General features: G+C 45.7%; 2 protein-coding genes across 3 annotated transcripts; one reads left to right on the top strand and one right to left on the bottom strand.

Moving 5' to 3' along the window:
• Positions 1–18,866: 18,866 nt before the first annotated feature.
• On the top strand, positions 18,867–20,833 carry LOC136498351 (uncharacterized). The gene is made up of 2 exons (XM_066494294.1): positions 18,867–18,981; positions 19,064–20,833. The coding sequence occupies exons 1-2, from the start codon at positions 18,881–18,883 to the stop codon at positions 20,541–20,543; spliced, it is 1,581 nt and encodes a 526-aa protein (XP_066350391.1). The 5' UTR covers positions 18,867–18,880; the 3' UTR covers positions 20,544–20,833.
• Positions 20,834–36,105: 15,272 nt separating this feature from the next.
• On the bottom strand, positions 36,106–54,686 carry LOC136498601 (uncharacterized). 2 transcript variants are annotated; one of them, XM_066494486.1, is made up of 6 exons: positions 54,522–54,684; positions 54,322–54,402; positions 54,109–54,237; positions 44,858–44,920; positions 38,299–38,423; positions 36,108–36,505 (listed from the first exon to the last, which is right to left on the bottom strand). In XM_066494486.1, exons 1-6 carry the CDS (start codon positions 54,636–54,638, stop codon positions 36,313–36,315), a joined length of 708 nt encoding a protein of 235 aa, XP_066350583.1. In that variant the 5' UTR covers positions 54,639–54,684; the 3' UTR covers positions 36,108–36,312. The 2 variants fall into 2 exon arrangements, with proteins under 2 accessions (XP_066350584.1, XP_066350583.1); XM_066494487.1 differs by lacking the exon at positions 44,858–44,920 and having other exon boundaries at positions 36,106–36,505; positions 54,522–54,686.
• Between the last annotated feature and the right edge of the window lie 17,403 nt (positions 54,687–72,089).

The raw sequence follows: 72,089 nt of genomic DNA, 5'->3' as shown, positions 1-72,089 counted from the left end.
AATGATCCACATATGGATGGAAAGCTAATTGGATAAGGAATCCAACCCAATTGGTTTCACATCAAAATACCTTTGGAATCAATAGGAATCATCGAAACAAGTCAGCATCTAGAATCTGCCGGGGTGCTGCGACACCGTCTTTTGGTCCGTTGGACCGTGTATCGTGTTTGGGCCCATTAGGGGGCGCGTCTAGGGGGTGATGCCCAAGACTCTATAAATAGCAGCCATCACTCTCCTTAGGGTTTGGGTTTTGTTTAGTTCTTGATTTTCTCGTGAAACAGATATCGTTTTGCTGCAACTGTGTCGCCAAGGCTACTTGCTGTGAACCAGGGCCCTAGTTCTTGATCTTGTTCGCCTATGGTGATTAGTCCTTTCGAATAAAGACTTGAACTCCTTCTTATTTTCATAAGCCACATATTTATTTGCAATTTCAGATTGTGTTCATCCTGTTCTTGCCTGTGTTCTCGATTCGCTTGCAGGAAAGCCTTCTCAGCGAGGTCAATCACGTTCGCGTGGTTGATAACCAACGGAGCAGTGGTGTAACGGTTGCGGGGGTCTGAATTAGTCTTGGTTTGAAGCCTAGATTATGAACGTCGAGTCTCCACCAATTGACGCTATCATACCTTTTGGAAGATTGGGCCTAGTCTACATCAAGTGGTATCAGAGACCTTGTTGCCCGTTAGGTATAACTTTGTTTTCCCCTTTAGATTGTTACTATTTTTGCATTACCTATAGTCCACAAAAAGCCAAAAAAATACATCATCACATATTCCCTGTCCTATAGCCTCATTGTGCCGTGCAATTTCGTCTCTATTTCGCGTTGTTGAGTTTGTGCCCTATGTCAAGTTCTGGTTGCTGGTTTTAGATTGTTTTTTAGTCCAGTTTGTGTTTTCCCCTTTGTTTTTTTATCATAATACGTGAACATCTCCAAGTCTTGTTGAGTTTCCTTTGTATCCATCAAACCCTAGTCCATGCCATCTAATTTCCTACACTTGTCGTCACTGTTTCCATCAAATCATTGCTGCCGTGACCAATTTTGCGCGCATTGTTCCCGTTTTATCCTCTAATTCAGAGTGCGTTCGTAAAACTCAAATTTTGACGTTCCATATATCAAAATCGATTAGAAAAAATTTTTGGATCCGTCCATCCCGGCTATGTCAGGGTCAGAGATTTTTATTTTGGTCAAAAAGTGGTTACAAGATCCTTTTTTCGTGGTCACAAGGTCTTTGTCGATTTCGAGCACATCTTCTGAAAATTCCACAGGCCACGTCTTTCACTTGTTTAAACTCATATTTTCTGTGGTTACTTCTTTTGTGCTCCTAAGTGAAGAAAAAATATAAAAAAAATAAAAAGAAAAAGTCAAAGAATCCCAAAAAAATAACGACAGCCCAAAAATAGAAAAAAAAGAGAGGGGCAAAAGTGGAACAATATCTAGAGGAGCACATAGAGAGCGCCATTTGAGCTGTGTTTGCGTGTGCTGATTTTGGCCTTGTTCCTAATCATATTCTTGCTGTTCACATCACTTGATACATCTGGTACTTGGAACATGAGTAGTCCAGCAACTAAGACAAGTACTTGGGATACTTATTCAACTTTGCTTTTCAGTTGCGAATTTTGCTATTCCTTGCTACTATATTGTGCCTGTCCAAGCTCCACTTTCTTCTAACCAAGTATAGGTTCACCTTGCAACTGTTACACTCAAGCAACAATGGTATCACAGTCACTGACCGATTGCACCGCCTGTTGCTTTGGTAAGAACACTTGTAAGACTATGGTAAGACGCTTGAGAGTTGAGTGCCTTATTTTTCCTTATCCACAACCTAAGTAGTTGCTAGGGATAATACTATTTGTGTTGTCTTTTCCTTTCTACTAACCATGTCAGGAAAAGCCGGAGGCAGCGGCCAAGGAAATGAGGATGCACCCACAGATTTCAATGACTGTGTTTCTAAGAATGAGCTTTGTGTCGTTCTTGATGACAAGTTCAATGAGATCCTTCAACAAATCACCAATTTGGCCAAGAGGATTGAAGATGTTGAACAACGACATCCTGAACCACGTACTAAAGATGATGATGATGATTTCTTCGAGGAGGACGATGGCGACATGGAGGCTGAAGCCAAAGCTCAACGACGTGCTGAGGATGCACGTAACCGTAATTGGTTGAACTTTAACCGACGTGGTATGGGAGGTAACAACCAAGGTAATAATGATCTTTTCTCTAAAACCAAGTTTAAGATACCTCCTTTTTCTGGTTCTACTGATCCTGAAGCATATTTAGATTGGGAGATGGCTGTAGATAAAAAATTTAGCTCCCATCAAGTACCTGAAGAATATAGAGTTTGACTTGCTACTAGTGAGTTTACTAGTTTTGCTCTTTTCTGGTGGAATGATATTTGTAATAATGCTAATGCTAATGCTCAAATACCTCAAACCTGGACTATACTTAAACAATGAATGAAATCGAGATTTGTTCCTCCATACTATCAGCGTGATCTACGATTAAACCTGCAACGTTTAAATCAAGGTAGTAAAACTATTGAGGAATATTATTAGGAGCTTTTAATTGGTCTAGCACATAGTAACATACAAGAGGATGATATGGATAAGTGTTCTAGATTTTTTGGAGGTTTGCGTTGTGAAATATAGGATGTTCTTGACTATAAAGAATGGACTAGATTTTCCCAATTATATCATTATGCTATTAAAGCTGAAAGGGAAGTATAGGGACGACAACCTAGGCGATCCACGACTCCATCCACGACTCCATCCATTCCTTCATGTCCAACAGAGGTGAGTAAATTTTCTAATGTCCAGACACCACCAGCACCTATAAAGAAGAGTTCTCCTATCACACCTCCTTCTAGTGGATCTGCTACACCTACCTCTACCGCTACAAGGGCATGGGATATATTGCTAAAGAATGCCCTAGCACACATGCATATATTGCTACTGATGATGGTGGGTATGCTAGTGCTAGTGATGAAGAGAATGAATTTGCACTTGCAACTGATCTTTATGCAGATAAATTTGTAGATAGTGCTAAAGATCCTGATGAGGTAATTGATAGTGTGGCATGCACTGTAGACTACAAATCAATCCTTGTTCAGCGTGTTTTGAGTATACAAGTTGAGCCAGTAGACAAGCTATAACGCCATAATTTGTTTCAAATGTTCCTCATTGTCAATAATTTCCATGTTCGTGCTATAATTGATGGAGGGAGCAACAATAACTTGGTAAGTTCTAAGGTTGTCAAGACTCTTGGTTTATCTACATGTGCTCTTCCACATTCATACCATGTTCAGTGGTTCAACAACAGTGGTAAGGCAAAGGTAACACAATCTGCTCGTGTGCATTTTTCTATCGGGTCATACCATGATTATGCTGATTTTGATGTCATGCCTATGCAAGCTTGTTCACTTTTATTAGGCCGCCTTTGGCAATATGATAATAATGCTCTACATCATGGTAGGCAAAATAGATATACTTTTATATTTAAGGGAAAGACCATTGCTTTACTTCCTTTAACTCCTGCTGAAATTGTGCAATATGAAACAGAACTTGCTGAAAAGAAAAAGAAAGGCCATGATAAAGACTTTAGAAAACCAACAAATGAACCATCAAGTAACATGAAAGAAGTTTTATTTGCTCTTAAATCTGTTCTTGCTGATCATGATGAACCTTGTTATGCTTTAACTTGTACATCGCCTATATGTCCACTTGGTCCTGCTTCTAGTGCTATGCCTCTTGTTGGTACTAACCTTTTGTAGGAGGAGGATGAATTCCCAGCAGGGAAGCCACCATGGCAGCCGCCTTTGCGAAGGATTGGGCGCGAAGATGAACGTCTTCTTCTAGAGCCATCGTTGTTGTCATCCAATGGAGGAGACGATCTACTTCAGTCGAGGACGACTTCAATTCAAGAAAGGGAGAATGATGAGGACATCACTTCTTCACCACATACAAGCCAAGGAGAGGAGGAGGACCAGCATGGGCGTCCAATTCATCTTTCTCATGGTGGAGGCCCAGTCCAACTAAAGTTGGAGCCCATCTTGGGTTTCAGGACCAGTCTGCCTTAAACTGATCACCCAGGATGCATCCAAACTCCATTTTCGATAATCCACATATGGATGTAAAGGTAATTGGATAAGGAAGCCAACCCAATTTGTTTCACATCAAAAGACCTTCAGAATCAATAGGAATTGTCGAAACAAGTCAGTATCCAGAATCTGTCAGGGTGCTGCGATACTGTCTTTTGGTCTGTTGGACCGTGTATCGTGTTTGGGCCCATTAGGGGGCGCATCTAGGGGGTGACGCCCAAGACTCTATAAATAGCAGCCGTCTCTCTCCTTAGGGTTTGGGTTTTGTTTAGTTCTTGATTTCCTCGTGAAACAGACATCATTTGGCTACAACTGTGCCGCCAAGGCTGCTTGCTGTGAACTAGGGCCCAAGTTCTTGATCTTGTTCGCCTATGGTGATTAATCCTTTCGAATAAAGACTTGAACTCCTTATTTTCATAATTCTCATATTTATTTGCAATTTCAGATTGCGTTCATCCCATTCTTGCTTGTGTTCTCGATTCGCTTGCAGAAAAGCCTTCTCGGCGAGGTCAATCGTGTTCGCGTGGTTGATAACCAATGGAGCAGTGGTGTAATGGTTGCGGGGGTCCAAATCAGTCTTGGTTTGAAGCCTAGATCATGAACGTCGAGTCTCCACCAATCGACGCTATCATACCTTTCGGAAGATCGGGCCTAGTCTACATCACCTCTCTATGTCATTCATAGCTCAATTGTTTGGAGCGACGAGAATGATGAGTTAATCTAGTTTGTTAGACTCTACTAGAATGGATTTGAGAGCTACTGCTAGAGCATATACAAAAAAAAATTAATCCCTAAAGAAAAGAACGAGCCTTTAAATCAAAACTAGATGCCATGATTTAAGGGCTCTTGCTAGAGTTATTCCAACAACCGAAGGGCTCTCAACTTAATCTACACTACAAGATCCATAAACTATCTAGCATGCTGAACAACATTGTTTTTTCTATAGTGAGCTTCGTCTACCTAACCTACAAAGAGTTCTCAGATATAGAGTGGACCTGTTTACACCAAAATTTGGGAAGAAGAACGCGGGAACTCGAAGCTTCCAAGATTGTGTCAATCAAGGAATCGATTGCATCAGCTGATTCAGATGCGACACTGGAATTGGCTCTCTTTGAATAATGTCAACAGACAATGACAATGAGCTACAGTGGTGTCGGGGAAAACATGTCGGACTCTACAAGAAGGGAAATGTTAGGGTCCAAGTTATCTTAAATTAGGAATGTTTTATTCTATACAAAAGATTGTAATGAGTCGTACTTGAGTAGGATTCATGCTTAGGCTCTGGGTATAAATATTGGACCCCGGCTATTGTAAAATCATCAAACAATCAATCAAATACAATTTACTTTTTTTACTCCATGCCAACCCTTAGGAGTAGGAGTAGAATAGATCCCGACGAGTTCTTCAACAAGCGGGGCTGCATCGGTCCGGCCGACCTTTGGCCTGTCTATAAGTATCGTCATGGCTTATACTTCCATTTGTATGGCTGCATCGATCCGGTTGACCTCCACTCCAAACTCTAGTATAAGCTAGTTATCGACTCTTGTCTAGTTCAAGTACGGTTGCATTGATCTGGTCGACCTCCACTGCTCAAACTTGATTAAGGGCAAGTTATTGGCTCTACCTAAGGGTGGCGTCCTTTGGGTAGATTCATTAAGTTACCTATCTTACTGATGTTCTTATTGCTATTAGTTTGCAGCAACATCAATCTACCCGGTCAAGATCGATCTAGATCAGCCTCATACTACGCGGTTAAGGCATGTATGATCTTGAAGAGGTTTGCTGGCTAGTTGAATCTGGTCTATAGTTTGCTATTATGGCTACAACGATCTGGTCGATCCCCACTGATGGCACTGTAGATTGGAGGACGTTAGTTGGTAGGTTTGTTCTCGATCAGGCGTGACCTTAACTATTTGTTATGCCTACATCAGCTAAATAGCCGATTGCCTATGCTTTAACGCCTATAGTGTGCGTCCATGATTCTGTTAAGCGTGAATAGATCTGTGCACTTTAAAGGTTTGATTTATTGTCTTTATCATGGTTGCATCGATCTAGTTGAACCCCACTATTAGAGATAGTAGGTTAAGTCTAATGAGTTTGTGGGTTTGTCCATGTGAAATAGTCGATTGTTCACGCGTTGTAGTCCCTTTTCACCTAAATCGGCTATTTCAGCCGATTTGCTTGAGCCTTCACGTATAGCATGTCTTTCGAAAAGCCTGTCGAAGTATAGATGGTTTTACGAATTCTTCGGTTTTAGTTTGTTATTATCATCATAGCTGCCATCGATCCGATCGAACCTCACTGTTGATGGTAACAAATTAGATTCAGAACGTTTGTAGATCCATTTGTATTAGACAGTTGATTCGTTTGCATGTTATATTCTTTCTTGATTAGATTCATCGGCTCAATGATTCACACTAGTATTATCCACCTAGCTAATGATCTCATTTACATTTGCAGACATTGTATTTATCAACATAAAATCAATCGCGATCCATAAGGTTTACTGTCCGTAACAGTCGATTTCTCTGTGTATCGGCTATTTAGTCGATTTTCTTGTCTGGCTGCTACCGAAGCAGCACACTTGGAACTGTCTGGGCAAAGACTGGCATGTTCCACCTTAAATTACTAATAAACTTTATCTCCTTATCAATTGTAGGTCAAATTGATTGGTACGCCTTAGGAGGAATTCATAGGATCGGTTAACCATGCATTGAAGCCAAGCGGATCTCCAAGCTCATCCTAAGCAGATCCTTCTGGCTTACCATGTGTTGACACATTTTCATGCTGACACACGTTTTGGCATGCCCGGTGGGATCCACAATCGTCATGGCGGCTTACAACAACAACGACATCCTTATGGTGCCTTATGAAGACCTACTTGATGGAGATAAAGATGTCATCAGCAAAGTTATAGACAAATTTTAGAACAAGTGTTTGTTGTCCTACATCAAGACACATGACAATACAATTGTTCAAAAATATCCACTACCGAGAGTTCTGTTGCATGGGCAGACAGATGCAGATGAAGCTGAAGGCAGGTGTTTCTTCGTAGAAGCTGTAAACAAGTCTATTCATGATGCCATGTTGAATCATAATGAAGTTTTCTTGAACACATTTCACAACACCATGAAAGAGGTGTTTCATGGGTTTCTAGTTGATCAGGTTGGGCCGGCTTATTACAACATTCCACATCCATCAACTCAGGGGACTAATCAATGCGGTACTAGCCATCAAGAAACAGCACCAGCTGGTAATGGTGATGTCCAGGTGGTTCAGAGCTCATCTGAGCAAGTTTAGGGTGCTAATACTAATCAGATATAGTATAATCCTGGATCATCAGAACAACATGTGCAACAGCTGATGGGGCAAGTTTGAAATCAAATGGTCAATTTTGGCACATCAGGCCAGATACCATCGTCGGCTCAAAAAATAGCGCCATCAGTTTAAAGGATTCGTAGATATATAGATCCTAATATCTATAACAAGAGACTTCAAGCAGCAAACTAGCAAAGGACCCAGCAGATAGAGATTCCATAAGGGTATCATTATGGAATAGATTACAACACCCTTCACATGATTCCAAATCCAGGGTATCAAGATACTCGAAATTTTAATCCACAGATGGGTCAATGATTACAGAGAGATTCAAATTCAAATGCTGATGAGTTGTTGCTTAGAGTGATCGAGATGATGAAGAATCAATTCGGTTTGAAGCCAAAAGGGCAGACCTTCTCGTACAAATGCCCATATCTAGAATAGTATGATTTGGTCGCTCTTCCTACAAATTACAAGCTCCCAGAATTTGCTAAGTTCACTGACCAAGATAGCACAAGCACAATAGAACATGTCAGTCGGTATCTTACATAGTTGGGTGAAGCATCCATTGAAGAGGCCCATCGAGTTCGTTTCTTCTCCTTGTCTCTGTCAGGACCAGCCTTCACTTGGTTTTCATCACTGCTAGTTAACTCCATTGCCAATTGGGATGACCTAGAGAAAAAGTTTCATACATATTTTTACACTAGGACAGGAGAAAAGAAGATTACTGATTTGACAACTATAAGGCAGAGAGCTAATGAATCAGGCATCGAGTTTCTTTAGAGGTTCTGAGAGACTAAAAATTTGTGCTTCTTAATGAACTCGACCAATGATCAACTTGCTGCTTTGGCTATTCAAGGAATGTTGCCAACGTGGAGAGAGAAGCTGTTAGGACAAGAGTTTGACAATTTAGGTCAGTTGGCTTAACGAGTGGCAACACTCAATAGCCAATTTTAGAACATGCGTAGAGATACCTGATTCCAGAAGAATGTCGTAATTGCCGAAATCTATAATCCATATTTGGTTGATGATGGCTATGAAAACGATGAAGAAGAAGAGGTTGATGTAGCTGAATGAAATTAGAGTAAGAAGACAGTAATGGTGCCAAATCTTTGGGGAAGAGGAATCAAAGAGAGCTACGATTTTGACGTCACAAAATCAGACAAGCTCTTTGATTTCTTGCTCGAAAAGGGTCAGATTAAGTTGCCCAATAATCATGTTATGTTGCCTCCTGATTAGTTAAAGAATAAGAAGTTCTACAAATTTCACAACGCCACTTCTCATTCTACTAATGAGTGTAGAGTTTTCTGGCAGCATATACAGAGGGCTATTCAGTAAGGAAGGCTCAAATTTGATGCGCCTCTAAAAATAAAAGTTGATGATAATCCTTTCCCAAGAGATCATAACATGGTTGATGCTAGGCTGCTCAAAGGGAAGACTAAACTCCTAACACCAGTTAGATCAAAGAAACTGGAACAGTCGTTCCCGAGATACAAATATCGGCTAATGAATATAGAGAGATTAGAAGGCATCGTGACCAACAAAAGAGCCAACAAAAGAGCCGATATGAGTAGGGAAAAACATCGAAGGATGGGGTGACAAGGCCACATGTTACATCTTGAATTTTGTTGAACAAATGATAGTAACAGAAGGAAAAGGATTATCAGTGTTGGTTAGAAAAGCAAGAAAAGAAGCTGAATCGCATTGGAATTGTCCTTTCTTCAGACATTGCTAGAACGAAGGTTTGAAATTGCCTACCAAGAATAATTGTTCGGAATGCAGCGAGCAATATTGGGAGTTCAAGCAATCTCAAGCCAACTACTGGTCTATCCATGCTCAAGATGAGTGTCATCATAATAACATGGATCGGTGCTTAAAAGATAGAAGTGTTCATGATAGGCTAGGAAAGCGAGTTGTTGATCAGAACTGGGCTAATTATGAAAAAGAGAGTAATAAAGAAGAATATGTTTGACAGGAAGGCCAATGATGTCCAGGAGGTCTAATAAGAAGCCTGAAAAGAAGAGTGCAATGCCTAAGGAATAGAGAACTGGAGCAGGCTCAGGCATCTGGTAAGCCTCAGGTGTGGCATGCTAAACAAACAATCGATATGGGGCGACCATCGACCAATATTCAAATGGCTTTTCTGTTGCCATCAGAATTTAGGGCTCCAACAGATCAAGAGGTCTATTCAGATTTTGATGAATCAGAGTATGAGGAGATAGTTGTCAAGTTGACAGTTATACAATAGGCTATATTCAATAAGCTAGTCAAGCATCGGCACTTAAAGGTTTTATATGTAAAAGGTTTTGTTGATGGGATGCTAATGAGCAAGATGTTGGTGGATGGAGGTGCTTTTGTCAATCTTATGCCTTACACCACTTTTCGTAAGCATGGCAAAGGGCCAGGAGATTTGATTGAAACTAATATGATGCTTAAGGATTTTGGAGGTAATGCATCTAAGACCAAGGGGCAATGAACGTTGAATTAACAATTGAAAGTAAAACTTTGCTCACCACATTCTTCATGATTGATGGAAAAGGGTCTTACAGTTTACTCATTGGTCATGATTGGATTCATGCAAACTACTGTGTGCCATCAACCATGCATCAATGTTTGATACAATGGCATGGAGATGATGTCGAGCTAGTTTGTGCTTGTAAGGAAAATGGACCCTTGGCCCATTCACTTTGGATCTTGGTGCTTGATGATCAACACAACCAAATTAGACTAATGAATTTACAAGTGATTGTTTTGTAGTTCAATAGGAAGCAAGACATGACTTGGACGAAGGCAATGTGGTGATTCGATGATCAACACCATAAGTAAGACCTTAGAAGCACAAAAGAAGACCCAAGATATCAAGCAAAGTCCAAGCATGAAGATAGGAACCAAGATGTATGCAAGATCGCGAAGAAACGATCTCATAGAAGTGACCAAACACTAGACCGGACGCTGGTAGCATAGTGACCAGACGCCCGATCAAGAGGTGCGGTAGAAGCAGTAACCGAACGCTGGACTGGACGCTGGCGGCAGATCGACCGGATGTAGGACAACAGAGTCCGGTCGAGTACAGAGAGGTTCCAGAGCGGCAAAACTATGACCGGACACGTCTGATGGCATGTGATCGGATGCTGGCAGTGTTCGATTAGTTGATCACGGCTCCAACGGTCGGGACGACCGGACATGTCCGGTCAGGACATGATCAGCGTCCGGTCAGTAGCAGAAAAGCATGATTTCATCCCCAATGACTACTTTCTCAGTGGAGCTTATAAATAGACACCCCAACCGGCCATTTGAAGTGAGTGGAGCTGAGGAAACATATTAAGGGTGTTGATACACCATTTTAGTGATCTCCACTTGCATAGTGCATAGTGTTTTATTACGTGATTAGCGTAGGTACTTTGCAAAGTGCTTAGGTTGATTAGACCATCGCTTATGCGCTTGCTCTAGGTTTAGGCTTAGTGTTTAGTGAGGTTTGCATACCTCTTACCACTCGGTGCTTGCGTGCACCATTATTGTACATCAAAGGGGCTTGTAGTCTTGCGAGATCACACCAACCGTGTTTGTGGTGTGGCCACTACCATGTACCAGAGGGAACAAGAACTGGGCTAATTATGAAAAAGAGAGTAATGAGGAAGAATATGTTTGACAAGAAGGCCAATGGTGTCCAGGAGGTCTAATAAGAAGCTAGAAAAGAAGAGTGCAATGCCTAAGGAATAGAGAACTAGAGTAGGCTCAGGCATCTGGTAAGCCTCAGGTGTGGCATGCTAAACAAACAACCGATAGGGGGCGACCATCGACCAATATTCAAATGGCTTTTCTATTGCCATCAGAATTTAGGGCTCCAGCAGATCAAGAGGTCCATTTAGATTTCGATGAATCAGAGTATGAGGAGATAGTTGTCAAGTTGATAGTTATACAACAAGCTATATTCGATAAGCTAGTCAAGCATCGGCACTTAAAGGCTTTATATATGTAAAAGGTTTTGTTGATGGGATGCCGATGAGCAAGATGTTGGTGGATGGAGGTGCTTCTGTCAATCTTATGTCTTACACCACTTTTCATAAGCATGGCAAAGGGCTAGGAGATTTGATTGAAACTAATATGATGCTTAAGGATTTTGGAGGTAATGCATCTAAGACCAAGGGGCAATGAACATTGAATTAACAATTGGAAGTAAAACTTTGCTCATCACATTCTTCATGATTTATGGAAAAGGGTCTTATAGTTTACTCATTGGTCGTGATTGGATTCATGCAAACTACTGTGTGCCGTCAACCATGCATCAGTGTTTGATACAATGGCATGGAGATGATGTCGAGCTGGTTTGTGCTTGTAAGGAAAATGGACCCTTGGCCCATTTACTTTGGATCTTGGTGTTTGATGATCAACACAACCAAATTGGACTAATGAATTTGCAAGTGATTGTTTTGTAGTTCAATAGGATGCAAGATGTGACTTGGATGAAGGCAACGTGGTGATTCGATGATCAACACCATAAGCAAGACCTTAGAAGCACAAAAGAAGACCCAAGATATCAAGCAAAGTCCAAGCATGAAGATAGGAACCAAGATGTATGCAAGATCATGAAGAAACGAGCTCATAGAAGTGACTAGACACTGGACCAGACGCTGGTAGCATAGTGACCGAACACCCGATCAAGAGGCGCGGTAGAAGCAATAACCAAACGCTGGACTGGACGCTGGCGGCAGATCGACCGGATGTAGGACAACAGAGTCCGGTCGAGTATAGAGAGGTTCTAGAGCGGCGAAACTACAACCGGACGCGTCCGATGGCATATGACCGGACGCTGGCAGCGTCCGATCAGTTGATCATGGCTCCAATAGTCGGGATGACCGGACATGTCTGGTCAGGACGTGATCAGCGTCCGGTCAGTAGCAGAAAAGCAGGATTTCATCCCCAATGGCTACTTTCTCAGTGGGGCTTATAAATAGACACCCCAATCGGCCATTTGAAGTGAGTGCAGCTGAGCTAACATATTAAGGGTGTTGATACACCATTTTAGTGATCTCCACTTGCATAGTGCATAGTGTTTTATTAGGTGATTAGCGTAGGTGCTTTACGAAGTGCTTAGGTTGATTAGACCACCACTTATGCGCTTGCTCTAGGTTTAGGCCTAGTGTTTAGTGAGGTTTGCATACCTCTTACCACTCGGTGCTTGCGTGCACCATTATTGTACATCAAAGGGGCTTGTAGTCTTGCAAGATCACACCAACCGCATTTGTGGTGTGGCCACCACCATGACCGAAGGGAACAAGGCCCACGGCATTTTGGCCAGAAGCTTGATAGTGAAGACGACGGGGAGCATCTGGGAGAGGCTTGTCGGAAGGCACATCAGAGATCCACTTGCATGTGGGGAAGGCCCGAGGCTATCCACGGAGTTACCTGACCGGGAGCTTAGCCCTTACAAGGGATTCCTTGCAAGGGGCTCCAATGAGGACTAGGGGGAAGCTTGTGCACTTCTCGATACCTCGGTAAAAATACCGGAGTCATCGATAGGAGTTTGCATATCTCTACCTTGCTCTTTAGCTTCTGCATTTACATAGATTACATTACTCCTTTTGCGGTAGAGATAGCAACACACTAGCAAAACCGTAGTTGCACATTTACATAGTTTATCTTTTGCATAGGTTTTGCTAAGGTTAGAAAAAGAGGCCATAGTTTAGAGTTAGAATTTTAAGTTGCCTAATTCACCCCCCCCCCCTCTTAGGCATCACAGTCCCTTCAATTGGTATCAGAGTCGGTTGGCTCAATTTAGCCCTTTGGCTTAACCACCGTTGAGCAACGCTATTTAGAGTGGTTGGGATGGATACCTCTAGGCCTCCACACTTTGACGACACTAACTTCCCCTATTATAAAGCTAGAATGGCTTGCTATCTTGAGGCGGTTGATTTGGGAGCTTGGAGAGTCACTCGTGACCGAATGAAACCCATTAAGAATCCCGATAAACCCACAAAGAGTGAAGAAAAGGAAATTCATTTCAATGCTAGAGCTACGAATTGCTTGTTTGAATCATTTAGTATGGATGTGTTTAACCAAGTGTTCACTTTAAATATGGCACATGAAATTTGGTTAAAACTTCAAGAGCTCCATGACAGCGCAAGTAATGTCCATGAGCAAAAACATTGTCTAGCTAAATAAAATTATAATTCCTTTACAATGAATGACGATGAGCTCGTTCGTGATATGTATTCTTGTTTGAATCTAATTATAAATGAGCTCCATTCAATAGGATTAAAAAACCTAGATGATGCAGACATCGTGAGGAAGATCATCTCTGTGCTACCACAAAAGAAATATGTAAGCATCATCACCATCCTTCACAACATGGAGAACTTGAGCACCATGACCCCAGGCATAGTCATTGGCAAGATAGTGGTATTTGAAATGTCACGTAAGATGGGTCAAGGCAAAGCCTCTTCATCGAGCAAAGGCAAAGCTCTCGCATGTAGCGAGAAAAAGAAGATGAAGGGCAAGCAAGTTGAGACAAGCTCAAGCTCAAGCTCCTCAAGTGAAGATGAAGAAGAAAATGAGGATGATGATGATGATGAAGATTCAAGTGAAGATGATGAATCTTCCTCCTCCACCTCCGACCTTGATGAAGAATCAATCAAACTAATCAACAAGGTGGAGAAGATGATCCAAAGGCTCAATATCAAGGTTGTGCCCATCCAAATCCAAGATCTCATTTTCACCAATCAAAGAAATGAGCAAAGAAAGAGAGGATGCTATGTATGCGGCGAGTTGGGGCACTTTGTGGAAGTTTGTCCAAACAAGCCCACACCCAAGACAAAGAAGAAGACATGCAAGAACCAAGCCCTCACATCAATAAGGTAATGGGATGATTCTTCAAGTGAAGAAGAACACCATCACAAGCGGCGAGGGCGCAAGCACTCATCATCAAGTTCTTCTCGTATGTGCCTTATGGCATGAGGTAACGAAAGCCTATCCTCTAGTGAGAGTGATAGTGATGATGAAATGCCTTCTTATGATGAAATTGTGCAACAAAATCTTAATTATGCTAAAGTTTGCACTAGTCAACAAAAGAAGCTTGAGAAATTAAAAGAAAAGCTAGCTAGTTCACAAGAAGCATACAAAACTTTGCTTGAACAATATAAGAACTTTGCTAATCTCAATGTTGAACTATCTACTAAAATTGAGCAACTTAAGGCTAGTGCAAGAACAAATGCATGCACAATTAATGATGAGCAACTTGTAAAGAAAAATGAAAAATTAAAAGAAAAGTTAGCTAGCTCACAAGATGCTTATAAAAGTTTGCTTGCTAAAGTGGAAACCATGTGCAAACATTGTGATGAGCTAACTAATAAAGTTGCTAATCTTGAAGACGTTAATACAACCTCCACCAAGGCATCTAAAAAGAAAAGCTCTATCTTTAATATGTCTAAAAAGGATGCCTCTACTTCTTGTAATGATTTATGTTTAGACTCATCTTCATGCAACCAAGTTTTTGTTGAGAAAGTTGTTGTAGATACATGCACACAAGAGGTTGCAAAGGATAATGAGCAACTCAAGCAAGAAGTAGCTTGCCTCACCAAGGACCTGACTCAAGTGAAAGGCAAGGCAAAGCAAGCCCAACTTCATCAAGATAACACCATCAAGGGAGTGAAGAAGCTTGATGAAGGACAAACCGTGGTTTGCTATGTGTGCCACAAGGAAGGTCACAAGTCCTATGAGTGCAAGGTGAAGAATGGGGAGGAGCAAAGAAGAAAGAGAAGAAGCAAACAAGCAAGCTCCCCAACACCTACACCAACAAGGTGGACAAGAAGGCCTCTACACCATACTTGTTAAAGAAGAAGAAAAATGACAAGGTGGTGGCCATCAAGGTGAACAAGCAAGCCAACAATGGGGTCAAACGCTTTTGGGTGCCAAAAGAAATCATTTCCAACCTGAAGAACACCAAGAAGGTTTGGATCCCGAAAGGAAAGTGAGAAGTCCAATGGACTTCGGGGAATTTGGAGACTTGACAAAGTGTGGGTGCATTTCATGGGGTCCATCATGATGAACAAAATCGTTGCCAAGTGGGTTAGTGAACACTATGGACCCAAATTCCCCTTCCCATGTTAGGTAATTAGATTCAATTTCCTTCAAGTAGTATCAATTTGCATTCCTATAAGTGGTATTTCTTACAAATTGGTATCTTTAAGCATCTAGTTACTTTTCATGTCTATGTTTGCATTTACATGCTTATATCTTTTGTCATGCATACACTAGGTATATCTTATGGTAGGCTTGCTCGGTTTCATTCTTAACCCTTGGAGCAAACCTACATGGTTTAAAATTGTTTAGGAGCACGACACATAGCTTATCTTTTGATTTTTCATCTAATATGTGCCAAAGTCCAAACTATAGATAATTTCTCCTTAATATCATCTTCGAAAATGATTCTCACATTCATGAGATGTCATCTTTCAAGTGGTATTATTGATTCTAAAATCAATGTGCATGACTTCTACAAGTATCCCACACTTGTGAGCACAAATTTAGGAGGAGGTTACTCTACAAGTTGGATGCTTTGAAACTAACATATTTTCAAGCTTATCATGTGTGTAGTAGTCTCATTGCAAGGAAAATAGAGTCCCTGGAGTTAAGCATCATACTTCCAATATCCACCACCTATTGCAAGTGGTAGAAATCAAATTGGTTTCTACATGTGGTATTTCTAAACTGATATCATCATGTTGATTTCATTTTGATATTAATATGCTTTCTCCATGCATTATATAGATTAAATTCCCTTGAGCAATAATTTGCCAAATATGCATATGCCTTGCTTTCTACCATATGTATGCATATATTTAGGGGGAGCTTAATCTATATAATGTGAGAGTCAAATTTTGTGACCTATTCCACTCTACACACAAAGGATCCAAAGTTTGACCCTCCCTTGTGCTACTAATGTCTTTTTTTGGTGTTTGATTCCAAAGGGGGAGAATTTAGAGGACCAAAAGCAAGCATTAATTTGTAGGGCCATAAACTAGATATTTTACAAGTGGTAATGGTCTGAGAAAGGGAGGATAGTGACGAAGACACACCAACGTTGTCCAAAATATTTTCCCAATCTTTCACGGTACAAACAACTTTTTTTTTCCAACAGAAACTGAACTCTTCAAGTAATTGGAAATAAATTACTGCGTACACTTGATCTAGCAAATTAGAACTCTGGATATTTTCCTCAATCACAAGCAAGCAATAGCAGGATAGCAATAATAGTAGTCCACGGGTAAAATTCTCACGGCAGATTAAATATGGTTGGGAATAATTTAATCGGCCAACACAAAGTAGTATAGCAGCAGCAGTACTACTCGAATTCTCACGTCAGTCTCACGTATCCAATAGAAACGCCAGCTAGCAGGTACTCAGATCAAACCCGCAGAATTCATCAAAGAAGATAACCTCGGCGACAATTTCTTGATTAATCAAACGCGAACAATAGAGCAATACGATGAAAGATGAACGACAACACCAAATAACTTTCGCTGAATAATTAACTCAAACAGTAGCAGCGCTAGATAGAGGAATCAACTTACAATAGATGATGCAAACCAAACCCTAAGATAATCCTTCCACCCGCGGCCACGACGAACCATGATCAGAAGATGGGGAATTAAATCAATTCCAGCACAAGTCCAAGGATCAATCCTCGGCCACACACCAACACAAATCCTCGCAGGCAGTGGCGGATCTGCCGGGGGGGCTGCCGGGGCTCAAGCCCCCCCCCCCCCCCCCTACCTTGGCCGCGCCATTGGAGCCCCCCCTGAGCCCCTCCATAAATTTTTCAGCCATTAGCCACTTGGAAGGAGGGGCTGGAGAGGTTCCCGTCGCGGACGGAGGTTGAAGACGAGTTGGTCTGCTTCCTGGGCCGGAATGTGTGGCCCACTAACGAAGCCTGTACACGGCCCATCAAGAAACATACATTTTTTCTTCTTTTCTCTTCTCATTCTGTCGGTCACGGGAGCAGAGGCACTCGACTCGAGCTGACTGGGCCGGCGAGTGGGCGACTGGGCGAGCGGCGGCGGCTCCAGCTAGGGTTGGCTGGCTCCTGCCCAACGGCCAATGGAGGCGCCGCAGCGCCGGGATCCCAGCGGGCGGAGGCAGCAGGCAGCAGCGGCCGCGCATCGCAGGCGCAGGCCAGCAGCCAGCAGGGACGCAGCGCGCAGGGCGCAGCGCGCAGCCAGCAGGGGCGCAGCGTGCAGGGCTGGCCAGCAGCCAGCAGGGGCGCGGCGCGCGGCGGTGACTCCGTGTGCAATTGCCTGCTGGATTCTCTGAAATTTGGGGTTCCTGGCTTCCTGCAAAGGCTGCAACGAATTGAGCTTACCCTGTCAGGTGTCAGGTAGCCCTTTTGCTTTCGGTGATGCGTCATGCGTGCAATTTAATTTCGCTTTTTAGCATTCCTTTTTATTCTAGCTAGGACTGCTTTTATTCCTCCATTTTGCCTTCGCTGAAATTTGGGGCACTGGGCGGCAGCAGGCACTGGGCGACGCGGCAGCAGGCACTGGGCGGCAGCACCGCAGCACCAACAGGGCAGCAGCCAGCAGGTATACTCTTTTTCTTTAGATTTGCCTTTTGAACTTTGTAATCGTTCAAATTTTGATTAGGATTTAATAAATTGCAGATTATTCAAAATGTCCAAAAGAACATTGCACACATATTTTTCTGGTACAAGTAGTACATCAACTCCAGGCAGTAATAACAGCATAAATCAACCAATTCGGCGTAGAGTGGAGTTTAGTCAATCCGATGTAGTTGGTGATCCAGGAAATCGCATACCAATTGAAGAATATCCACCAGAAATTAGAGACCAAGTTAGAAGGGCATATGCTTTGAGATGTCCGACCCAACCTCGTAATCTTACCTTTGCTCGTAAATGGCAAAATGGTCAATGGAGATCATTTCAGCAAACTTGGTTTGATGAGTTTGATTGGCTAGAGTATAGTGAGTCGAAGGATGCAGCTTATTGCTTATATTGTTATCTTTTCTTTGATCCGGGGAAGCCTGAAAAATTTGGTAGTTCTGTCTTTGCAAAGGATGGTTATACTAACTGGAAAAAAGCTAAGGACAATTTTAATCAGCACGGTACTTGCAAGACTCACAATAATGCTAGGCTAAAGTGTGATGACTTTATGAACCAAAGAACAAATGTGGCTAGAAGAATTGATGTAATTAGCAAGGAGGAAGAGAAAAGATATGAGATTCGCTTGAACTCTTCTTTAGATGTAGCAAGATTTCTCATAATGCAAGGTGATGCTTTTCGTGGACACGATGAGTCCTCTACTTCCAACAATAAGGGTACATATAGAGAGATGGTTGATTGGTACAAAGATAAAGTTGAGATTGTTAAGGATGCATACGATAAAGGTGCAAAAAATTGCACAATGATATCTCATCATATACAGAAGGACCTTACAAAAGCTTGTGCACAAGAAGTCATGTCAGTGATTATGGATGAGATTGGAGATAAAAAATTTTCTGTATTGATTGATGAGTCCCGAGATGTATCAATAAAAGAACAGATGGCTGTAATTTTGAGGTTAGTAGATGACAACTCTATTTTTTTACCTCGACTTTTACTTGTACACTTGTACTAACATGAAATAAAATATGGTTTGCAGGTTTGTGAATGATGAAGGGAAGGTGATGGAGAGGCTCCTTGGACTTCAGCATGTTGAGAGTTGTACAGCTGCTTCATTGAAAGAAGCTCTGGTCAAAATGCTTAACAGTCATAAGCTACCAATCTCTAGCCTTCGTGGGCAAGGTTATGATGGAGCTTCCAATATGAGAGGTGAATTTAATGGTGTGCAAAAATTGATTCGAGATGAAAATCCTTATGCATTCTATGTGCATTGTTTTGCCCATCAATTTCAATTAGTGGTTGTTACTGTTGCAACTTCTACTCCAGCTATTGCAGATTTCTTTAACTATGTTCCTCTAATAGTCAACACTGTCGGCGCATCATGTATGAGAAAGGATGCCTTGCTTGCAAAGCATCATGATGTGTTGTTAGAAAAGTTGGAGAGTGGGGAGATTATCACTGGAAAAGGTTTGAACCAGGAATGTAGCCTAGCAAGGCCTGGAGATACTAGATGGGGTTCACATCTTAAAACTTTACTTCGTATTTTGGTGATGTGGGAAGCTGTCATAGACATTCTTGAGATAGTAAAGAAAGACTCTGTTAAACCAGAAAATAATGGTGGAGCATTTGGTTTAATTGGTAAAATGGAGAGGTTTGATTTTGTGTTCATAATGCATTTAATGATAGAATTGTTGAGCATCACAGACAGTCTGTCACATGCTTTGCAAAGGAAGGATCAAGACATTGTTGAGGCAATGCAATTGATCATAGATGTCAAAGAGCAGTTGCAGGATATGAGGGACAATGGATGGGATCCCTTATTCAAAAGAGTGAAAACATTATGTGATAAGAATGAGATTGAAGTGCCAGATATGGACAAGGAAATAAATGCTAGAGGGACATCTACACGTAGAAAGCAAAAAGTAACAAACATGCACTTCTACCATGTTGAGATTTTCCTTGCTGCCATAGATGCCATTTTGTCTGAGATGAATCATCGATTTGGTGAAGTTAGTTCAGAGTTATTAGTATGCATGGCTTGTCTTAACCCAAGGAACTCCTTCTCTAATTTTGATGTGGATAAGCTTGTGAGACTTGCTGAAATTTATGCTGTGGATTTTGACGTCGGTGACCTTCTTCTTTTGCCTGGTCAACTGCGAGGATTTGTCAGTCGTGCTAGAAGAACTCAAGACTTTCTTGGATGTACAGAGCTTGGAAAGGTTGCTGAAATTATGGTCAAGACTAAAATGAACACATCTTATGGATTGGTGTATCGGCTCATTGAATTAACATTAATTCTTCCGGTGGCAACAGCTTCAGTTGAGAGGATATTTTCTGCTATGTCTATTGTAAAGACAGATTTACGTAACAAAATGGGTGATGAATGGCTCAATGACTTAATGATATGTTACACTGAGAAGAAGATATTTAGAAGCATCAAGAATGACAAAATCATAAAACGATTTGAAGACATGAAAACCCGGCGTATGTTAGTGCCTCAGAACAATTTAGTGGTATGATATATGTTCTCTTCTACCTTCAAAACTTTGAAGTTAAATACTTGAAATTTGTGTCACTAATTTATTTTTTTCTTGTATAGATTGCTTCTAATGATTCATGAAGAATACAACAGCGTGAATGCGTCATCATCTATCGATCTTTTGTTGGTTAGTTCTAAAAATTGTATCTTTTACTTCTTCTTATGCGTTTTATAATGCACTTTCGATTGTTTATCATAGTTATCATGTAAAAGGTTTAAAACTGCTATATCTTAGCTTTGTATGGAATATAATTGAGTGAAGTTGGTCTAGCTCTTTTTGGCCCAGCCCCTCCTAAATATTTTTTCTAGATCCGCCACTGCTCGCAGGGATCCGGAACGGTAAACCTCTAGGGTTTCACGAGCGGCGGCTCGACGGGGAATAACTCCACAAATAAAATCCCATCTAATATGCTAAGTGGCACGTAGGCCTGGCTTATAAGGAACGCAGGCTGCCTCAAACACCAGGTCGGACTCGACCATGGTGCACACGCACACGTGACAAACCTGGCTAGAAAACTAAAACTAGGAAGCTATATATCAAAATATTGCGGACAGATTGCTAATCATGATCTTCACGTCGCCCACTTGACGTTACTAGCAGCAGCTCTCCAAGTATTCTTTGTAGCATTAATAATTCGAGTTACATCAACTTGCATGGGCCCTATAAAAATATTTTTTTCTTGGCCTTTTATTATCTTCTTTCTTGGATGGTGCACTCTTAAAGTTAATCATCTACAAAAGTCCACCTAGAGGAAATATTTCCTTCGCCTTCTTTATATATTTTTCATCAGAAGAAAAAGCACCAAATTGAAGACCAGTTACCATATTTGAAACTGAACAAGTATTTTCTTCAGATATATTTTGTGAAACCATGAGCTCATCATCCTCTCCTTCTTTAAACAAAGCCGACCTCGGCTTTGATATATTCTCATGTGTATCTTGTGCATCAAATACATTTTGAGAAACCAAGGGTTAATCATTCTCCCCTTCTTGAAACAAAGCCGCCCTCGGCTTTGGTGTATCCTCAAGTGATACCTCCATCTTGCACTTAATTTCACAAACATCAGGAGTCATAACTGAAACATCCTGACTGCCATTACTAGTAGCTACTAAAGCAACAGTAGTCGCATCATTAGGACCATCAAATAAAATAGTTCCTGACCTTGAGATTTCTTGTAATGATTCATTATTAGTTGAAGCAACAACCACATCATGCTCCATAAACTGCATAGAAGATTTATTTAGAGCTGCCTTTGCAATTTTAGATCTGTTGCAAGTTGCTTCAGAAACTATATCATTTTCTCCCTCTAGAGCTAAAACCACCATCAGCTTTATTATAATTTCAGAAGAATTATTTGACTCATTGTGGTAACTTTCACAACCTTTATTACTCGAATTATTAACCATCACCATAGTATCGTCTCCAGCAACAGGGATGTGAGGATTACTACCTGCAACTTTAGAATCCACACATGAATTTTTAGATGCAAGAATACCAGCAGCTATAGTCACATCATTCTTTCTTGCATTAGCTATATTTGAATTATCAGCAGCATACAATGGAGCTAAAGCAGATGTACCATTTTTCTCAATATTGTCAGAGATAGAATCAAATAGAATTGCTGGTTTAATTGGCTCTAGGCAGTTAATTGCAGACTCACTAGCAGCATCACTAATAGCAGCAAGAGTAGGAATATTCACATCATTCTCTCCCTCTTGAAGCAAAGCCGTCCTCGGCTTTGGGGTAATTTCAGCAGCCCTTTTCTTCACTTGTACCTTGGGGAAAACCTCAGCCATAATAGCACTCTCAAGCATTGGTTTGAGAACATGACAAACTCCCTTATGCGCAAATGAATAATTATTAGAACGACCGGTATGAGTAGCATCAAGATCAAACTGTCATGGCCAACCTAATAATAAATGACAAGCACTCATCTTTACAACATCACAGTCAACTGTATCCACATAATTTCCAATAGAAAATTTAACTCACACCTTGTGAGTAATTTTGAGTGTACCACTTTGGTTCATCCATTGGATATAACACGGCATTGGAAGCCTCCGCATTGACAAAGACAAAGCATGCACAAGATCTGAACTAACAACATTTGTGAAACTACCACCATCAATAATTAGCTTGCATACCTTATCATGGATTGTGCATTCTGATTGAAATATAGTAGAGCGTTGCCCCTTCACATTACTAGCAGTACCATCCTGCTTGACTTCTTGAGCCAGCATAGATAAGCCACTTGCTGCATCATCAACAATATCAATTGATGGCTCTATAGGAGAATAAAAGGAAGAGTCCATAACTTATTCTGGTGCGGAAAAAAAATCAGCACTCACGCTTACATCTCTCTCTTGCACAATTAACTCCTCTTTAGGTTGAGTTGTCGTAGTGCCTTGGGGATTTTGTGCACGTGCAGTAGCTACCTTCTTTGACTCAAGAGAACGAAATCGGCGCCGAAGCACAGCTTTCATATCGCTCCACATCCAACAAGGGAATTTTTTGTCCCAGCAATCCCACCAATGTGAAATATCTGTAGTCATTGTCTCTTCTACATAATACATCCTTAGGGCCGATGCAAGGCCACGACCCTAGAATAAATCTTCCATATGTTCTTCCCAATCATAGTACTCCTTGAGACGTGTTGCTAGAGATAACTTTGGCAAAAGATGAACTTTCTTGAGCAATTTCAAATCAGCCATTGAAAAAAAAATATCCAAATGCACCGTGAGCAACCTAGAAGCTGATACCAACCGAAGAGGACACACCTACGTTGTCCAAAATATTTTCCCAATCTTTCACGGTACAAACAACTTTTTTTTTCCAACAGAAACTGAACTCTTCAAGTAATTGGAAATAAATTACTGCGTACACTTGATCTAGCAAATTAGAACTCTGGATATTTTCCTCAATCACAAGCAAGCAATAGCAGGATAGCAATAATAGTAGTCCACGGGTAAAATTCTCACGGCAGATTAAATATGGTTGGGAATAATTTAATCGGCCAACACAAAGTAGTATAGCAGCAGCAGTACTACTCGAATTCTCACGTCAGTCTCACGTATCCAATAGAAACGCCAGCTAGCAGGTACTCAGATCAAACCCGCAGAATTCATCAAAGAAGATAACCTCGGCGACAATTTCTTGATTAATCAAACGCGAACAATAGAGCAATACGATGAAAGATGAACGACAACACCAAATAACTTTCTCTGAATAATTAACTCAAACAGTAGCAGCGCTAGATAGAGGAATCAACTTACAATAGATGATGCAAACCAAACCCTAAGATAATCCTTCCACCCGCGGCCACGACGAACCACGATCAGAAGATGGGGAATTAAATCAATTCCAGCACAAGTCCAAGGATCAATCCTCGGCCACACACCAACACAAATCCTCGCAGGGATCCGGAACGGTAAACCTCTAGGGTTTCACGAGCGGCGGCTCGACGGAGAATAACTCCACAAATAAAATCCCATCTAATATGCTAAGTGGGACGTAGGCCTGGCTTATAAGGAACGCAGGCCGCCTCAAACACCAGGTCGGACTCGACCATGGTGCACACGCACACGTGACAAACCTGGCTAGAAAACTAAAACTAGGAAGCTATATATCAAAATATTGCGGACAGATTGCTAATCATGATCTTCACGTCGCCCACTTGACGTTACTAGCAGCACCTCTCCAAGTATTCTCTGTAGCATTAATAATTCGAGTTACATCAACTTGCATGGACCCTATAAAAATATTTTTTCTTGGCCTTTTATTATCTTCTTTCTTGGATGGTGCACCCTTAAAGATAATCATCGACAAAAGTCCACCTGGAGGAAACATTTCCTTCGCCTTCTTTATATATTTTTCATCAGAAGAAAAAGCACCAAATTGAAGACCAGTTACCATATTTGAAACTGAACAAGTATTTTCTTCAGATATATTTTGTGAAACCATGAGCTCATCATCCTCTCCTTCTTTAAACAAAGCCATCCTCGGCTTTGATATATTCTCATGTGTATCTTGTGCATCAAATACATGTTGAGAAACCAAGGGTTCATCAGATAGTGGATTATGGATTAGTCTATGTAATGAGGAGAATTTGTAGGAAGCAAGGCTTAAATCCATAATGCCACATGGGGACATTTGCAAGGGCAAGATAAGTTTTTATATAGTATCCTTTAGTCTTACAAGTAGTATCTTTATAACATCATATAATCTTGTCCCTTGCATTGCATCCTAGCAAGTAGATAGTTTTTAAAATTCTAAATTTTTATTATTTGCTTGCTTTGGTCGTGTTGTCATCAATCACCAAAAAGGGGGAGATTGTAAGGAAAATGGACACTTGGCCCATTTACTTTAGATTTTGGTGTTTGACGATCAACACAACTAAATTGGACTAATGAATTTGCAAGTGATTGTTTTGTAGTTCAATAGGATGCAAGACGTGACTTCGACGAAGGCAACGTGATGATCCGATGATCAACACCATAAGCAAGACCTTAGAAGCACAAAACACAAGATATCAAGCAAAGTCGAAGCATGAAGGTAGGAACCAAGCCGTATGCAAGATCACGAAGAAACGAGCTCACAGAAGTGACCGAACGCTGGACCGGACGCTGGTAGCACAGTGACCGGTTGCCCGATCAAGAGGCTCGGCAAAAGCAGTAACCGGACGCTGGCGGTAGATCGACCGTACATAGGACAGCAGAGTCCGGTGAAGTACAGAGATGTTCTAGAGCAGCGAAACTGCGACTGGACGTGTCTGGTGGCATGTGACCGGACGCTGGTAGCGTCCGATCAGTTGATCACGGCTCCAACGGTCGGGACGACCGGACGCGTCCAATCAGGACGTGATCAGCGTCCGGTCAGTAGCAGAAAAGTAGGATTTTGTCCCCAACGGCTACTTTCTCAGTGGGGCTTATAAATAGACCCCCAACCGGCCATTTGAAGTGAGTGGAGCTAAGGAAACATATTAAGGGTGTTGATACACCATTTTAGTGATCTCCACTTGCATAGTGCGTAGTGTTTTATTAGGTGATTAGCGTAGGTGCTTTGTAAAGTGCTTAGGTTGATTAGACCACCGCTTATGCGCTTGCTCTAGGTTTAGGCCTAGTGTTTAGTGAGGTTTGCATACCTCTTACCACTCGGTGCTTGCGTGCACCATTGTTGTACATCGGAGGGGCATGTAGTCTTGCGAGATCACACCAATCGCGTTTGTGGTGTGGCCGCCACCATGTACCGGAGGGAACAAGGCCCGTGGCATTTCGGCCGGAAGCTTGATAGTGAAGACGGCAGGGAGCATCCGAAAGAGGCTTGCCAAAAGGCACATCGGAGACCCACTTACGCGTGGGGATGGCTCGATGCTATCCATGGAGTTACCTGATCGAGAGCTTGGCCCTTGCGAGGGGCTCCAACAAGGACTAGGGAAAAGCTTGTGTGCTTCTCGATACCTCGGTAAAAATACCAGAGTCATTGACGGGAGTTTGCATATCTCTACCTTGCTCTTTAGCTTCTGCATTTACATAGATTATATTACTCCTTTTGCGGCAGAGATAGCAACACACTAGCAAAACCGTAGTTGCACATTTAGATTGTTTATCTTTTGCATAGGTTTTGCTAAGGTTAGAAAAAGAGGCCATAGTTTAGATTGAGAATTTTAAGTTGCCTAATTCAACCCCCCCTCTTATGCGTCATGGTCCATTCAGTGCTGATGAATCTATGAGTATCGCAACAACTGATCTAGTATATTGGGAGATAGAAGACTTCGAATGTGTTTTCTGGCAAGCTGTGGGAAGGAGGCTTCATTAAGATCAGTAATGAAGGCCAACAGCCGATCCAAGAAATCAGCTCTGAGAGTTTGTTTTAATGGATAATCATGACTTCGCATCGGCCAATGGATTAAGGGAAATAAACATTGGTCGTGGAGATAGGATTAGGTCGACGTATGAAAGCGCTAAGTCGAATCCTAGGTATGAGTCAGAGTTAGTAGATTTATTGAAGAAATTTAAGGATTGTTCTGCTTAATGAGATGCTTGGCCTAGATCGATCGATTGTTTAATCTTTGGTCTGAAGAGTTCTGGTGCAACTTGTCAAGGAGCGATTAATGGAGAATGTTTGAAGGAATATTATCCTAACGTTTGGATCAACACTCAATAGCTGATTCATTCAGTCATCGGCTCTAATAGCCGGTACTAGAATGATATCGCCTCTAGTTTAAAATCAACCCCAAAAGGGAGAAGAGCCGATACAAAATGTGTCACCTATAGAGCAAAAACAAAAGCAAGAAAAAATCATGACACTATAGAAAGTACATAGATACAATCATGGAAAGGTGGTAGATTTCGTTCATTGATCATTTTGCCCTAAGTAAAAACTAATCGAAGACATTATTTATCACATCCTGGGCAAATGTGATGTCCATGATGGCCTCTGATGCATCAATGAACTCCACGATCAAGTATTCTTGCTCCTTGGGGCCATCACCCATCGAGAAGCCAGTCTCCATGGTATGGAGCTCGTGCCCGGTCTAGACCTACACTGTCGCCATGACGGATGCCATGGAGGGTGATCTCTTGAATGTGGGGCAGAACATCGTGGAGGCAAGCATTGATGACGGGGCCCCGAGCATTGGCAATGTCCATGGCCGCATTCGCTGCCAGTTGGAGGGACTCCAACTGCACCGTTAGGGCTGGCGATCACAGAAATAGGAAAACTATCAAGATAAAGATAGTGGAAATCAGAGTGAAGGTGCTCCAGAATCCATCTTACCCGCCACCATGGCATCGGATTCGACCAACCGCACCCAAACAACACTAGCCTCTTCTTCGGCGATGTGAAGGGCGGCTTGAGAGAGCCCGAGGCGGATCTCAAGCTAGCCGTTTTCCTGAGTTGCCTCGAAATAATGGTCCTAGGCTGCCCTCCACTCTCGGAGGAAACACCGGGCATCGTCGCCATTGTAAGAGTCGAAGGAGTCTGACGATGAGGCCGGCGCAGAGGATGCAGCATTAGAGGGCTCACTGGCCCTTGGGAGAGGATGAAGACTGTCATTCAAGATGAACCTATAAACAAGTTAGAAAAGTTCATCACCATGAACAGAAGATGTCAATCTCACCTCATGCATCGAAGCCGCTGGTTCACCGACATATCCTCCTCTAGAATCTCCTCCACCGCATGTTTGCTATGGTTGTCCTCGTCGGCCATGAAGTTGATTGGATCTACAAAGAAGGGAAGAAAGCCGCTACAGGGGTTGCGAGGGCGAAGAAGTGCAAAGGAATAGGAACGGTTGCAAGTGTAGATGTGTTCGAGGCGGGAGTCCTCGGCTGGTATTTGAAGCCACAGAGCGAGGAGGTGGATGCCTCGGGACTTGCAAAAGGCAACCGCAATTAATAGAAGGTGAAGCGCCACATCACTAATGCCGAAGAGAATACAGCGCTGGGTGACTAAGGATAGAAGATCGAGGGGTTCTCTTAATAAAGGCCATGTTTTTAGACTTAATCAGATTAAGGTTAGATGTCTGGAATCGGCTATTTTCAAATCGGCTCTTTAGCCGAAAACAAGAGATACAATGAGACGACAGAAAGTATGGTTATCATTGATTCTACACAAGATACATGTTGATATACATATTACAAGTCTAGAACATCCTAGATTGCTTTCAATACTTCTAGCCGGATAGCATCAATTTCTGCAATTTGTTGCGTGTCTTTTTCAGCTAATCTAGAATGTCCTCGAGGCTCCTATGGATGGCCCTGCCTTCTCTGACTTTGGCCAGGAGTTCTTGTTTATTTTGCTTGATGGCATCGGGTATTTGAGCCAGGTTGGACTTATGGCGATCAATGGCAGCCTTCACGTTCTTCAGCTCCTTCTCAAGTTCTGCACGCTTGATTTCCAATTGGAACAACTCTGGATCGATCCTGAGGGAGGAGTTCTTCAAGTCATCAATCAACTGTGTCAGCTCTTTAGCCTCTTGTCTGTTGGAGTTCCTCTTGGCCAATAAAGCTTCATGATCAGATAGGTTTCTCTAAGCCTTTTTTACCTTTAGGGCCTGATCTTCAATAATAGATAAAGGTGACAAGACTCTAGAGAGAACTAGGGATGGGTTACCCTTAATAGCCAAGAAGACTCTTTGCATTGAATTAGTGTCTTGGACCAAATCGTCTATATTCTTCTCAAACATTGGCAATATCCCTTAGCCGATTTCTGGTCTCTTTTGACAAAGTTTCCTTAGAGGAGGTGGCTGATGAGCTAATTTCATCTTCATCTAGATACTCCTTAAGATTGAAAGAATAGCTCAGAGCTAGAAGATTGAGTGCCTATATATAAGAAAATCTTGATTAGGAGGATTGGATCAGTTTATAATAAATGAACGGTGAAGTGGATATAATACCTTTTCTGTGGCAGCCTCTATCTGGAGTGAAGGGACGGCTGATGATGCACCAATAATGTCTAGTAGAATCGGCTCTGAACTTTCAACATTGGTATCTACAAATATCAAGGGAAATTTTTAGTTCATAATTATTGTAGAGGGATAAAGGGGATATATATGATTTTCTTACCATCAGTTGTATGTTGAACTGGGGAATCGGCAGTATGAGTGTTAACAATAGGATCATTGTCAGTAGATGGACTGCCAGACTCCTTCTCTTGCATGGGTGTTTCCTCAGAGAGTATCTGGCATGATGAATAAATAGATGAAGGGTGAAATTGAATGAAAATCAAGAGCTTTAAGGAGATACCTTGGCAACATCAGGGATTGAAATGGAAGGATTATCATCTTCTATAGTCCTAGAAGCGTCGGTTGGTTCAACTGAAATCGGCTCCTTTTGAGGATCAGCCGATGAAGGTTTAGTTGGTGCGGAATCAAACGCCTGGGACAACAGTTCCGCACCCAGAGCAAATTGGGACGCAATGGTTGATAACTGTGAAGAAACGGGATTAGAAGGTGAATATCAGTTTGAGAAGAAAATGGATTGTTTACCAGAACAGGCGATGGTCTCATTCTACGGGGTCTTTTCCCCGTAATGGTTTTCTGGGTTGTCCCTTGGGTTGCCTTGCGCTTTGTAGATTGATACGTTACGATTACGGGGGCAGCATGAGAGCTTTTTAAGTGGAGGCGCAGTTGATCCTATTCTTGAAATTGGGCAAGGTGGCTGATAATCTATGGGGTGCCCTTTCCTATCCAAGCTTGGGGGATCGAATTTGGTGTCCTAAAAAAGTCTGTTAGAATAGTTGGCAGGGGAGTTCATCGAATAATTTTTCTAAAAAAGAATAGTAAATTACCTCACTGTCAGAAGCAAACTCTCCATCCAGGGCTATGCATCTAGGATGGGCCGGCCCACAGAAGAGATGGGAGTGCCATTCTTGTCACTAAGAGTCAAAAAGGTTGGAAGAGAAATTGACTCTTGTCCAGTCATGCAAGTAAAGAGAAGGGAGATCTGACCCTAGTTAGAAAACTTTGAAAGTTTCCATTACTTCACTGATACCTTCTCTTGGGCTCAGTATATCCTTGAAGAACAGTTGAGGAGGCAATTGACCAAGGCCAAACTAACGAGCTACAAAAGAAGGGTTGTAAAACTCATAAGTTGGAAGGTTGTCTAGATGGAAGGAGCCTGTAGCCATTTTGCCACGACCATGATGAAATTCGGCTAGAAGAACGTAGAGCTTGATGAAGGAATTAAAGATTGCAGCCGCCATCTCATCCGAACAGCCTGATTCAAATTGAAATTTGAATGGGAAGATCAATTCATTATTCTCATCCTCATCATACGGTAGCCAAGTTAGGATATCTGCATCAAACCCTCTGTAAAACTTTTTGAAGAGATGGCCAACATCGACATCAATTGTTATGGCTGATGCAGCCTCACCATAGCTCATGCACTGACGGGTTCTTCCTTCTTCGCCTCTATATTCCTCATCAAAATTGGAGGAAGGAAAACTCAGGTTTCTGAGATTAGGCCTTACAATCTTATGCATATACAGGTTCAGCCATAGTTGTATCAACCACCAAGGACCACTGATAGTATGCACTGGTTCATTCTTTAGTAATTGGGCAGCTACTTGGTGCATCAGATGATAAGCGGCTCCTAACAGATACTTTCCAAGAGGAATATTCTTGCCTACTATCAGATGCTCTGCCATGAATTTGTGATTGTAAGTCGGACCACAAGATGACCCACAAAAGATGAATCTCTCTAACCACATGTTCAGAAAGGCCATATATTCTTTTTCGCTAACAGTTGATTCGTCTCTGATATGGTTCCGAATGTAACTTGCTCATCCTGTGCAGTCTGATATTTTGGCTAATTTTTTGGATCCAACACTTAGGAAGTCATAAGACTGCATCGATCCTGTTATTCTAAGGTTGGTCAGCATATAAACATCGGCCAAGGTGATGGTCATTGGGACATGACTAAAAAAGAAGGCATTTTGGATGTTGGACCAGAAATAAGATGCAGAGATTAGGAGTGGATCATTCCTCTCCATTACAGACAACAAGAGTGTCAAGCATTGATTCATATCATAGAGCTCCCAATCTCTAGCCTTTTTCTCGGACACCCTACAAAACCAGTTTCTCCATCCCCTAGGCATTTTTGGTTAGTTTCTGACGGGGGTTTTGGTATTCCAGAAAGACGAACATACTACAGATTGTTTGAAGGGAATTTAGTTGGTTTCTTGATAGATAAAATCAGATGGATCAGGGTCTCCCATAGGCCCAAGAAAATAGACATTAGGGGCAACGGCCGATGGAATCAAGATTTCGTTCCTCATTTCCTAGAAACCAAGTAAAATAAATTCAAGAAGAAAGGAAACGCAGAGTAGCAACTGATACTTTGAGAATGGGAACTTGAAAGCATACCTCAGGGACATGGTCGTTGGTCGCCATTGCAGCCGCACTAGATTCGAATCTGAAGAAAAAATCGCTTGAATGAGAGCTTGGCAGAGGATTTGCTAGGGTTGAGGCTTTGGCGATGGCGGTGTTGGCTGTTAAGATTTACTCGAGAAAGAAGGGGAAAGCAAACAAGCCGAGTGAGTTGGAAAAGATACTATCGGGATATTATATAAGACTCGGGCCAGAAAGTCAGGAGTCACGCGTATATCTCGGAATAAAACGGTTGCGGCGTGGTGAACAAATAAGTAGGAATTTTGGAATAAAATTATTTTTATCCCAAAATTGGGGGTCATGTGTTTACACCAAAATTTGGGAAGAAGAATGTGGGAACTCAAAGCTTCCAAGATTGTGTCAATCAAGGAATCGATTGCATCAATTGATTCAGATGCGACACTAGAATCGGCGCCCTTCGAATAACGTCAGCAGACAACGACAATGAGCTACGGTGGCATTGGGGAAAACATGTCGGACTCTACAAAAGGGAAAAGATTAGGGTCCAAGTTATCTTAAATTAGGAATGTTTCATTCTATACCAAAGATTGTAATGAGTCATACTTGAGTAGGATTCATGCTTGGGCTTTAGGTATAAATATTGGACCCCGGCTATTGTAAAATCATCATCCAATCGATCAAATACAATTTACTTTTTTCGGCTCCGTGCCAACCCTTAGGAGTAGGAGTAGAGTAGATCCCGATGAGTTCTTCAACAACCAGGGCTGCATCGGTTCGGCTGACCTTCGGCTTATCTGTAAGTACCGTCATGGCTTATACATCCGTTTGTATGGCTGCATCGATCTGGTCGACCTCCACTGTGAACTCTAGTATAAGCTAGTTATCGATTCTTGTCTAGTTCAAGTATAGCTACATCGATCCGGTCGACCTACACTGCTCGAACTAGATTAAGGTCAAGTTATCAGCTCTACCTAAGGGTGGCGTCCTTTGGGTAGATTCATTAAGTTACCTATCTTGCTGATGTTCTTATTGCTATTAGTTTGCAGCAACATCGATCTGTCCGGTCGAGATCGGTCTAGATCGGTCTCATATCCTTTTAGTCCATCGTTTGCTTTATTACAACACGATGTTTCTTACTTTGAGCGATGTGTTATGTTTCATCGGCTGTTCTATTTCGATCTTGATCGTGCATAGTATGCGATTAAGGCACGTATGATCTTGAAGAGGTTTGCTGGCTAGTTGAATTTGGTCTATAGTTCGCTATTATGGCTGCAACGATCTAGTCGATCCCCACTGATGGCATTGTAGATTAGAGGACGTTAGTTGGTAGGTTTGTTCTCGATCAGGCGTGACCTTAATCGTTTGTTATGCCTGCATTGGCTAAATAGCCGATCGCCTATGCTTTAATGCCTATACTGTGCGTCCATGATTCTGTTAAGCGTGAATAGATCTGTGCACTTTAAAGGTTTGATTTATTGTCTTTATCACGGCTGCATCGATCCGATCAAACCCCACTGTTAGAGATAGGAGGCTAAGTCTTATGAGTCTATGGGTTTGTCCATGTCAAATAGTCGATTGTTCACGTGTTGTAGTCCCTTTTCATCTGAATTGGCTATTTCAGCCGATTCGCTTGAGTCTTCACGTATAGCATGTCTTTCGGAAAGCTTGTCGAAGTATAGATGGTTTTACGGATTCTTTGGTTTTAGTTTGTTATTATCATCATAGTTGCCATCGATCCGGTCGAACCTCACTATTGATAGTAACATATTAGATTCAGAGCGTTTGTAAGTCCATTTGTATTAGACAGTCGATTCGTTGGCATGTTATATCCTTTCTTGATTAGATTCATCGGCTCAATGATTCACACTGGTAATATCCACTTAGATGATGATCTCATTTACAACTGCGAACATTGTATTTATCAACATAAAATCAATCGCGGTCCATAAGCTTTATTGTCTGTAACAGCCGATTTCTGTGTGTATCGACTATTTAGTCGATTTTCTCGTCTGGCTGCTCCTGAAACGGCTCACTTGGAACTGTCTAGGCAAAGACCGGTATGTTCCACCTTAAATTACTGATAAGCTTTCTCTCCTTATCAATTGTATGTCAAATTGATTGGCACGCCTTGGGAGGAATTCGTAGGATCGGTTAACCCTGCGTTGAAACCAAGCGGATCTTCGGGCTCTTCCTAAGCAGATCCTTCCGACTTGCCGTGTGTTCACACATTTTCGTGCCGACAGAGCCGTATCAACTACATATCTATACTAATCTAGGAAAGGTCAATACCAAACAAAAATCAAGTACAACATGACGGTAAGTAAAAATCAAATCAACTGAAGGCTAACTTCTGGAGACGAGACAGTTTTTTCCCGTATATGTGTTACTGTTACACTTCTGCTCACAAAGCCTTCTCCCAATTATAACACTATTAAACTCGCCACAAAGGCTTGCAACAACCTAAGTGCTACAAGCCACTAAGGCCTCCTCTTAGAATAGAGGATTTTCAAAGGAAAAACTCATGTATCAGCAATCCCTAGGAATAGATACCGTACAACCCTTTGGCTTGTAGGATTCATGCATTGGAAAAGTAGGGGAATTTTTCCTTTGCTACTCATTTTGAACGCATTTCATAGGAATTGAAACATCCATTCTAGCCGCATTTTTCCTCTTGCTTGAGTAGGATCGACGGCCTGTTCGCTGGTTAGTTTCTGGGCTGGTTTGGGCTGGCTGGTGCTGGTTTATTGTGAGAGAAAAACACTGTTGACTGGCTGGTTTGGGCTGGCTGAAACCAACAAGCGAACAGGGCGCGAGGCACAACATCATGATTAGTACACATCGGTAGACTTGGGAACGAGTGCAAAAACAATCGGCATGAAAAGGGATAAAGTCTGAGCTCTGCCACACCATTAATTAAAAAATCAATGAATGAAGATTATGCACTTTTCCTAATATTCCTGTTCCTATGACTTTCAACATCTATCTTCTGTTCTATGTTTTTTTTCTATTCATGTGCTTTTTGCAATCTTGTGTTCCAAAGGGGGATAACTCTTCTGATAAAACCTTGGAAAGTGAACTCTCATCGTACTGCGGAAGAGAGTCCAGCCCGGTACTGTACTAGGCACGAGAGTCTCCCAGCGAGCGAGCGCCCCTAGTGGCCGTCCACCGGCCCTCTACCCCTCTTCTCCGGCGAGCTCGCTGGTGACGAGGGTAGGCGGGCAGGCCCCCCTCTCTCCTCTAGAGTTCCCTAGGTGGAATAAGCACCCGTGACGGGTGTCCTAAGGGCCCTAGTCCTCCTCACCTTCAGTCCTGGGGGGTGGGCAAGCTACTGGCGGCCATGGCGGCCGGCGTGAGCTCCCTCCATAGCTTCAAGGTGAGTACTCCAATAAAGCCCTTGTCTTCTCCTGTGCTTCTTCCTCCCATGCTCCATGGATGTGTGAGCCGCATGGTGCACCTCCCATCCAAATCGAGCCAAGGCGGAAGCATGCTTATCAACAGCGCCACCAACACCAGTGTCCTCGACCCCGTGAGCCTGGACGCGGTGAAGATACCATCTTCGTTGTTCCCGGCCTTGGCCATTGTGCCCCTGTGCCGTTGCCACCCGCGGCACGGTCGTGTGGCACGGCGGTGGCGAGTCCCGGGGGTCACTGAGGAAGGATAACGAGGACTATACGACGAGCTTGGCGTCGGCGCGCCATCCGAGTGGGCGCTACAGCTCGTCTCGTCGCTGGCGTTCGCAGGGCCTCCCTTCCACATCGGCAAACGACGTCAAACTGCGGCAGCCTCTGCCGGCCGCCGTGCCGTCCGGCATGGGCTTGCCACATCCAGCCATCTGGGGCCTGGATCCGGCCGCTCGTGTTGTCCTCAGGTTCGGCGGTTGCAGCCGGTGCCGTCACCGCCGGCAGGTCTCGGACAAAGGAAGGGGCGACCGTCTCTCCAGGTGCCGTTGCTTCTGCCCTCGGTGGTGGGCTCCACTTGCTGTGACATGGTGCTCCTCGTCTGCTCTATGGGTCCGCCCCGCATGCGGGCACTCTACGTGGCCAAAGCAGCTCCTTTCGTTTGCTGCCTTCCATGCGTGCCATCTTCAACATCATCTTTACGACGACAGTTCAATCTGTTTTTTTTTTCTCAGATGTGGAAGTGGTAAAGTAGCTATTGGCATTTGGGTTGACCGTCAACGTGGGTTAAAGCAGGTCCTCAGATTTGGCGATAGTGGCTGTAGATCTAGTTTTTTGAGCTTGACGAAGCCTCCATCCTATCTACGGTTCAAGACTACTTATCATCGAAGACACAGGCTGATTAGATAGTCGAGGGGAGCGCCAATTGTGCTATCAGAGTGCGACAACCAGGACCCTCAATGTTTCTATCGTGGCCACTTCTCATAGACCATATGGCTCTGACGGCCCTACGCCCCTAACGAAAGCATCACCTATGTTTACAAAAGCAGATCAACAGTAGCTTTTACTTGTCCGTGCTCCATAATCACAGAATTCTTTTCCCTGGTGTACTGCATTTTAATGTTATATATTAAAAGAGAAATTAGCAAAACTCTGCAAAAAGAACAAAATAAAAGACAGCTGGGATTCAATCATACAATGCTCGATCTGAATAACATTCAACGAGCAACCAAATATTTAGGCTGCTTCACCAAAATCAGACTTCTGGAGTTATAGCCTTCCAAGGAGACGAATTTCAAGATGACATTCTTTAAGTATAGAAAGCTTGGTGAATATGAATGAATGTGCGTCTATTAGATATTTAAACAGATGAAGCCATAGAAAACATGCATTCCAAATTATTTCAGATCCCTGTCAAGTTACAGAGGAATGTGCTAGGCAAATATTGCAGGTTTACATACATATCGTCAATTGACTAGCAACGTGAAATGCAAGCAGCAGCAAATTACACAACTTGGCGCAGCTCTCCTGTGATGAGTGCAAACTTACGATGCTGTGACAGAACGGATGCCACCCTTGTGTCTTTCACTTTCAGATTGGTCAGATCGTCGAGGAAAGACATGTTCTCCTTGGCTCCACTGAGGACAGCTTGAAAGATTTGTAGTGGGTCCCCATGGCTGACAAAAAGAATTGTAGAGCTGCAAGGAATAAAACACACAAGTCAGCTTCAGCAAGACAGATCCAAGCATGACTTAACAAGTCAGAGTGAACTATGTGACCAGTGGCTAGCCTTTGCTACAATGCAATTTAGCCAACAGTAAAATCTATGAATATTAAATATCTTATAAATGAACAAACATTGTTAGAATGTTCACACTCCAGAATCAGAAACTCTACAAACTTACTGTTTGTTAGTGGTTCATCGCCTTATATATATATTTCTACTGCCTAGGAGTAGTTACTCCCTCCTCTAAACCACTCGTAGTTTTTTTTTTTTTTTTTGCCTGATACTTCTTTCAATACTGCTGTATTACTAGATACTTTTTTAGATTACAGTAGTATCAATTCATACGTATGTAGTATGTACACATTCTACATATGTTTGCATGAAGTATTTGTTCATACTCTTATACTGGAAGTATTAGTCCATACTACTACTAGGTATATACAACCGTCAGGTATATACACATACTGTATCAATTTTTGTCCTCGAAAAAAATGCCAGTACAATAGCCTACCCCAACTTGTTTGGGACTTAAAAGCCTTTATTGTTGTTTTTGTTGAAAAAAATGCCAGTACAAGTATATGGATATACTACAATAATCCCATGAGTATATGGATATACTCCCAAGTATATGGATATACTAAAATAATCCCCTGAGTATATGGGTATACTCCCAAGTACAAGTACAAATATACTCATTTTTTTATTAAAGTATGCGTCTATACTTCCTTACGTTCTGGTATATACACGTACTTTTTCTAAAGATTGTATGTACATATACTTCCTGATTAAGGAAACGGCCATGCAAGCAGCCGCACAAAAAAAACCCGTGATTAACGCTCCTAAATGGGGTTCGGCATGCAGCATGTCTGTTCATTCTCCTCAGACCCGTTAAGCTTTCCATTGGCTGCTCAACAATAGAGGGAGTAACTACTCCCGGGAGTATAGAAAATGCACCCTATATATATATATATATATATATATATAGCGTACACAAGCTACATGATAATATGAATATGTCATTACTACACAATCCAATTCTGAATATTAGTAATTTAGCATTATGCTAAGTTTGTAAATTATCTCCATCACAGTTATTCATCTTCATATACCATTTTGACCTGTTGGAGAGCTGTTAGTGTTATGAGAAACAACTAGTGAGTTAAACTAAAACATTTGTGTGGCCATTCAGACCTTATGCATAAATGCATTGACTAATCTAATAAATATTTTATGGTCAGAAATCTGTTTAACTAGTAATTTAAGGTCATCAAATAAGGCTCCTATTATAATCAAAGTGACCCTAAGCAATCTCGTATGCAGCAGTGCAGCAGACAGCTCACTCAACTATAATTTAAGCACTAGATGTAGCCAATCTCAGAGTTTGTGATGGCATTCTGATTCATAGTCACATATTTATTGTTGGCCAAGAACATGAGTGAACTGGGTTTAGAATTTATTACTAGCAGTATACCAAAGCCCTGTTAACAGATGTGAAGTCTACTTATGCATGACATTATGTTGACAGCTTACATATGTGTTCGATAATCCATCTTATTTTTGGTCATGCAAAGATTCTTCTCCAATAGGCACCTAGGTACTAAATGAAAATATATGGGTTTCTATCAACTGTGATCCTTTATTCCTCACATCGCTGAACGTTTAGTAAATTATATCATTTTGGTAGTAGTTTCATAAAAAAGACATGTCATAGAACATGAAAACAAAATATAAGAATTGAATCTGCCAATACATAAGAATACATACCCATGAAACTGTGTCTCTGTAGATGACAGCACAGCTGAAAGTCTACTAGCAACATCTGCGACACTCTCGCCACCTTCAGGAGCCGTATAGGGATGCGCTTCATCTACTGACCATATGTCTGCATACTACTTAACAATGTCAGATTTAGTAATCGAAAGAAACATAAAAAATGAAATTTATAGTGCCGCAAAAAAATCACAACTACACTATCAATTGCTACGATGAATTATAGATATCTGAGTGAGAACTGTGGTTAAACTTGGACTCTATCACTACACCTGTTAAATCATAATAAAACCATCAGTGGTATCTGTGTTGTTGGTGCGGGTCAAAAAAGTTTCCAGACCAGAGTCAAAAAACTTATCTGACAAAAAGACCTATCTGACTTCCTACACAACACGTGTGTCATGCGAATGGGCCAGGGTGGCGCAGCCCAGGTTGGTCCACCCGACCAAGAGGCAGTAGATATGACTGACAGGGCACCAGCTGCCATGGCCGAGCACAACACGGGCGGTGCACACCCTATGAGCAGTGGCTCCACCTTGCCTTGGTCTCCACCAGACCCACAGTTTGTCCAGCTATTTCTGCATCAGAACTATCTCTGCAGGGGCAAAGATAGTTCCTATGCAGAAACAGCTGGACAAACTGTGGGTTCAAATATAACACTGTTCTGTATCAGCAACTGACAAAGCTAAAAGGATGAGTACAAGGATGATGGATATCCATAAAGACGTTTTTATTTGTCTGACAAAGTGGAGGTTGATATGCTGCTGCTCCCTGCCCCTCACCGATCGGAGGTTGTACGTGTGGACGATCGGTGGGCGTGGTTTGAAGGGGGATCGGCGGCGAGGAGCCAGCGATCGCGAAAGAAGGAAGAAGAGGTGGCGGCTAGGGTTTGACTCCCGGCTCCCTTCGGGAAGCCGGAAACAATATGTTTCTGCTTGCCATCTCAATAATGTTTACAAGTATTTATATGTCTCTCAACTAAAATAGGAAATATTCTAATAAATATTCTAATAATATGGCAATCAAGCTAAGTATGGGCTTTTAGGGTCCTAGCCACTAGCGGGCTTGCGGCGTGAATAGCCCACGCCGGTCATAACATCTCTCCCCGCCTCGGCAAACAGCTCGTCCTCGAGCTGCACATCCGGGTAGAGAGTCTTGAAGTCGTCCAGGTGCTCCCAGGTGGCGTCGTCCTCCGGAAGGCCTTGCCACTTGACGAGGATGCGCCACACGCCGCGACGGAGCTGGGCGCGCAGAACCTGCGCAGGGGCTGGCAGCAGCCGCCCGTCCTGAACCGGTGGCAGCACGGCCGGTGTTGATGGTGGCGAGCCGGCGTAGTTGTAAGGCTTTAACAGCCCCACATGGAAAACGTCATGCAGGCGCACGTCCACGGGGAGTCGGAGACGATAAGCCACCTGCCCGATGCGCTCGACGATCTGGAACGGCCCAGCGTAGCGTGGGCGCAACTTGCCCTTGGACGGCGAGGCGAGCACATGGGTGGTTCGGTGGAGAAGTCGGAGCAGCACCCATGCGCCCACGTCGAACTCCACCTCACGATGGTGCGCATCGTAGTGGCGCTTGGCGTACTGCTGGGCCTGAAGAAGACGCTCGCGAACCTCCGCCAGGAACGTGTCGCGGTCCCGCAGCATGGCGTCCACCGCCTCTGTCTGGGCCGCCCCGGCGTGGTGTGGCAGGAGGGGTGGCGGGGGTCGGCCGTACACAACCTCGAACGGCGACGCTCGGAGCGCCGTGTGGTACGAGGTGTTGTAGCAGTACTCCGCCCAGGAGAGCCAGTCGACCCACGAGCGAGGCCGATCACCCGTCGCACAGCGCAAATACATCGCGATGATCTTGTTGACGACCTCGGACTGGCCGTCCGTCTGGGGGTGAAAGGCCGTACTGAGCCGCTGCTTGACACCTGCACATTTAAAGAGATCGCGCCAGAGATTGCTGGTGAAGACCGGGTCGCGATCGCTGACGATGGAGCTGGCGAAACCGTGCAGGCGCACGATCCCGTCGAAGAAGGCACGGGCGATGGAGGCGGCGGTGTAGGGGTGGCTGAGCGCGATGAAGTGGGCGTACTTCGAGAAGCGGTCCACCACCGTCAGGACCACAGACTTGCCGTGCACCTTTGGCAGCCCCTCGATGAAGTCCATGGAGATATCCGCCCAGACCTGCGACGGAACGTCCAAGGGCTGAAGGAGGCCGGCCGGCTGTGTGGTCGGCGTCTTGTTCCGCTGGCACACGTCGCAGGAGCGAACAAAGTCGTGCACCAGCTGGCGGTCGCCGGGGATGTAGAAATCCGTGCGGAGGCGCACAAGGGTTTTCTGGACCCCCTCGTGTCCAGCCGAGTGGGCCAGGTGCACCACCTGGTGGCGCAAGTCGTCGGTTGCAGGCACGTAGACGCGTTTGCCGTGGAGGAGGAAACCGTCAGCGGCTGCCCACGGCTCGCCCAGAGACGCAGCCTCCAGCTGTTGCAGCAGGTCGCGCGCGACCGGGTCTGCCACGGTGGCGCGGCGGATGTCGGCGTAGAGGTCGAAGGAGGGCCCCGAGAGGGCACAAAGCACCACAGTCTCCTCGTCGCGGCGGGACAGCGCGTCGGCCGCCGAGTTGAGCCGCCCGGGGCGGTACTCGACGGTGAAATCGAACCCGAACAGCTTGCTGAGCCACTGGTGCTGAGGCACGGTGGACAGCCGCTGGTCCAAGAGGAACTTCAGGCTGTAGTGGTCGGAGCGGACGAGGAACCGACGCCCCCACAAGTACGGGCGCCAGTGCCGGACGGCTTGCACCAGCCCGATGAGCTCGCGCTCGTAGGCCGCCAGCTTGACATGGCGGGCGGCGAAGGGTCGACTGAAGAAGGCCAGGGGTCCCCCCCTGGTGTAGAACGGCGCCAAAGCCGGTGCCGGACGCGTCGGAGTCGACCACGAACTGGCGCTCGAAGTCGGGCATCTGTAGAACCGGCGCCGACGAGAGCGCCCGCTTCAGGGCAGCGAAGGCCTCATCCGCCTCCGCCGTCCAGACAAACGCATCCTTCCGCAGGAGACGTGTGAGTGGTGCCGCGATGGAGCCGAAGTCGCGGATGAACTTCCTGTAGTAGCCGGCGAGGCCCAGGAAGCCACGCACCCCGCGTGGAGAGTGCGGTAGCGGCCACGAGGCGACCGCGGCCACCTTGTCGCTATCCATGGCGACGCCGTCGGCGCTGATGACGTGGCCGAGGTAGGCGACGGAGAGGGACCCGAAGGAGCACTTGGACCTCTTCAGGAAGAGGCCGTGGGCTCGTAGGGCGGTGAAGACGAGGCCGACATGCTGCAGGTGCTCAGACCACGACGTGCTGTAGATCAAAATGTCGTCGAAGAAAACCAGCACGAACCTGCGGAGGAAGGGGCGGAGCACATCGTTCATCAACGCCTAAAATGTCGCAGGGGCGTTGGAGAGCCCAAACGGCATCACCAAGAACTCGAAGTGGCCGTGGTGGGTGCGGAACGCCGTCTTCTCGATGTCCGCCGGGTGCATGCGCACCTGGTGGTACCCCGAGTGGAGGTCGAGCTTGGTGAAGTACTTGGCCGCGTGGAGCTCGTCGAGGAGCTCGTCAACCACCGGGATCGGGAACTTGTCCTTGGACGTACGGTCGTTGAGCGCGCGGTAGTCGATGCAGAAGCGCCACGACCCATCCGCCTTCTTGACGAGGAGCACGGGTGCCGAGAACGGCGAAGTACTGGGGCGGATGATGCCCTGCTCCAGCATGGCGGCGCACTGCCGCTCGAGCCCGTCCTTCTGCAACTGAGGGTACCGGTACGGCCGCACTGCCACCGGCGCGGTCCCGGGCAGCAGATGTATGCGGTGGTCGTAGGGGCGGGCTGGTGGAAGGCCGCGCGGTGTGTCGAAGACGGCGTCGTGCTGAATTAGGAGCTCGTCCAGCAGCGGGTGGTGCGGGTCCGAAGCGACCGCTGCCAGCGACCGCTGCTGGGAGGGCGTGCCCGGGGCGCCCACACATCGCCACGTGACGCGGCGGCCCTCATGCAGGAAGGACACGGTGAGCCCCTCGAAGTCCCAGGTGAGGGGGCCCAGCGTGCCAAGGAAGTCAACGCCGAGGATGAAGTCGAAACAGCCGAGCGCGAGGCCGACGCAGGTGATGGAGAAAGGCGCCCCGCAGATGTCGACGGGCACGTCGCGTGCGATGCCTTCACAGGGCACGCGCTCGCCGTTGGCCACCGTAACGCGAAGCTGGTCGCCCCCCTGAGGAGCGAGACCAAGGCGCCGCATGGCTGCGCCCTGGAGGTAAGTGTGGGTGGATCCGGTGTCCAGGAGGGCAAGGAGGCGCTCGCCCTTGATCGTCACGGGCAGGAGCATAGTGTGGAACGTCCTGATGCCTGCAAGAGCATGTACAGAAACCACAAGAGCGTGAGCGTGAGCATCCGCTGTGGCGGCGGCGTGTTCGGGCAAGGCCGCGGCCGCGTCGGCAGCGGCGCCCTCCACGTCGTCGTTGAGGAAGTCGTCCGCCTCTAGGAAGAACAGGCGGGGGCACACGTGCCCACGCACGTATTGCTCGTCGCAGTTGTAGCAAAGGCCCTGACGACGGCGTTCCTGCATCTCGGCCGGCGAGAGGCGACGGTACTGCCGCACGGGTGCCGCCGGGGCTGCTGCGCCCGGTGCTGCAGCGGCTGCGGCGGGCGGCGCAGGCAGCGCTGGTGCGCCAGCCGGGGCCCCGGCCGCAGCCGCCCCCTGTTGGCGTGGGGGAAAGGCTGGCCGCGGGGGAGGGCGGGCGCCGCGCTGCGGAGGGGGTGCTGCCGCGGCCAGAGCCCGTGTTTCGAAGGCGCGGGCGAGGAACATGGCCGTCTGGAGGTCGGCCGGGGCGCGCATCGCGACGTCGACCCGAATGTGTTCCGGGAGGCCGCCGACGAAGAGTTCCGCCTTTTGGCGCGTGGAGATGTCCCTGGAGTGCGCCAGCAGCGTCTGGAAGCGGTCCGCAAACTCCTGGACCGTGGAGTGGAAGGGAAGGCGTCCCAACTCGGCCAACCGCGAGCCGTATATAGGCGGTCCGAAGCGAAAACGACAAAGTTCCTTGAAGCGCTCCCAGGACGGCATGCCCTCGTCCAACAGGAGGGCGTAGTACCATGTCTGAGCGGCGCCGGTGAGGTGGTAGGAGGCCATCCACGTCCGCTGCTCCACCGGAGTGCGCTGGCCCAGAAGAATTGTTCACAGTGTGTGAGCCAATTCAGCGGGTCGACCGAACCGTCGTACGTCGCAAAGTCGATCTTGTAGGTCCGAGGCTGGAAAGGCGTCTCACCGAACGTCACGGGAGCGGCAGCCGAGGGCGCCCCGCCGAGCGGTGGAGCTGCAGCCGGCGCGGACCAGAAGGTGGAGCCGTGGAAGATTGGGCCGTCAACGCCACCATAGAGCGTTCCCGACGCCGGAACGCCCCCATGGCCGAAACCCGCTGTGGTGGGAGCGGTTGAATGGACCGACGGTCGCCCTGGCGCGGAGTAGACCGGCGGCGCAATGTCGGTGAGCCACGGCGGAAGCGGGACGGCGAGTGGGGAAACTGGATCTCCTGGATGGGAACGCTGTCGTGGGGAGCCGCCGATGCTGGCGCGGTGTTGTGCGCTGTGCTGTCCTGCGGCATCCCGTAGGTGTAGACGGCGCCCGAGGCGGGCGAAAACAGCTGCTGGGGCCCCGGCGGCTGCTGCGGTTTGGGCGCCGACGGTAGCTGCGGCTGCGGGTGAGTCGGCGCCACGCCTGGCTGCGGTCCCAAGAGGAATGCGTGGACGCCGGCCATCATCCTGCCGAGGTCGACGACGGCCACGGTGAGCTGCTCGTTGGTCATCACCCCCACGGCGGAGGAGGAAGCCCTGGCGGCCAGCGGCAGCGATCCCGCGGGCAGAGACGTTGCGGTCAGCGACAGCGATCCCGCGGGCAGAGATGATGGCGGCATCGGTGCGGACGGGATCGGCACGGACACGTTGGAGTCCGGCGGCGGCGCTGTTGAAGCGGGCAGCGGCAGCGACATCGGATCGAAGGTGGCTGATACCAGGTTGATATGCTGCTGCTCCCTGCCCCTCACCGATCGGAGGTTGTACGTGTGGACGATCGGTGGGCGTGGTTTGAAGGGGGATCGGCGGCGAGGAGCCAGCGATCGTGAGAGAAGGAAGAAGAGGTGGCGGCTAGGGTTTGACTCCCGGCTCCCTTCGGGAAGCCGGAAACAATGTTTCTGCTTGCCATCTCAATAATGTTTACAAGTATTTATATGTCTCTCAACTAAAATAGGAAATATTCTAATAAATATTCTAATAATATGGCAATCAAGCTAAGTATGGGCTTTTAGGGTCCTAGCCACTAGCGGGCTTGCGGCGTGAATAGCCCACGCCGGTCATAACAGAGGTTGCTAGGACTAAGATTTCTTAGATTATAGATGATGATGCATCACTTAGATTTCACCAACCAATTCACTTTATAGAATTGAACTTGTATCACATACCGCAGTACATGACCATATGATAAGAATGTTTCTGCATTTCTACTGAAACAATATAACTTGAATTCAAAAACGGAAACCCACCTTATCATGCGAAAGTAACTCGTATGATGGCCCAAAGTAGCGCTCACGAAGTCCCAGCACCGCCTGCAAAGGACCTTTTATGAGCCTACCAGACCATAAAAATTATGAGAAATCTGATCTGAGAACCTTTGGCTGCAATATATTGACTTTTAATGGCAGCACTAGAAATGTAAAACAGGATCAAGCATTCATCCCTATGACCTTATAACACTGAAGGTCTGAAGCAAATTAGATGCATTCTGATATACCCCGGTAATGTTTTAGGATGCCTTAGAAATCATTACAACTCAGAACAGAAAAAAGTTAAACCATGGGGACAACATTTGAAAGACGGATAACTGAAAAAGGTACTTGTCAACTGAGAATGCTTTGATGTTTTCGTATGTACCACAGTACCAGTTTTCATGTCTTGTTTGTTTTACAGGCACAGTAACATTGCAAACTGAGCTCTGCAAATGATAATCTATACTATAGAGGGAACGAATCAAAAATATCCTCTCACCCTGAAATTTCCTACCGAACTTACTTCTTGTCCGTTAGATCTATCTTAAGATCAGATCCAACGCATCTAAATCTCTGTCAAGGGCGTCGAGGGATAGGGTAGGCGCACCCCGGCTACGTAGTTCGTAGCCGCGATCCGTGTTGGGGCGAGGTTTTACCCCTCAGCGCCCATTTTGTTGAGAGAGGGAGGAGAGATAATTGTTCTTGCTTAATCCCAAATGACGGATTACAAGGACTCTTATAGGCCATAGCCTCAACAGACTCTAACAAATCACTCCTAAATCAGAGGCCCCTTGATTGGCTCTCCTTTAATCTAGCCACTTTCTAAACCGAGCCCTGCACTGGTGCCTGCCGCGGTGACCGCGGCGCCCGCGTCACCCTGGCGCGCTGCTGCACGCCGCGCATCTCGGGCCCTTCTATTCCTAGCGTATGTGCGGCCCCACATGACATCTCTCCCCCCGTCGAGGAGCAGCTCGTCCTCGAGCTGGAAGGTCGGGTACTTGGCGGCGAAGGCCTCGACGTCTTCCCATGTAGCCGATGCAGCCGACTCGCCCTTCCACTGAACAAGGACCTGGCGCACACCGCGCGCCAATCGTGCCCGCACGGCCCGCTCCGGCTCTGGAACCGACGCACCATGGTGGATGGGGGGCAGTGGTGGTGGAGCATCCGGTGGCGGCCCGCGGAACTCCTTGAGGAGACCGATGTGGAACACATCGTGCAGCCGAGCGCGAGGCGGAAGGGCCAGGTGGGCAACGACGTCGTTGATGAGTTCGACGACGCGGTAGGGGCCGAAGTAGCGCGGCTTGAGCTTGCCGGTGACGGCCTGGGGAATGGACGAAGCTGCCCGCTGACAAAGACGAAGGAGGGCCCAATCGCCCACCTGATACGCGACATGACGGTGGAGCTTGTCGTAGTGCTTCTTCTGGACCGCCTGCGCCTGCTCCAGGCAATAGCGGATGTCCGCCAGGAACTCGTCACGCTCCTCCATGTTCCTGGCGACGGCGGCCACCCGTGTGTCCCCCGTCTCATAAGACCGGATGGTCGAAGGATCGCGCCCGTAGACGACGCGGAACGGCATGTCCCGCAGCGAGGACTAGTAGGCGGTGTTGTAGACGTACTCCGCCCATGGCAACCAGCGCAGCCACTGTCGAGGTCGATCACCGGTGAGGCAGCGCAGGTACGTGACGATGACGCAGTTGGCAGCTTCTGACTGGCCGTCGGACTGAGGGTGGAACACCGAGGTCATGTGGAGCTTGGCGCCCATCAGGCGCATGAGCTCTCGCCAGAAGCCGCACTATGTCGGATCACGGTCGGACACCATGGACTGGGGGGCGCCGTGAAGCCGCACTATGTCGGTGAAGAAGGCTTGCGCGACGGACTCGGCGGAGTATGGGTGCGCCAGGGGAATGAAGTGGCAGTACTTACTGAACCTATCCACCACCGTCAAGATGACGGACTTGCCACGGACGCGCAGCAATGCCTCCACGAAGTCGAGCGCGATGTCCGTCCAAACACCCTAGGGTACGGGCAGGGGAATTAGATGTCCTGCCGGGTGGAGGTGCTCCGATTTGTACCTCTGACATGTCACGCAAGAGCGCACGAGGTCCTGCACCAGCTGTCGCATGTTAGGAAAATGAAAGTCGCGTCGGAGGTGATGTAGTGTGCGCTGGACCCCTTCATGCCTGTCCTCGTGCACGGCCACCATGATCTCCTGGACGAGCGGGGATACCAGGGGGATGTAGAGGAGGCTGCCGAACTGGACCATGCCGTCGACGAGCGTCCATGGTGCGCCGCGGGAGCACGCACGGAGCTCGTCCCGTATGGCGACGAGGGCAGGATCGGTGTCATGCGCTTGACGGAGGCGCGTGACGAAGTTGAAACGCGGGGCGGAGATGGCGAAAATGACCCCCTCGTCCGTGTTGCGGCGAGACAAGGCGTCCGCCACCACGTTCGCCGCGCCCGGCTTGTACTCGACGAAGAAGTCGAAGCCCAACAGTTTCCCCACCCAGTGGTGCTGGGGAATCCTGGCGAGACGCTGATCCAACAGGTACTTGAGGCTGTAATGATCCGTCTTGACGAGGAATCGGTGGCCCCAGAGGTACGGTCTCCAGTGCCATATGGCGTGGACGAGGCCGATGAGCTCCCGCTCATAGGCGGCGAGGGAGCGATGGCGTGGCACGACGGGGCGGCTGAAGAACGCAAACGGGTGCGCGTCCTGGATGAGCACTGCGCCGAACCCGTGCGAAAAAGCGTCGCACTCCACGACGAAGTCCTTGGCGAAGTCCGGCATCGCCAGGATCGGGGCTGAGGTGACCACCGCCTTGAGCGCATCGAAGGCCACGGCTGCTGCGTCGGTCCAGGAGAACCCTTCCTTCTTGAGGGCTGTCAGCGGCGCGGCTACAGAGCTAAAGTTGTGGATGAATTTGCGGTAGTACCCGGCCAAGACGAGGAAACCGCGCACCGCCCGCGCTGAACGTGGCACCGGCCAGTCATGGATGGCCTGCACCTTGGCCGGATCCATGGCGACGCCCGCCTCGAAGATGACGTGGCCGAGGTACGAAACGGAGGCGACGCCGAAGGCGCACTTTGCCCGCTTGACGAAGAGATGGTGCTAGCGCAGCATGGAGAGGACGGCGCGGAGGTAGCGAAGGTGGTCGGCCCATGTCTTGCTGTATATCAAAATGTCGTCAAACAAGACAAGGACAAACCAGCGAAGGAAGGGTCGCAAGACGTCGGTCATGAGCGCCTGGAATGTCGCTGGGGCGTTGCACAGCCCGAACGGCATCACCAAGAACTCGTAGAGGCCCTCGTGTGTGCGGAACGCCGTCTTGTGGACATCACCCGGCCGCATGCGAACTTGGTGGTACCCGGAGCGAAGGTCCAGCTTGGAGAAGAATCGGGCGCCGTGGAGTTCGTCGAGCAGTTCATCCACTACGGGAATGGGGAACGCGTCCTTGACGGTGAGGGCGTTCAGGGCACGGTAGTCGACGCAGAAGCGCCAGGATCCCTCCGCCTTCCTGACGAGGACCGGCGAAGAAAACGCCGACGCACTGCTGCGGATGATGCCCTGCTCCAACATGACGGCGCATTGCCGCTCCAACTCGTCCTTGTGGGACGCAGGGTACCGGTACGGCCGGACCGCCACCGGCTGCGCGCCCGGCTTGAGGACGATGCTGTGGTCGCGGGCGCTCGGAGGCGGGAGCCCCTGGGGCTCAGCGAAGACGTCCCCGAAGGATGAAAGCAGTTCGTCCAAGAGGGACTCGCTGGCTGTCGTGGTGCAGACGCCGGGCGCGCTGGTCGTCGCCACGCCCGTCCAACACACGGCGCGCCCCTGACGCTGGAAGGACGTCTTCCACGCACTGAAGTCCCAGAGCACCGGCCCCAAGGTCGCCAGCCACTGCGTGCCGAGGACCAGGTCGTACCCGGCGAGTGGCATCACAAAGAGATCGACGCGGAACGTGTCGTTGTCGATGGTGAGCGGTGCCTGCCGAATGACGCCAGGGCAGGAGACGCGCTCGCCATTCGCCACTGTCGCCGTGAGGCGTGGGCGACACTGCAAAGGCAGCCCGGTACGGAGGGCCAAGTCCTCGGCGATGAAGTTGTGCGTGGATCCCGAGTCGAGGAGCGCGGTGAAGACGGTGGCGCCCACGGTCACCTGGACCTGCATGGTGTCGCTGAAGGACACCCCAGCGATCGCGTTGAGGGAGAAGTGCGGGGCCTCCCCGGCGGCGTCCTCATCAGCAGCGGCCCCGTCCTCGGTGTCGTCCTCGATGACGCTGTCGAGGAGGAACAGCCGCTTGCAGACCCGATTGTGCCTGCGACCGAACTTTTCATCGCAGTTGTAGCAGAGACCAAGGCGACGACGCTCCTCCTGTTCCGCCTGAGTCAGCCGACGAACCGGCCGGCCCTCCACGGTGATCGTGGCCGGCACGGCCTTGTCCGCCGGGGGCGCCGGCAGGGCGAGTCGTGTTGCGGGCGCCGGCAGGAGCGGCCGATCGCGCGGGGGAACGCGTGCCGCGGGTGCGACGTAGCTGTTCCGCAACTTGATCTTGCGGGCGAGGCTCATGGCCACCATCAGCGACTGGGGATTGTGGATCTCCACATCATGGTTGAGCGGTGGAAGGAGGCCGGCGGTGAACAGCTAGACGTGCTGTGCCTCGTCCAGGCGGCCCGCGCGAGGTAGCAGGGCCTAGAACCGGTCCTGGTACTCCTCCACGGTACCGGTTCGGTGGCAAGCCGCCAACTCGCCGAGGGGGTTGGATCGGAGGGGAGGCCCAAAGCACAGGTGGAGGAGCTCCTTGAAATGGCGCTAGGAAGGAGTACCCTCGTCCTGCTGGACTTGGTAGTACCACAGCTGGGCGCCGTCCTCGAGGTTGTATGACGCCATCCAGACTTTCTCCTCCTCCATGATTCGCTGTTGATGAAAATAAGATTCACAACGATTGATAAAGATCAGGGGATCCGACTTGCCATCATAGCGCGGGAAGTCGAGCTTTTGGAAACGCGGCGGCCGATCTTGGTGGTGCTCCCCCGACCCGGAGTGTGCGGAGGTTAACGATCCGCCCGGCGGCGGGCGCGCGGCGTCCAGGCGCTGGATGGCCTGGGCGTTGGCCTCCACGGACGACTGGAGGGTCCTGATGGACGCGACCAGGGAGTCCAAGGTCGCCTGCAAGGCAGCGTTGGTGGCGTTGTTGACGGTGTTGTCGTCCATGGCGTCTACGCGAGGCGAGGGTGACGGCGCGGCGGCTGAGGGTGGTGCGGCGGCTAGGGTTCGCGAAGGGGCACGGGATGAACTAGATCGCCTAGACCGTGATACCAGGTTGTCAAGGGCGTCGAGGGATAGGGTATGCGCACCCCGGCTACGTAGTTCATAGCCATGATCTGTGTTGGGGCGAGGTTTTACCCCTCAGCGCCCATTTTGTTGAGAGAGGGAGGAGAAATAATTGTTCTTGCTTAATCCCAAATGACGGATTACAAAGACTCTTATAGGCCATAGCCTCAACAGACTCTAACAAATCACTCCTAAATCAGAGGCCCCTTGATTGGCTCTCCTTTAATCTAGCCACTTTCTAAACCGAGCCCTGCGCTGGTGCCTGCCGCGGTGACCGCGGCGCCCGCGTCGCCCTGGCGCGCTGCTGCACGCCGCGCATCTCGGGCCCTTCTATTCCTGGCGTATGTGCGGCCCCACATGACAATCTCCCACCAATCTGACAACTGACAAGCAGACCCAGGTCGGAAACACGTCGAAAACTATTTACATTGACCCTCTGATGATGCCTCCTGTCGGCATTTTTTTCTCACCAATTTTGCACCATAACCGCTCGCCTACCCGCTCAGCGGTTGCCCTTCTGTGGCACAAGCACGGAAGCGGCATGACTCCTCGCCCTCGCGCTCGCCTACCCGCTTAGCGGTTCTGCTTCTCAGCGGTTGGCTTCTGCGGCAGGAGTGCGGAAGCACCGTACCTCCTCGCCCTTGCCCTTGAATCGATCTGCGTGCGAGAGACGGGGAGGGCCGACGACGTGGTTCTCTCCCTCCTCCGGTTTCTCTCTCTCACGAATCCACCGAAGTTCGTGTACCACGCCATCGATGAGCACCGAAGCCGGTCCCCGCCGTCAACAGTGGCGCAGAGTACTCCTGGCTTCGGATCGACTGGTGAGATCCCTAGACTCCTATGTTGAATTGCAGATCGCTCAGTCGTTTCATGTTGGGTGCATCCATCGATCTCGAGGCTCGGCACCCTGTCCGCGCACTGCGTCCCCATCAGGGCCGCCTTGCCACGGCGGCATCGGCTTCCCGCCCGTCATCGAGGCCTTCCGCGCCAAGTTCTGCTAGGCCGACTGCTTCCTCTTCGATCGCCAGTACGTTCTTCTCTGGTTCTCCCCTCCCCCCCCCCCCCCTCCTGGCTTGCTCCTCGTTCGTTCCAGATCTCCTACCTGCACGCACCAATTGGAAGGGGATTGCATGCCACAATCTGCTCATACTGCTATGGTTGGTCGACTGACCACATTATACAATCCAAAGATCGTGTTTCTGCATAGGGTATTGAATCCAAGAAAAGCTATCTAATTCCCAAACAAGCATAAAGATCGTGTTTTATGCCTTATAAATTTAGTGGAACAAAAATTATTGAAAAAAAAAATAGATCTTGTCTAGGCATGTTCATGCAGGAAGGCAATTTCCACTCTTCCAGATTAAATTAGTGGACAGATACTATAATATAAAGTGAATAGAATCACACTAATTCTAAAGGCAATGATGGATGTTCTGAATTCTGATTAGACTGATTCATAAAGGAAGTGGCCACATGAAACACTATTTATGCCACCAAAAGGATCCTGGCAAATGGCAAGTTGGCTGTGCTGTACAGCCTCATCGACCACCCAGTCTTGATCTCCTACCATCTAGAGCCTAGACGCTTAGTACCCTCGCTTCCTCTTTTGGTATAATGATACCTGTGTTTTTTTACTGGATGAGGTTCATGTGCGATGCAGGCCGAATAGAATGGGGTGACGCAGGCGCTGTTAGTGGTTGACTTGCAGAGGATGCCGGGGCTCAACAGCAAGTGACTCATGCTACAGATCGACGTCTCGCAGCGAGTTGATTTGATTCTTGATGATGATGATTGCCACGATCAAGTGCTGACCGTTCGATGCTTGTCTACTGCAGGTTTCGTTGTCTACTTCAACATGATTTGTGCCAGGTAACTAATAATCTGCTCATTTGCATCCAAAATTCTAGACATTATTTATCAATATGGTTGATAATGCAACAGGTTATTTGTCTATTATTGTTGTTGAACTTTGTTAAATGCTATGTGTGGGGTTTCAAAGAATAATAAAAATCTACACACCAACTTCATGAGTCCATCTGATCAAAACTCAGTAGGTTTCTATGACTAGGAAACCAGAGTCTTAGTATGTCTTAGCAAGGATGGAAAACATTATTTTACAAGTCAAAAGATCTACCCGAGCTGCCATTTCCGCTAGCCTTCAGTTTTTGCCTGTGAATCTGCGATTTTAGATCTACTCACTTGAGATTTAATGTAAAAAAAACCTCACCATGGAGCAGTGATATACAATGTCTGCTACATGGTAGCTGTGCTAATTTAACCAAATCTACCTTGTCATTCCGTGCTTTGATTAGTTTATTCTTCAGGAGAGGAAAAAATGATTACCGATTTTGTCAGTTCAGCTGAAACTCCAATGCGGAAGTGAACCATAGAGGGCTTCCTTCTCTAATGTTGACTGTCTCATTCTTGGGATTTGCTATGTCTACGATCAGATTGGGCCATGTGTTGAGGGATTTAGATGGGTTAATCTTTAGTTGAGTTTATTTTATTCGGTTCACTGTCATGAAAAAATGTTGTTGACAGGAACTGGAATTGGATCAGGAGCAGAAGAGCAAGGTCGATGGGTGATGAATGCCTTCAGGCATCACCGGCACAAGGAGATGCTTCTTGGGCCAACAAAAATGCTCTGACGGCATGGGGATAAGCTGGTAAAGTTTTTATTTAATTATTATGATCTAATGTAGTCAATGGAGTAGACTTTCAGATTAAAAACCGTAAAACAAATTACTTTATCTTTCCACTTTGCAGCTATTATACTCTGCACTTGCCATTTACTAACTCGCTTGTTATGTTTTATAGGAAAACACTATGATTGCAACGAATATAGGCTGTATTCTTCGTTGATATGAAAAGGCACCAGAATCCAAGAAGATGGATTAGTTTCATCTACAGGGCAGTTTTGAAATATGTTTTCCAGGTCTTCAGGTTTGGCCTTGACACGATATGTATGCTTTATTCTGTAATTACTAATTTCCTGCGAAAAAAAATATGCAGGACAACAATCTTCCCTGCGAAAGCTGTTTCTTCTACATCTCTTGGAATATAGATCAGAGGAGCCTATGTTAGCAAAGTTTTAGCCTGCTTATAAAGTAATGTTTATATTTGGATGCATTGTTAGAAAAGCATGCTCACTTGTGACTGAAATGATATATTCATGTAGTATAAATGATATATGTATGTTCCTTTTCATTGGTTGTTACCCAATAAGCTAAGTAGCAACATTGCTTTTAGTCAGCACAAATTTTAGCTACAGAAATTAAATTTTAAATATTAACGATTTTATAAGAATAGACGGGGGAGGTGGTGTTTTCCGCAGATCACCGCAGCTAATATTGAACGCTGAACAAGAACTATAGGATGTCAGTTTTAAAAAAAAAAAAGGATGTCCAAATTCTGACAAGGCATGTGGTAACTTATTGAACTATATATGAAAATAAAAATCAAATAAGTTTTTGTGACCTCTTGAAAACCCCTGGCTGAAGTTGCCCTCAATACTGTTTATTAGCTGTATAGTTAATTTTTTAAATTTTCAAAAGTTCTTTAATAAAATATTTACTTATTCTCTTGTGTATGAATTTTTCTAGACACGTGAGTGTCGCACGTGCATGTTCACTATAAAGAGAAAAGGAAACAGAAAGACAAATTTCATATTTGCTCAAATAATATCTGACAGAAATAAAAGGTAGCATGGCTTAATCCTCCTAATTTCCATAATCATACTGCCCAAGTGTCCAATGAATCTAAAGTCTATATATCACCAACCATCCATATACAAAATTCCAACTCAAGACAAAATCTAAGCGATAGATTCGTATTCAATACCTACCCATACAACTTACCATCAAGACAGAAATTTACGTGCATTGCCAAATTGGCTTATCCAGGATTAAACCAAACTCACTTCGCAGCTAGGACCCTGAAAGGGGATTGCAAGCACACCGGCGACCACACAAGCCGTCTCGGTGGTCCGTGAGAACGGCGAGTAACGAATCTTGACAGAATCCACCGGCACACCAATCTCTTGAAGCTCCTGCACACGCAAAAATCCACAGGCCAGATTCACTACCGCACATCCAATCCAAGAATCCAGAGCAGTGAGACACCGACCCGGTACCTTCCGGAGCTGTTCGCCGGCCGCGCGCGCCTGCTCGACCCCCTGCGGGGCCAGCCCGAACTCCGGCTTCGTGCCGTTCTCCTGCCGGCAGCAGACCAAGATGACATCAGTTGGAGAGAATTGGATTGAGATAGGAGATCCTTGGAGCGGGAAATCGAAGGAATAAAGTGGGTTGCTGGGACGGAGGGAGGGATTCGTACCAGAGATGAGACGATGAGGCCGCGCTCGTTGGGGACGCTGCGGCCGTGGCGGAGGATCCAGTACTTGTTCCGTAGGGCTGGAGACGACAAGCTGCCGCTCGCATCCTCCATATGCATGGCGCAACCCGACACCCAATCGACCGTCTCGAAGCAGCACTGGCGGTAGTAGGGGTGCTGGAGTCTAGCGTTTCAGCCGCTCGATGATGGATTAGGATTGAGGCTTTCACTGTCACTAAAAAAGTGTGTAATTATATATAAGTCATTAAAAAAATTGACCGCATATGAGTACCATCGTTGTGAACTTCTTTGCTCTCCAAGCCATTCCATTGGTGGTCTATTAGTTTTTCATCGTTTCATATGGGCCCGATCAGTATAAATGTCCATAATACCCTTCTCATCCTTATCCTCTCTCTCAAACTTAATCTCTGAGCTCGGGCGACCGGAGGGGGAGGCGGAGTGCTAGCGATGAAAGCTCTAGTTTGATTTTGGTTAATTGATAAAACCCTAAGTGCTAACTTAGTTTATCAAGTGATCATGAGATAGGTAGCACACTTCAAGTGGAGAAGCTAATGAAGATCATAGCATGACAATGGTGATGGCATGGCAATGATCGGGTTTAAACTTGAAATGAAGAAAGAGAAAAACAAAAAGCTCAAGGCAAAGGTATAAACCATAGAAGCTATTTTGTTTTAGTAATCAAGACACTTAGAGAGTGTGATCACATTTCGGTTTGATAACCGTACTATAAAGAGAGGTGAAACTCGTATCGGAATGCGGTTATCAAAGTGCCACTAGATGCTCTAGCTCATTGCATATGCATTTAGAATCCAGTGGAGTGCTAACACTCTTGAAAATGTTTGTGAAAATATGCTAACACATGTGCACAAGGCGATACACTTGGTGGTTGGCATATTTGAGCAAGGGTGAAGAAGATTGAGTCGAAGAGAAGTTAGTCGCGCTGGTTACAGAGTGACTGGACACGTTTGGTATTTTGGCGGGAGACTCAGCGACCGAACGCGTCCGGTCGCCACACTGGATGCGTCCGGTGTGAATCAGCAGGCACAGTGTTCGGCAAGGCAGTCGATCGGACGCTGGCAGCGTCCGATCCGGTCGGGCTAGGTTGCTTACTGTACTTCACCGGACGCTGCGGCTCAGCGTCCGGTCATCTGTGACTCTGCGTCTGGTGTGAGCGTCCGGTTATCAGCAGAAGGGGCAGCAACGGCTAAGTTTGATTTGAACTGGACACGTGGCAGTCTGAGGCTACCGGACACGTCCGGTATGCCGACCGGACGCGTCCGGTATTCATGACCGGAGCGTCCGGTGCTGCGTCCGGTGTAGTGTGACCGGAGCGTCCGGTCGACGCGCAGTCAGCCTGTTTTTTGAGCCAACGACTCTATTTGATGGGTGCTTCTATTTAAAGCCCCTTGGCCGGCTCAAGCTATAACTCTTGCACATTTTCATTGACATAGCAACTTTGTGAGCTTAGCCAAAGCCCTCCCACTCATCTCCATCATTGATCCATCATCATTGTGAGATTGGAAGAGAATCCAAGTGCATTGCTTGAGTGATTGCATCTAGAGGCACTTGGTATTCGTGTTTCGCTGCGGATTTCGCTTGTTTCTCTTGGTGGCACCTAGACGGTTGGAGCAGCGGTGGAGGATTGGCACGAGTTGGTGATTGTTCGTGGCCATCTCCAGTGATTGTAAGGGGAGTTGTACCTTTCCCGGCGAAGTGCTAAAAGGTAACTGTAGTAAATTGCTCATGTCATTGAGTTACCTCACTTGTAAGTCGGTTCTTGCGGTGTCCTATCGTGTGGACGAGGTTTGTGAAACACCTCTTAGCCGCCGAACCACCAAGTGTTGGTCGACACAACGGGAACGTAGCGTGTTGGCAAGTATGTGAACCTCGGGAGAAAATCGATTGTCTCTTATCTTTGGCATTCTCTCGGTGATTGGCTATATATTCATTTTGTGATTGGTTCATCCCCTACACGAAGGTATAATCACCATACTCACTTATTTATATTCTTGCAAACTAGTTGATACAAGCTCTTTAGTATAATTAAAATTGAGAGCTTGCTTTATTATTTACATTCATCTAGTTGAGCTCTTTAGAGTAGCAAGATTGAGAGCTCTTAGTGAGTAGTTACATAATAAGTTTGTGTGCCTAAATAATCATTGCAACTAGAATTGTTGGATGGGTGGCTTGCAACCCTTGTAGAGCTAGAGCAAGTTTGCATTACGCTATTTGTCATACTAATCAAATTGTTCTAGTTGATTTATAGATTTTTAAATAGGCTATTCACCCCCCTCTAGCCATATTAGGACCTTTCAAGTGGTATCAGAGCCATGGTCACCGTTTGATTAAAGGCTTAACAACCTTGGTGTCGAATTATGACTCAAGTTGTGTTCAACCATGTAGGGGGTAAACCATCATTCTTTGATGATACATGCTATGATTATTGGAAGAGAAAGATGATGATGTATCTTGATTCAATCAATGATCAAGTATGGGAAGTGACCAAGAATGACTATGCTATTATTGATCCCGATGATCCAACCAATCAAGATAAGATCAACAAGCAATGCAATACAATGGCTCTCAACACCATATACAATGCCATTGATTTTAAGGTGTTTGAGCAAATCAAGGATTGTGAAAGAGCAAATGAGGTGTGGAAGAGATTAGAGGAAATATATGAGGGCACACCAGCGGTGAAGAGTGCCAAGTTGTACATCCTCAAGGACAAGTTGACAAGTTTTAAGATGAAGGATGATAAGAGCATTTCGGAGATGTTCCATCAGCTACAAGTAATTGTCAATAACTTGAAGGCTTTGGGAGAAAAGATTAAGGATGATGATGTCTCTCATCGATTTTTAATGTGCCTACCTCTAAGATTTGAGATGTTGATATTGCTCATCATAAAAGAAGGATTGAAGGATATTACCCCTAACCAAGTACTAGGTGATGTCATGACACAAGAGATATACCGTGTGGAAAGGGAGGGGGATGACAAGGATGACAAGAAGGAAGAAGAAGACAAGAAGAAGAAAAGCATAACATTCAAGGCTAGCTTATCATCATCAAAGAACAAGGGCAAGTCCAAGAAAGAATCAAGTGATGATGATGCCCTTAGTGATATTGATGATGAAGCTATGGCTCTCTTTGTGCATAAGATGGGAAAATTCATGAAGAAGAAGGACTATGGTGCAAGAAAGAGAAGAGATCATACCAAGAAGAAAGAGTATGTGAGAAGATGCTACAATTGCAAGAGCTCCAATCATGTAGTAGCAAATTGTCTATGCAATAGTGACAATGATGGGGATGAGAAAAAGAAGCACAAGGAGGATAAAAAAGAAAAGAAGGAGAAGAAGGAGAAGAGAATGACCTTCCAAAAGAAGAAAAAGGATGGAGGCTATGTAGTCACTTGGGATAGTGATGGTTCCTCGGATGATGATAGCTCTAGTGATGATGACAAGAAATCTATCAAGAGAGCACTAGCAAGCATCGCCATCAACAAGAAGCTCTCCATCTTCGACACTCCATCGACATGCCTCATGGAAAAACCTACCAAGGTAAAATATGATGTGAGTGATGATGATGAATGTAAAAGTGATACTTGTAGGAGTGATAATGATGATGAGGAGGAGGAATACTCCAAGGAGGAGCTCATGGACATTGTAACACCCCAAATTTTGCACTTTTAGAAATAGTGTAAAAATGATTTATTTTGTATTTTTGTGCTCATGAAATATAGGTAAACTAATATTTTTCTCTAAATTAAAATGTATCATAGGCTTAGCAACGTGGTTTTGCATACATGCTGGTGCATATATTTTTATTGTGATGTATGCATGTTGTGTGACTTCATGTTGAGAGTGAGGAAAGTTTTCAAAACGTGTTTGGTAAATCGACCTTCCTTCTCTGGTATGTTTGCGTTTTTTTCTGTCATCGAAATTGTCTCGGCTCGCTAATCCATCTCCTATCAATTCTATTTTTATGCTCCTTGCATTTCTTTCCTTAACGTGATGGTATAATATAATATAAAAAAATGATCTTTTAAGGAAGCATCCATCCTTTTGTCTTTCTTAGCTGGATGATGGTTTTTTTTGTAGCCGACTAGTTCTCTTCCCTTAGAATCATCCGATGACTAAGTTGTAAGTCGTGTACATCAAGGACTCTCATGACATTTCTCATATGCCATCTTTATTCTATATAAATAGCAGGCCTGTGTCATCGTTTCTTTTCTAAAATCCCTAACATAAGCCAATCAATCCTGATCTAGCTACCACCCATCATCTTCATCTGCCGCCGCCGCTTCGTCGTCGCCCTGGGCTATCTACCGAGCTTCGCGTCGTGCCTCACCGAGCCGCTGCTGGAGCTGGACGCTTCCTTGTCGTCGAGTTCTTCGTTTTGCTTTTCATCTGGAGAACCCATGCAAGAAGCCGCCGTCATCCCTCCGAGCACCACGCCATCATTGTTCGTTCCAGATCGTCAAAATTCCTTGTGGTGAGTTCGCCGAAATGCCTATGCCTGCTCCATCCCTGTGTTTTTTTTAACGCAGCAATCCGAGGCTTGTATCATCGAGGCTCCATCACCGGCCATGGCGCATGGCAGCACCGTGCATGCTCGGCATGTTCATAGCTGATCCGATTAGCTTGATGACATCAATCGATGACATCATGTATGTTTTGTGGCCGTTTTTCATTACGAGAATAAATCTAGAAATACTATAGAAATACACATGAAACTCCTTAAGGGCGCGTTCGGTTACCCTGGTTTGGAGCCGGGAATAGTTCCAGTTTATCAAAACTATTTAAATTAGTAAATCATTCCTATCTAGAATTATTCCTGGTGCTCAAAGCACGGGAACCGAACGGGGCCTAAAGCTCCTAGGATCCGCGCGCTGAGAGCGATTTGACTACTGTTCAGTTAGTGTTTACCAATCGCCCACAGGCACGTGGACTCGTGCATGTGCAGCATCGGTTTCGCCTCTCCGGATTAATTGAGCCTCTCTTCCTTCACTGCTTTCGCCCTCGCTCTCTCCGTCAAAGTAATATAAAAAAAACCTCAGCCAGCAGCGTGCCTCGCCGCCTCCGTCCATGTTTCTTCCTCTTCCTCTCCCTCTCCCGTAGATGCGACGCTTCCTCTCCCCCAGCGGCGGCGGATGCCGATGCGGCGTCCTTGCTTGACGGATCCTGCGCGCATGGGCCGCTTCATTCATCGCCTCTTCCTCTCCACCAGCGACGGCGGCGGCCAGCCTTGCCTAGGGTTACGCGCCGCACCAGGACGGAGAGGTGGCGGCGGACACTGATACGGCGTCCTTGCTTGATGGAGCCTACGGGCATGGACCGCTTCATTCATCGCTTCTTCCTCTCCACCGGCAGGAGCAGCGGCCAGCCTTGCCTAGGGTTGCGCGCCGCACCAGACGGAGAGGCGGCGACAGCGACGGCGCTTGGGCCGTCGGCATCCACGAGGCAGGAGCGACGATAAGAGGCCGTCCTCATCCTCATCTCCACTAGCAAGCATGGGCTCCCAAGTGTACCTCGCCGCCGTCCTAACACTGAGGTTCACGCCCCCTCCTCTTTCATCTCGATCTGTTTTCCGATCTTCATTTGCTTGCTGTTTGGGTAGGTCTTACCTACCTGCGTTTGTGTGATTTCCAAGTCCCAGAAGTGCTCCAGGCTGAACATCCCCGTCTCTCTATGTGCCACACCCCTTCATCGCTCCTCTCTCTCAAATTTACCTAGACTGGTTAGTTCTTCATACTAGGGTTCGAGCAGATCATGGTGCGACCGGAGGATGCACATATAGCCAGTTGTTGTTTATGCAGTTGTAAGTTCAGATGCAAGCCCGATATGGTCAGGAAAAAACCTGAGCAACTATGTAAATATGCTACATGATGATTTCGTTTTTTTTCCTGATTCGATGTCCTCTCTTCCAGGCAGCCAGGTCCGTTGGTGGAGCAGCGGTGGCAGTGTCCAAACCAATTCATTTTATTTTTCAGAAAACATTGATCTATGATAGTTAGTTTGCTGCATACCAATTTGACTCGGATTATCTCATACTATGGTTCCGTACTTATTTATGTGTCAATGTATGTACGTGCCATCTTTATATGTACACAAATGCAGCTTATAGCATTTCCCTATTGTTGATTTATGCTAAAAATCACTTTATTTTTACAGTTATATGCCAATGGAGATTTGCAAGATCTTGATTCACAATGGAGCCTCATGCTAGGTATGGTCTCCAGTTTTCTTCTTTCAATAATGAGAATGTGAGATTAATAGTGTTTTTAGAATTTCAGGTACTCATCCTGTCATTTCTGTTTGTATTAATTTTTTTATGGTTAGATTAGATGCCAATAGTTTATAGATTCACCAGTAATTTTGTACCAGTACATTCAGAAGTTGCACTTCATTCCCTTAATGCAGAGAGCATTTGGTTTGTTACAGTTAGCCTACTTCTAGATTTGGAGCTGCAAACCTCATTTTATTTTACTTTGTTTCCATGAACCAAACTGTTTTTGTTGTGCTGCCTATTCCCTCCAAATTTGAAGGTCAGTTCTGCCTGTATAAATCTCTATTCTCATTTTGGGCCATCCATTTTGTGCCTACTAATACCTATGTTGTAGAACTGTACTTTTTTTATCAAACAACCAACATTGCTGACTTTGTTCTTTTCTTATGTTTGCTATGGGACATACAGTAGCATGGAGTGTTTTAGTGTGACCTCTGCTTCTAATCGCATGTATCTCCACTATAATTGAAAATTTGTCTCTATCAAAATCAAAGGGTTCATAATAGATCTACGTCAAATCCAAAGGCCCAGAAACGATGTTTGATGGAGGCTTCTCACACCCCCTCACCTCCGCACTCCCCCCGCCCGCATCCTCGTAGCTCTCGGTAATTAGGATCCAATCACCGATCATTCAACCATCAAAAAAGAAAGTCCGGGAAAAAAGGCATGACAACCTCCGCACCGCAGCATCCTCCTGTTGACGCTAGACTCCGGACGACTCTCGCCACCATCGCCGACCTATTGATGGTCGCCGCCTCCTGCTGACTCACTTGGCCGCCGCCGCCGATAGACTGCACTGCGACTACTGCTTCGAGCCCTAGACGCCGTGCCAGGGCCGCGTACGTGGCACCGGCATCCTGCAAACGGCGGCGACTGGACGACACAGCTCCGTCAGACCCGCAAACGACAGCGGACGACAATGTCATACGCGGCGACCAGGACACAGAACCAGTGCCGCGAACGCCGCAGCGAGACCTGCCGAGCCTGGCATTCAGATCAAGCGTCGGCAAGAGGCTGCAGTCCATTTGCGAGGGCACTTCTCCAGTCGACAAGGTCACGGTGCCCACGACGAACGCCGCTCACAGCCCGGCGACCATCGAAGACACCTACATACGGCGAGGACAGCAGCACCGAGGAGCAGCTCGTCACGCCGTTGTGGCAGAACCTCCTAAGTTATAGGGCCCACATGCACCTGTCACTGTCCGACGACCTTTGACATTTATGCATATGTTTCCAATAACTTAAAAAGATTGTCGGGTGTCCTCGGGGAACCCCGAATCATCCACGATTTCCGAGCAGGATCACGTTACAGAGTCATTGCAGTATTACAACATTTATTCAAATATCAAAACCAGAGTAAAAACAGCGGAAGTCTTACGATAACATAGTTCACAAACCAGTTGTTTCAAACCTTACAAACTAAGTTCGATAATTATTATAAACCATAGTAGTAGTGGAGTGGCATAATTACTATAGACATATCACACAAAATAAACATCCTGCCCAAGGATCACACATTTACTTCTCATCGTCAGAATGAACGATAGTCATGCAGCACGATCCAAAACAGATCTGCTCATGAAGCTCACCTGCAACAAGGGGTCAACGAACCCTGAGTACAAAAGTACTCAACAAGACTTAACCGAAATATTAACTGATAAACTCAATAATACAGGCTCAGGGATTCAAGGTATAGCTTTAACAATGATTAAAGTTCTTTTGCGTAAAAGCTCTTTTAACAGCATTCTTTATATAGAAAACTTCTCAAGAATTATATATAAAGCTGACACGATCCGCACTGAGATCATGAAACTTCATATCCAACACCTTTACAAGCCTTATTCAAGTTCTGGTTATTAATTCTACGATGATGAACAATGAGTTGAGTCTCCATAACCGAGGAGCAACGACGATTTGAACCGATTAAGCCCAGCTGGGGATTCCAGACCACACGACATATGCAGGTCCCCGACCTACATATACCAACCTACCCACGGATCCCCTAAAACAAGAACAGATCCGCGCCACCCGAGAATACAGTACTCCACCATTCCAGCCCATGGCCACGTGGGTACACGCTATTCCCGCCATCTCTCCACTCCTAGTGCGCGAGTAGCCATTCTCATAATAGAATTTCCAAGTTCAGGCTTACCGGAGTATGTGGTTAGTACTACAAATTCTCACAACATACAATTCAACAACGGACGTGCCTTAATCGACATAGGCGGAAAGAACCCGCTCACAAGACCTCCATGTCTTGTGGCTCACACACACCGAGTCCGCCCGGTCTAGATTTATTACTCCACATTCCCATATCACATGCTAACAATATTGACCAATGTCCCATTTAAAACTTGCAGGTGGCAGGGGGTCACCCGACTTTCATCGTTCTCTACACATAGTAACAATGCCATGTTTAACATGATGCGGAATACTAAATATGATGCTCGATGATGGATACAAAAATTAACAATTTGAATACAACTTTCCTTTGCGGTACAGTTGCAAGTCAACCAACTAAATCCTTTTTCATAACACATACATCAATTGCCAAGAATCATCATCAACTAAGGACCCAAGGTCATCACTCAATCCAAAAGTCCAAACAAAAACCTAAATCATTAAAGGTTACTATTTGCTTTTATGAATTAATTATTTAATTCAAAATTATGAAATAAATCAACTTATTCTAATTGAGCTCAAAATTTTAGTACATGTTCATTACATGTTAACTAAGTGGCAAAACAAATTTCATAATTTTTGGATAAATAAATAAGCCTAGAAAAATCATGGAAATCCATTTATGAATTAATTGAGCAATTTTTACCACATTTAAAAATTACTGAAAAACATTATTTCATATTTTTCTTAAATACTATACATCACAGAGAAGTCACACAAAAATTTTCATAATTTTTGGAGCTGTAAAATAAATCTATACAAAAATAACAAAAACAGATACTATTCAATCAAATCTGAAAATAGAAAAAAAATCCATTTGAACGCTGAGTCACTGACAACGGGTCCCACATGTCATCTTCAACCTCCGACGTTGACTACGGTAGCGACGGCTCTGACCAGCGATTTCTCGCCGACGATGAGATCAACGGCGACGGCCAACGTACCAAAATGATCACCAAGTCTAGGCGCATCGATTGACGTCCCTATCAGCACGGATTACGGCCCTACACTAGCTCATCGTCGGCCATGGCGGACGCGGTGACACGGTAGTGCTACGCCGGTGAAATGAAGCCGAAAACAGGGAAACAGAGGGCATGGGAAGGTCCAGTAGCTCACCACGAATACGTTGGAGCAAAGAATGGGACCGGATGAGCTACGATGACACGGGTCGACGTTGACAGGGTTCACGGCGGAGCGATCTTCGACGACGGCGATGCTCCGGTAGCTGTGGTGGTCAAAATGAGAAACCAATGGGTCACAAAGCACTACATCATTACAGCGAAGCCGAAGCAAGACTCGGCAAGGGCAGGGACTCACCGTAGCGCGCTGGCCACGGCGACGCAGGCTCGACGGAAGGGCTACCGGCCGTGGAGAAGAAACACAACGAGCGGTGGTTCCCAGCGAAATTAAGCTGAATTGATGGGTTGACTGAGCGCGTAAGGCTAAAGCGGAGCTGGGACTAGCTTATCAGCGGCGGTGGAGCACGACAATGACGGCACGGGCTCGCCGGAGTGGAGCAGCGGCGACGGGAAAACAGAGCAAGGGAGAAGGCAACGACGATGGCGGCTCAGGCTTAAAAGGATGGCCAGGAAGCTCAAGGAAGCCACGACGAAGCCTTCAGCGCGCCAATGCGACGCCCAGACGGCCACGCGCGCGACTGGAAGCAAGCCGAAGCTCGCCGGCGGTGTAGCGCAAGCGGTGAACACTGTTCATCGAAATTACAAGTTTGCCATTCGCCAAAATTCATAAATTACTCCCAAATTTTCATAACAACTCAAAAATCTCCAAAAATAAAAGTTGTTCAAAATCAAAAGTTCTACAACTTTGCTTTTATAACCATTTCCTAATTTGGTCTAGATTTTGAAATGAACTTTTGAATTCAAATAGGGAAATTTAACGAATTACGCCTTTTTGAATTACTCAAAATTTTTCTAAACAACTTGAAAAACTCCAAAAATAAACTTTGTATAACTTGAGAAGCTCTACACTTTTGCTTTTGGGCCCAACCCCAAAATATGCTTAGATTTTGAAATGGATTTTTAGGGTAGGATTTAAATGTTGAAAAGCGGGGTTTTCTCGAAAAATTCAAAATCCAAACAAACATTGAACTTGAGTCAAACAATACATTGCAACACATACCACATAAATATAAACTTGTATTAGTGTATGCATCTCAAAGTTTTCACCAAATGCCAAATGCTTTGCAATGCATATGATGACATGTCAGATTTTAATATTTAAACACCCGAGGTGTTACAATCCTTTCCCCTAAAAGAAATCTCGCCCCGAGATTCAAAGCCATAGGGTAAGTAATGGAAAAGGAAATGTGTCGCGAGAACACATACAAACTCTGTTCATAAAATAGCTGAGGTCCCTTTACAAAACACAATTTGTACTACCGAACTCAACTTACATTACTCTATTCTATATTGACGCTAGAAATTCTAGAAACTTTTCTAACAAGTAATCTTCTGATTCCCAAGTAGCTTCCTCTTCTGAATGTTGATTCCATTGTATCTTATAGAACTTGATTGTCCATCTTCGAGTAACACGATCTTTCTGATCTAACACTCGGATAGGATATTCGGAATAAGTTAAATCCGGTTCTAGTTCCACTCCTTCAACTTCAACATTCTGTTCAGGCACTCGGAGACACTTCTTTAATTGAGAAACATGGAACACATCATGCACAGCTGCAAGATGTTCAGGTAATTTCAAGCGATATGCCACTTTTTCATACCTCTCCAAAATTTGATATGGTCCAATGTATCGGGATGCCAACTTTCCTTTAACACCAAAACGGTTAACTCCCTTCATTGGTGATACTTTCAGATATACAAAATCTCCTTTGTTGAATACCAATGGTCTCCGTCGTCTATCCGCATAACTCTTTTGGCGGGACTGAGCTATCTTTAGATTACTCTGTATTTGCCTAATCTTGTCTTCTGTTTCTTTCACAAGGTCAACTCCAAAGAATCTTCTCTCTCCTGGCTCAGACCAACTCAACGATGTTCTGCACCTACGACCATAGAGTGCTTCAAATGGAGCTATTCTAATGCTTTCCTGATAACTATTGTTGTATGAGAACTCGGCCAAAGGTAAGCATTCGTCCCACTTATTGGAATAGTTAAGGACACAACACCTTAACATATCTTCAAGTACTTGATTAACCCTTTCAGTCTGTCCATCAGTCTGCGGATGATAAGCTGTACTATACAGGAGTTTGGTACCCAATGAAGAATGCAATTGTTTCCAAAAGTTGGAGACAAATTGTGTACCCCTATCTAACACAATAGTCTTGGGTACTCCATGGAGACTCATGATTCTTGCTAAATACATCTTGGCATATTGGATCGTAGGATATATTGTCTTGACTGGAAGAAAATGTGCTGACTTAGTGAGTCGATCTACAATAACCCATACTGAGTCAAATCCCTTTGATGTCTTGGGTAGACCAACAATAAAGTCCATACTTATGTCCTCCCACTTCCAAGATGGAATAGGTAATGGTTGTAACTCACCAGCAGACCTCAAATGTATAGCTTTCACCTTTTGACAAGTATCACACTTTGCTATGTATCTAGTAATCTCTATTTTCATTTTAGTCCACCAGAATCTTTGCTTCAAGTCATGGTACATCTTGTTACTTCTCGGATGGATTGATAACCTAGTAGCATGTGCCTCATCTAGAATTGACTGCCGCAACTCAGGAAATTTTGGTACCACTTGAAGGGTCGAGATGACGACTAGAGGGGGGGTGAATAGTCTTTTCTAAAACTTAATCGCGTCGGCTAACCGATACAAATGCGGAATTAAAACTATCGGTCTAGCCAAGACTATACCCCACTATATATGTTCACTAGCACCTTGCAAAGATAACAATTATGCAACAAAGGTGCCGGGCTAGTTAGAGCTCTCCTAAACAATTCTAGGAGCAAGGTTACACAAACCTATGCCACTAGTACTTTAAGCAAAAAGGGAGCTCCTACACATGCTAGTAAGCAAAAGCACAAAGCTAACTAAGCTCACTAGCAATGCTCAATAACAAGGCAACCAATGCCTAATTAGAGAGCGCAAATACTTAGTTACACAAACTAAGCAATGTGACTAACAAGGTTACTAAAACCAAATTAGCCACGCAAGGGAGCTACTTCTATGCTACACAAGCAAGAAGGTAATTAGCAAGCTATACAAGCTATCTAATTTCAAGAGCAACTACACAAGCTTAATATGTATAAAAGTAATTGCAAGCTTGTGTAATGGGGATGCAAACCAACGGGAAGAACAAGGTTGACACGATGATTTTTCTCCCGAGGTTCACGTGTTTGCCAACACGCTAGTCCCCGTTGTGTCGACCGCTCACTTGGTGGTTCGGCGGCTAATTAGCATCACCCGCTAAGCCCGCACATCGGGTGCCGCAAGAACCTACCTCTTGAGTGAGGGTAGCTCAATGACACGCTTTACTAGAGTTGCTCTTCGCGGCTCCCGCGGGGCGAGCACAATGCCCCTCACAAGCACTTCTCCGGAGCGCCGCACAAGCTTCTTGCGCGCTTCGACGGAGACCACCACCAAGCCGTCTAGGAGGTGGCAACCTCCAAGAGTAACAAGCACCACCGGCTTGCAACTCGATCACCTAGTGCCACTCGATGCAACCTCACGATGCAATCGCACTAGAATCGCTCACTCACACAATCGAATGATCACTATCAAGTATATGTGTGATGGAGGGCTCCCAAGCACTCACAAGCATGGACACTAAGTCCCTTGAGGTGCTCCACACCAGCCATGGCCGAGGGCCACTTCTATTTATAGCCCCAAGGGCTAAACTAGCCGTTACCCCTTCACTGGGCAACGGTCGGGACGACCGGACGCTCCGGTCGTGTTGACCGGACGCTGGACCTCAGCGTCCGGTCGCCCACAGACGACCACGTGTCCCGGTTCCAACGGTCACTTGACCTGACCGGACGCTCCAGCTTCAACTGACCGGACGCTGAACCCCAGCGTCCGGTCGTTTCCAGTAGGCTCCCGAGCATGACCGGACGCGTCCGGTCGAACGCGATCGGACGCAGCCAGCGTCCGGTCACACTCCAGTGACTACTACACTCCACGTCAGCGCGACCGGACGCAGCCTGCCAGCGTCCGGTGCATTTAGATCCAGCGTCCGGTCAGTTGACCGACGCCAGCATCTTGTCCATTTTCTTCACCCTTGCTCAAGTGTGCTAACCACAAGAATTTGCATTCGGCGCAATAGAAAATAGACATTCTATTTTCCCGAAAGCGCCGAATCCCGCCTCACAAGCTCGGCGGGAGGGAGAGAGGGACCCAAACCCATCTCACCCCTACAAACACCACCGCCTTTGTAAATGTGCCAACACCATCAAGTGTACACCACCATGTGTAAGTGTGTTAGCATTTTCACAATCATTTCCCAAAGGATGTTAGCCACTCAACTTGCCACGCCACTCGATCCTAGCGACAATGCAAAGTTAGATCACTCGAGTGGCACTAGATGACCAATATGCAAACAAGTTTGCCCCTCTTGATAGTACGGCCATCTATCCTAAACCCGGTCATAAACTTCTCTACACACCTATGACCGGTGAAATGAAATGCCCTAGGTTATACCTTTGCCTTGCGCATTCCATTCCATCTCCTTTAATGTCGATGCAACACATGCACCAACACGATCAACAATGATATGATCCACTTCATATCATCACATGATCATATTGGTTCATCGATCTTGACTCTACTTGCTCTTCACCATTGCCATCGTCCATCGGCGCCAAGTCTTGCTCAAGCTTCACCGCCACGCGGTCCATCACTCCAAAAGCCTTCGACTTGCCCTTCACGCTTGCAACCGGTCCATCAAGCCAAGTCTTGTCTTGATCTTCTCCACCTTGATCACATGACTCAATGTCATGTCTCATGTGTATTTAAGCTCCTTCATCATCACATGTGTGAGCTTTGCAACATCTCCAAGCCATTTTCACCTTCATGGCATATGTTGCTCACATACATGTACCTGTGGACTAATCACCTGTGTATCTCACATAAACACAATTAGTCCACCTAGGTTGTCACTCAATTACCAAAACCAACAAGGACCTTTCAATCTCCCCCTTTTTGGTAATTGATGACAACTCTACAAAGATATATAAATTAAGCTCTTTTGGATTCATGTTGCTTGCCCAAGCAATTTTACCATGTCAAAATGATTTTGGACAAGTATCATAAACCCGAAATGGTAGTATTAGCTCCCCCTACATATGTGCTAGAGTATTTAATTTGAAGCTTGCACATATGCATAGATTGAAATTGTGGGAGAGTAAATACTACAAAATGATGCTAAGGTGTATAGAATAAACCTTTGAAGCGTGTACCAATCGGAGTTGCATCTTTAAGTTCATCCTTAGCACCATGGTTAGCTAGATATCACTTGATAATAAAACACTAGATACCTTGTGAGATCAACATTAAAAGCAAGGTACTAGCATTACTTGAAAAGCATACCAAGTGTCTAGCTATCATCCTATGCATGCTAGTTATCAAATCATCATCCAAGTTCTACAACTAGCATACACCATACAAGCATGCATATTGAATTTTAAAAACTTATGCAATGCAAGCAAGCACATGATTATGCACATATCAAATGCAATCAATCAAAGTTCATGAGCTTGCTCCCCCTACTTATGTGCTTCTCTTGTCCAAGACTTTTGATCCATCTCTTTTCTCTAATGTTGCTCCCTCTTTGTCCATGTCCAACCTCTATTTCTTTTGTATCTCATCTCTCCCATTGTACAATCTCTCTCCCAATCTTCATATCTTTGTACAACTTCTCCCCCTTTGTCATCAATTTCCATAAAAGGTGTGTTTCTTATTGATGCAATGGTATGCTCTTTGGGGTAGATGGTTGAGACTTGCATTTTTGATGGACATTACTTGAATATTGGAATGACACCACAAGTAGATACCATTTAGAACTTGTAACTTGTATTACATGTATCTTATCATTCTATACATGGGTCATCCATTTTATGCACTTAAGATCTTGTAGGTGAGGGATGCATTCTTCATTTGATGATCACTAAAAGTTGAGGATCACTTGTGGAACCATCGTCTACTATGTATAGATACCACTTGTAGGAAGTGAATACCATTTGAAAGAATCTTCTAGTATGGAACCACTTGTTTGATTTATCAATAAAGACCATTTCTTGAACATTTGCTATCTTCATGAGTGCCATTTATAGGATATCACTTGTGAGTTGAAACATACTAACTAGATATCCATTTGCATTGTTGTCTTGTGCTTGTACTCTTATCACTATCATGAGCTTCTATGATTGACTTGAACTAAATTGTTTTGCCTAAGCTTTCAAGTCCGGTTTGAACCAGTGACAAGCTTCTTCACACCTTTTTTTTTAGGGTTATCTTGTCAATGTTGTACTTGTCACTTGTTAGCAATCCAAATTAAATCAAGTACTTGGGTTTACTAGCTCATGAACCAATTCATATACTAACCACTAGATCAAGTAATCATTCAAGCAATAGTGGTAGGCTATGAATTTTAAACATTTCATTTGTAATGCATGATCCTATAAAGCATGTACTATATGCACTAACCGCATACTAGTAAGGGATGAAATGATCATGCACATTACAATGATACCTTTGCTATGTTGGAGTAGAGGATAGTCACATAGATTCCAATTCATTACTCCAATAGCAATGTGAAGTCCAATTATAAGCTTGGTGAAGACCAATAGATACCGTTTTGAATTCCATTCTTCACCCATATGAAATGAATACCACTTATGATCAAGTGCACTTTCTTGTTGTGGTTGACTTGCTTCATCTTTTGATCTTAGCTTGCATGAGAGCATCAATATGAGAATACCACTTGAAAATATCATGACTAGCTCTCTTTTGGGTGTTGCTTGCTTTTCTTGATCAATCCTTTTGATTGCTTCAACTAAGCATCTCAAATGTTCCTCGGATCACCACTTCCATGTTAGCCTTCCAAGTACCACACTTGGTTTACCTACACATAGGCGGCAAGCCCCTACACTAGGGAGAAGTGACCTCTCTCCAAGAACCATTGTTGACACTCACTTGAAATAACTTGATTGATTGATCCAAGTGATGGACTTATCTTGATGAGTAAACTTGATTCCTTCTTTAAGTCCTTTTCTTTCTACTTGTTTAAGTCCTTTTCTTTCTACCAAATGATCTCCAATCACAACTAGAACTTAAACTTCATCTACATCTTGAGTTTGATCTTGATCTTCTAATTTGAGTACCAAATATGTGCAAAATACACTCCATAATCAAATAACCTTGTACTCATATCTTGTCATGCTTCTAGATCATCTCAAAAACCAAACTTAGGTACCTCAAACACTTGTAAACATGTTTCCAACTTGAGGACCTTTCAATCAAAGTGACTCTAGATCAATCCAATACTTGTCACTTTTATGGCAGATTCTGTACTCTCCAAAGAACTAAGCATATTTCTCAAAGTACAAATCCAAATACCATGAAATTTGGTGGAGATGAGCTTCACTAAGTTATCTAGCAGCCATAAAAATTTTAGCTTCATTTGATTTCATATGAACTGCCAAATTTTAATTCTTCCACCACTGGTACATGCTGAAAACTGCTGCACTATAGCTGACAAGAACCACTCCAAAACCGAAGCATTTCTTATCCATTTTCCATGAAATTTCTACAGCATCTCATACCATAAGTCTAGAGCATGTACACAAATTTTCATGCCAATCCAATAAGATTTGATTTACTCAAACATGGCTATGATCACAGCTAGCTCAGATTTTGAATATAGGACAGATTTCAAGCAATTGAGCTATACTTCATCAAATATGAATCAAACTTGATACTAACTTGTTTGAATACTTCCATAAAACATATATCCATTCCAACCACTTACTAAATGTCATCTTATGAACTTATCCAACACAAATCAATCCAAACTTGATTACTAAGTAATTATCCATTCAAACATCTCATAGCAAGCAACATTGCATATTTATCCAATTCAATCAACTCATATGCACCCAA

The sequence above is a fragment of the Miscanthus floridulus genome, chromosome 12 (genome assembly GCF_019320115.1).
Source record: "Miscanthus floridulus cultivar M001 chromosome 12, ASM1932011v1, whole genome shotgun sequence".
NCBI classification, from domain to species: Eukaryota; Viridiplantae; Streptophyta; class Magnoliopsida; order Poales; family Poaceae; genus Miscanthus; species Miscanthus floridulus.
Note: the sequence above shows the minus strand (reverse complement) of the source record. Positions and strands in the feature narration are given on the sequence as shown.

Coding starts and splice junctions, on each gene's coding strand:
- LOC136498601 (XM_066494486.1), bottom strand. CDS start 54,638: ATGCATATGGAGGATGCGAGCGGCAGCTTGTCGTCTCCAGCCCTACGG. Junction 38,424..44,857: donor AGTTACTTTCGCATGATAAG/GTGGGTTTCCGT, acceptor ATTGTTAAGTAG/TATGCAGACATATGGTCAGT. Junction 36,506..38,298: donor ACAGAGACACAGTTTCATGG/GTATGTATTCTT, acceptor TATTCCTTGCAG/CTCTACAATTCTTTTTGTCA.
- LOC136498351 (XM_066494294.1), top strand. CDS start 18,881: ATGTCAGTGATTATGGATGAGATTGGAGATAAAAAATTTTCTGTATTG. Junction 18,982..19,063: donor CAGATGGCTGTAATTTTGAG/GTTAGTAGATGA, acceptor TATGGTTTGCAG/GTTTGTGAATGATGAAGGGA.